This window comes from Pristiophorus japonicus, unplaced genomic scaffold (assembly GCF_044704955.1).
Source record: "Pristiophorus japonicus isolate sPriJap1 unplaced genomic scaffold, sPriJap1.hap1 HAP1_SCAFFOLD_312, whole genome shotgun sequence".
In the NCBI taxonomy this organism is placed as follows: Eukaryota; Metazoa; Chordata; class Chondrichthyes; family Pristiophoridae; genus Pristiophorus; species Pristiophorus japonicus.
Genome location: NW_027252911.1, coordinates 456,740 through 528,828, shown reverse-complemented (window position 1 = coordinate 528,828; position 72,089 = coordinate 456,740). Strand labels below are relative to the sequence as shown.

Sequence of the window (72,089 nt, the reverse complement as noted above, 5' to 3'; positions counted from 1 at the left end):
CATTATCTGCCCATGCTTCAATCACCGGCCTGGACATTGGTGACGTCACTCTGCACTGCCGTTGCTCTCCTGTTCCAGAACGTGCTGCTCCCAGGAGTGGTATGCCGCCACACTGCTCCTTCTGCTCCCCGGCCTGGTCCGTTCGTGCTCACAGGCCGGGGGCCGCTCAGCCTACTGGGCCACGCCTCCACACTGCTCCTTCCGCTCCCCGGCCTGGTCCGCTGGTGCTCGCAGACCGGGGGCTGCACAGCCTACTGGGCCATGCCTCCACTCTGCTCCGTCCGCTCCCCGGCCTACACTGTTGGTGTTCTCAGGCCAGGGGCCGCTCAGCCAACTGGGCCAGGCCTCCACACTGCTCCTTCCGCTCCCCGGCCTGCTCCGAAGGTACTCGCAGGCTGCGGGCCCCTCAGCCTGCATTAATGCATTACAGTCCGCACAACATGCACACTCGCTGCTTATCCCTGCCCACCACCACACACTTACCCACTCTACAGAGTATGTACCCTACCCACTGCTGCACTGGCAGCCCCACTGAGGGATCCCACAAAAGTGACACCACATGGTCTGTGCGTGAGGGGGAAATGTATGAGGCCAGCTTCATGCACAGGGATCACACCTGGCACCAACACAGCCCTCACCAAAAGCTCCCACAGCCCACAACTGATCACATCACCACCTTCACCCTGCACAGACCTTACCTGTACACCAGAGGATGCTGCTGCTGGAGACCAAAAGGTCACCTGCACATTGCAGTTAACCCAGTATAAAAGTGCGCTCACCTCTTGGTGTCCTCTCCCTAGGAGCTGCAATAAAGGACTACAGTCTTCACAGTTTAGGTACCAGACCACTGCCTCGTGGATTCATTAAAAGAGTGCCTACATACAAACAGACCAACGCAGTCTTTCCTCCTTGCTCCTTCGAAATTTACATCACATTCGTGCAATGTAAAACTGTTTATAGCAAATGGTATTTTTGTTGAGACAGAGATGACCTGGAAGAGGGGACAGAGTGTATTGTAACAAAATTTTCAGATGACACAAAGATTAGTTGGAAAGCTGGTTGTGCAGAGGACAGAGAGAGGCTGCAAAGATATTTAGATAGGTTAAACGAATGGGCCAATGTTTGGCAGATGGAATACAATGTCGGAAAATGTGAGGTCATCCACCTTGGAAAAAAAACAGTAAAAGGGAATATTATTTGAATGGGGAGAAATTACAACATGCTGCGGTGCAGACGGACCTGGGGGGTCTTTGTGCATGAATCACAAAAAGTTAGTTTGCAGGTGCAGCAGGTAATCAGGAAGGCGAATGGAATGTTGGCCTTCATTGCGAGAGAGATGGAGTACAAAAGCAGGGTATTAGTGAGGCCGCACCTGGAGTACTGCATGCAGTTTTGGTCACCTTACTTAAGGAAGGCTATACGAGCTTTGGAGTGGGTACAGAGACGATTCACTAGGCTGATTCCGGAGATGAGAGGGTTACCTTATGATGATAGATTGAGCAGACTGGGTCTTTACTCGTTGGAGTTCAAAAGGATGAAGGGTGATCTTATAGAAACATTTCAAATAATAAAAGGGATAGAAAAGATCGAGGCAGAGAGGTTGTTTCCACTAGTCGGGGAGACTAGAACTAGGGGGCACAACCTAGGGGGAGCCAATTTATAACCGAATTGAGACGGAAATTCTTCTCCCAGAGGGTTGTGAATATCTGCCCAAGGAAGCAGTTGAGGCTAGCTCATTGAAAGTCTTCAAATCACAGATAGATAGATTATTAACAATAAGGGAATTATGGGTTACGGGGAGCGGGCGGGTAAGTGGAGCTGAGTCCACGGCCAGATCAGCCATGATCTTGTTGAATGGCGGAGCAGGCTCGAGGAGCTAGATGGCCAACTCCTGTTCCGAATTCTTATGTTCTTATGTTTTTATGTAAGACATGTCCGCACAACTACAGTATTAACTGCGGGTAGGCATCCACTTAAATCTATTTCTCCCTGTCCTTTTCTCTGGTTTGTTCACTATCGATGCCGTGTGAACATTTCATTTGAAGTATTTGTCCTGAACTGAAGCCATTTGCCCATCTCTGAGCGTTCTGTCTAACCGTTCCTGCTGATGACCATTAACGGCAAAAGGCCGCCAGTTCATCGTTTATCAGCAGACTAAGAAATAGAAATAAACAGAAAGATGTGCCTCATCGCCTCAGCGGCAAAGATGCAATGGAAGTTATTCCAAATAATTCGCAACCCTTAGGATTCTGTATGAATCTGTTTCATTATAAATATTGGATGAAATGTGATGAAAAACAGGAAAAAAATATGAACAGCATTCGAACAGGGACCAAACCCGCATACCTTGGCGCTAATAGCCCGATGCGCAAACCAACTGAGCTAACCGGTCACACCGTGTAACTAATGTGTGTTTTCGGTACACACTGGGTGATAGATTTACTGCAAAAACATTGAACACATCACATCGCGAACACATTGTTCACTGTTCATACACAAAACTGGGCAGAGTGGAAATAGAAAGTAACAGAAAAAGAGCGCTGAATCTAACAGAATTCATTTTGAAAATTATCACACAACCGCTGAACAGCCTGTCCCTCAAGTATTGTCCACATATAAAACCAGCCGCTCCCCTTAAATTTGAAGAGAACACAAAATAACCAGAAATTGCCGAAACCCAAGATTTGAGTCCTGCCAGGGACCTTCAGCCTAACGCTCTCCCACCTGAGCTTTTTCGGCCCGAAAGCAAATGAAGCAAAACTTTCTCACACTTTTTTGAAACAAAACCGAACCCCGGTAGGAATTGCCCCGCCCACTCACTTGGGGGCAATGGGTCCCATACTGATCTCGGAGTTCAGGTTGTGTTCATATAATGTATAATGATAATGAAAATCTTAACGTTCAGATTAAGTTATCATTGCCCACGGCCCAGGCACTCTCTGATGCCAGTCTTGCTCACGTTGCTAATTCAAAATGTGTATATTTCCAGACTGGCAATGAATTGACTGATCGCCGTTCTGTGAGCAGCTAGGTTTGTTAGGGTGATGCCGCGCCAGAACGTACATGGAAGCCGAATGATAATTATGATTGTTCTCACACTGCAGTTAGATGTTGGCAAAACTTACAGTGTCAATCAATAATTCTAGTTCCATATATTGATTTAATGTTCTGCTGAAGTGTTCATAAAGATGCAAAGCTCGCCAGGCGACATGTCACAGTTTTGAAGACACAGTGAAATATGCTGGTGTGATTATTCAAATTTAAAATATAAAATTTTCGTAAAATTCCCCCGTTATTTTGATGGCAGTGATGGGTTGTGAAAGGAAGATGGACCGAAGTCACACTGAGCCGCACTGAATTTGAGCCAAGGTGAAATTATAACAGGTTCAGTCCTTAGCAGTGAGATGCTGAAGAGAGAAAAGTGTCATGAAACAAGGAGAGAGTTAACGATACTGATGTTGAATCTCCTTTAGATCAAACACTCCATGAATTCTCTGCCGGAGAATTCAGATTTGGGAAATCGCCTGTGAAACTTAAACATAGACATACAGTGAGCCAATGTGTAATACAGGAAGGGCCAGGCCAAATGAATATCTTAATGTTCAGGATAAGTTACCACTGCCCATCGCCCAGGCATTCTCTGATTACAGTGTTGCACAAGTTACTAAGATTACAATGTTGAATGTTTCCACACTGGCAATGCATTGATTAATAGCCGTGATGTGATAAGCCAGGGTGATGTGGTGCAAATACGTACATGGAAGACTAATGATGGACATGATTAGAAACATTTACAGCATCGAGCAGCAATTCTAGTTCCATTTGTTGAGAGAGATCTCGTCATTTACTGCTGACATTGAAATAGCAAGCACAGAAGTATTTTGTATTGTTGCAACGAATGATGCGCTGCTGAAGGTTGGGGCAGCAGCACTGTGGTGAGCTGCAAATTTGTTCAGGAGCAGCCGTTTACCTTGCAGTACAAACAGCCCAAAATACACTGTTCCCTGACCGGGAAGCAAACCCTGAGCGCGAACAGTGAAAGTGCAAATCCTAGCCACGAGACCACCAGGGAAGCTGTTGCAACTGACTTTGCCAGCAAGCAGACCAACGCAGTCTTTCCTCCTTGCTGTTCGAAATTCACATCACATTCGTGCCAGGTAAAACCGTTCGTAGCAAATGGCAATTTTGCTGAGAACACGAAAGGCATGTCTGTGCAAACACAGCATTAAGTGCGGGTAGGCATCCACTGAATTCTATTTCATTCTGCCTTTTTCTCTGGGTTGTTCACTCTCGGTGCCGGGTGAACATTTCATTTGGTGTATTTGTCCTGAACTGAAACCTTTTGCTTATCTCGGAGGACAGAAGCGTTCTGTCTGTCCATTCCTGCTGATGACCATTTACGGGAACAGGCCGCCAGTTTATTCTTTATCAGCAAACCAAGGAACACAAATAAACAGAAAGATGTGCCTCTCCACCCCGGCGGTAAAGATGCAATGGATGTTATTCCAAATAATTCCCAACCCTTGGGATTTTGTACAGATTTGTTTAATTATAAAGATTGGATTTAAAATGTAATGACAAACCGAAAAAAACCAATTGCATTCAAATGGCCCATACAGGGATTAAACCAGCGACCTTAGCGTTAGTAGCAGCATGCTCTAACCAACTAAGCTAACTGACCACAAAGTGCACTAAATGTGTGTGAAATCCCAGCCTGACGGGATTGTGTTTCCGGCTCACACTGGGTGACAGAGTTACTGCATAAACATTGAACCCATGACATCGCTTAAAAATTTTTCACTGTTCATATTCAAAACTGGGCAGAGTGTAAATAGAAAGTAACAGAAAAAGAGCGCTACATCTAACAAAATTCATTTTGAAAATTATCATGGAACTGCTGAACAGCCCATCCCTCAAGCACTGTCCCCATACAAAACCAGCCTCTCCCCTTAAACAAAATAATCAAAAATTGCCAAAACCCGAAATTGAAGCAGGTACTGTTTGGTCTTAAAGCTAACGCTCTCCAAACTGAGCTATATCGGCCTGCAAGGAAGTGAACCAGTATTTTCTCACACCTTTTTGAAAGAAAACCTAACCCCAGAAGGAATTGGCTCGCCGACTCAGTCCACACTTCGGGGCGATGGGTCCCAAACAGATCTCGGAGATCAGATTGTATTAATGTAATGTATAATGATAATGAAAATCTAAACTCTCAAATTAAGTTGTCACTGCCCACGGCCCAGGCACTTTCTGATTCCAGACTTGCCCACCTTGCTAAGTTCAAATTGTGCATGTTTGCACACTGGCTATGAATTACCTGATAGCTGTGCTGTGATGGGCTAGGTTTGTTAGGGTGATGCAGAGCCAAAACGTACATGGAAGCATAATGATAATTGTGATTGTTCTCACACTGCAGTTAAATGTTGACAAAACGTATAGTGTCAATTAGCAATTCTAGTTCCATCTGTTGATTTAATGTTCTGCTGAAATGTTGATAAAGATACAAAGTTTGCACTCCACGCTAGTGCTATGAAGTGTTCATAAAGATACAAAGTTTGTATACCAGGCTAGATCTCACTGTGTCGAAGACACAATGAATTACATCAAACACTGCATGATTTCAGAGCTGGGAAATCGCCTGCGAATCCGAAACATAGGCACACAGTGAGTCAATGCGAAATACAGGAGGAGCCCAGGCCTGATGAATATCTTAATGCTCAGGATAGGTTATCACTGACCATGGCCCAAGCGCTCTCTGATTACAGTCTTGCACACGTTGCTAAGTTTAAAATGTTGCATTTTTTCACACTGGCAGTGCATTGACTGATAGCCGTGCTGTGATCAGTGAGGGTGTAGCGCAAAAAGGTACATGGATGCCTCATGATAACCATGATTGATCTGACACTTGCAGTTAAATGTTTGCAACATTAACAGTATCAATCGGCAGTTCTAGTTCCATATGTTGAGAGAAGTCTAGTCATTTACTGCTGACTTTAAAACAACAGGCATAGAAGTGTATTTTGTACGACTGCAACGAATGATGCGCTGTTCATGGCTGGGGCAAGCTGTAAATTGGTTCAGGGGCGGCCAATTACCTTGCATTTCAAACAGCCCAAAATACACTGAGCCGCACTGACCCCGAGCCAAGGTGAAATTATATTAAGTTCACTCTTTAGCTGCGAGAAGCTGCATAGAGATAACAGTCGCAAATCAAGGAGAGATTTTCTGATGCTGATGTTGAATCTCATTTATATTATACACTCCATGAAGTCTTTGCTGGGGGTTTAAGAGCTGAAGAATCGCCTAATAAAGCAGCTTAAACATGTGAAACTACAACCTCAGTCTCTGCTCCCTGTCTGTCATTGCAGAGAGGCAGCTATTGGCTCTGCCCCAGGGGCTCAGCTTGTGTGGAGAGTTTGCACATCTCACCCGGTGTGGTGCTGAGCTCCACACAACCGAATGCGATCAGGTTCCTTCCTCCGCCTTCCACATCTTAATTTATTGCACATGGTGTGGGACTGAGCCCTACACAGAGCAGGGAAAGCCCAGGCTCCATCCCCACCTGTGGTATGTTACTCTATCACCCAGTGTGGTACTGAGACCCACACAGAGCAGAGAAAGCCCAGGCTCCATCCCCACCTGTGGTATGTTACTCTATCTCCCAGTGTGGTACTGAGACCCACACAGAGCAGGGGAAGCCCAGACTACATCCCCACCTGTGGTATGTTACTCTATCACCCAGTGTGGTACTGAGCCTCACACAGAGCAGGGAAAGCCCAGTCTCCATCCCCACTTGTGGTATGATACTCTATCTCACCCAGTGTGGTACTGAGCCCCACACAGAGCAGAGAAAGTCCAGACTCACTCCCCACCTGTGCTTTGTTAGTCTATCACCCAGTGTGGTACTGAGACCCACACAGAGCAGGATGGGTAGAGGCTCCATTACAAACCTGTGGTACGTTGTTTCACTTTGCATGCTGCTGACACCCATATAGAGCAGAAAGAGCAGGGTCCCAGCATTAGCCTCGGCTCTAGAGTGCCTGGTTCCCAGTGCATGCAGTGAAACAACCACGTGTATATCTGATCGCTACATTGAAGAATACTATAGCAGAAGAACTCGTGGAAAGATTCCCAAAGTTGTAAGAAACCCAGATACCATGTTAATTGGTTGCTGAACCATGCTAATAGCTGGACGCGGGTTTTCTGATCAATTTGTTTGACGTGTTTTCTTTGATCAACATTTGCATGTTCCCACAATGAATACTACATTCTTTAATTAGGATAACTGAACAGAGAGTGGACAGTTGTTAGCTTGCTCACTGTGATCTGACGTTTTGGCTCGATAACCTCATATGTTGTTGCCAAAAATTCAGCACATCTCTGTAGTGCAATCGGGTAGCACGTTCGTCTATTTAGCGAATGATTGGTGGTTCGAGATCAGCGAGGGATAGTGCTTATACTTCCTGGTCTTCAATATCTGTGGATTGGATGCATGAAAATGGGGAAAACACTGCCAGATGAAATTCAACTCGCAAAGTGTGAAATCCTCCATTTGGATCAGAGAAAGCCACTTTGTAGCACCGATGGTGATCACAGGCTGGGGGCCGCTCAGACTGCTGGGCCAGGCCTGCTCCTTCTGCTCCCGACCTGCTCCAATGGTTGAACAGCCCCCAGACTTCGAACCTTAAAAGATGTATGTGCTAGAATGCCCAAATCTCTCCCTGTCTCCACCTTCTTTAGTGCTTATCACTGACGCATGAATGACTGTTGAGCATTTACCTTAGCCACGTGCATAACAGTGCACTTACCTAAGTTACACACCATTTACCAGTCATGAGACCAATCTCCCAAAACAGTAAGATCTGCCTGAAGCAGACGGGCCCCTAAGACTCGCACAAATCTTGATATCCTTATGCAAATTTATAGATTGTGCCCCCATCACCTACAACCAGATCATTAATAAAAATAGTAAAGAGCAACATATCCCACACCAACTCCCCAGGGAGCTCACTGCTGACCAGTATCCAAACCAACCCACTCCATCCATAACAGCTTGCTGCCTACGCACTGCCAGCCCACTCCCAATCCAGCTCATTATATTATGACTAATGCCAGGAAAAAAATGAAAAAGACTGGTTAAGGTAAATGTTGATCACTTTGAGGATGAGACTGAGGAATTAATAGTGGGGTACAGGGAAATTGCAGAGACTTTGAACAAATATTTTGTATCAGTCTTCATGGTAGAGGATGCTAAAAACATCCAAATGGTAGATACTCAAGAAGCTATAGAGAGGGAGGAACTAAAACCTATCACTATCGCTAAACAAGTAGTATTTGGTAAAATAATGGGACTAAAGTGAACAGGTTCCCTGGACCAATGGCTTACGTCCTAGGGTCTGCAGAGATAATGGATGTATTGGTTGTAATCTACCAAAATTCATTGGATTCTAGGGAGGTCCCAGGAGATTGGAAAACCACAAATGTAACAATATTTAAAAAAGGAGGGAGACAGAAAATAACCTAACTGCTGTCATTGGGAAAAAGCTGGAGTCCATTTTTAAGGAAGCATTTTCAGGACATTTGGAAAAGTATAATACAGATAAGCAGAGTCAGTATGGTTTTAAAAAAGAGAAATCATGTTTGACAAATTTGCTGGAGTTCTTTGAGGAAGTAATGTGCAAGGTGGATAAGGGGGAACCAATGAATGTAGTGTATTTGGTTTTCCAGCAGGTACCCAATAAGGTGCCACATAACAGGTTACTGCACAAGAAAACATTTCATGGGGTTGAAGGTAATATATTAGCATGGATAGAGGATGGGCTAACTAACAATTAAAAACCAATGCATATAAAGTGGCCAAGGTTAGTGGGAAACTAGAAGATTTGGAGAATTTTAAACGACAGCAAAGAATGACTAAGAAAGCAATAAAGAAAGGATAGATTATGAAAGTAAACTTGCGCAAAACATAAAAACAGATAGTAAAAGCTTTTATCGATATATAAAACGGAGAAGAGTGACTAAAGTAAATGTTGGTCCCTTAGAAGATGTGAAGGGGGATTTAATAATGTCACATGTGGAAATGGCTGAGACCTTAAACCATTCTTTTGCTTCGCTTTTCAAAGTGGAAGACACAAAAACCATGCCGAAAATTGCTGGTCACGGGAACGTGGGAAGGGAGGACCTTGAGATAATCACTATCACTCGGGAGGTAGTGGTGGACAGGCTATTGGGACGCAAGGTAGACAAGTCCCCTGATCCTGATGAAATGCATCCCAGGGTATTAAAAGAGATGAAGGAAGTTATAGCAGATGCCTTCGTTATAATCTACCAAAATTCTCTGGGCTCTGGTGAGCTACCATCAGATTGGAAAGCAGCTAATGTAATGCCTCTGTTTAAAAAAGGGGGCAGACAAAAGTCAGGTAACTCTAGGCCAGTTAGTTTAACATCTGTAGTGAGGAAAATGCTTGAAGCTATCATTAAGGAAGAAATAGCGGGACATCTAGATAGGAATAGTGCAATCAAGCAGACGCAGCATGGATTCATGAAGGGGAAATCATGTTTAATAATTTACTGGAATTCTTTGAGAATATAACGAGCATGGTGGATAGAGGTGTACCGATGGATGTGATGTATTTGGATTTCCAAAAGGCATTCGATAAGGTGCCACACAAAATATTACTGCAGAAGATAAAGGTATGCGGAGTCAGAGGAAATGTTTTAGCATGGATAGAAAATTGGCAAACTAACAGAAAGCAGAGAGTCGGGATAAATGGGTCCTTTTAAGGGTGGCAATCGGTGGTTAGTGGTGTGCCACAGGGATCAGTGCTGGGACTACAACTGTTTACAATATACATAGATGACCTGGAAGACGGGACAGAGTGTAGTGTAACAAAATTTGCAGATGACACAAAGATTAGTGGGAAAGCGGGTTGTGTAGAAGACACAGAGAGGCTGCAAAGAGATTCAGATAGGTTAAGCGAATAGGCTAAGCTTTGGCAGATGGAATACAATGTCGGAAAATGTGAGGTCATCCACCTTGGAAAAAAAAACAGTAAAAGGGAATATTATTTGAATGGGGAGAAATTACAACATGCTGCAGCTCAGAGGGACCTGGGGGTCCTCATGCATGAATCTCAAAAAGTTAGTTTGTAGGTGCAGCAGGGAATCAGGAAGGTGAATGGAATGTTGGCCTTCATTGCGAGAGGGATGGAGTACAAAAGCAGGGAGGTCCTGCTGCAACTGTACAGGGTATTGGTGAGGCCGCACCTTGAGTACTGCGTGCAGTTTTGGTCACCTTACTTATGGAAGAATATGTTAGCTTTGGAGAGGGTACAGAGACGATTCACTAAGCTGATTCCAGAGATGAGGGGGTAACCTTATGATGATAGATTGAGTAGACTGGGTCTTTAATCGTTGGAGTTCAGAAGGATGAGGGGTGATCTTATAGAAATATTTAAAATAATGAAAGGGATAGACAAGATAGAGGCAGAGAGGTTGTTTCCACTGGTCGGGGAGACAAGAACTAGGGGGCACAACCTCAAAATACGGGGGAGCCAATTTAAAACTGAGTTGTGAAGGAATTTCTTCTCCCAGAGGGTTGCGAATCTGGAATACTCTGCCCAAGGAAGCAGTTGAGGCTAGCTCATTGAATGTATTCAAATCACAAATAGATAGATTTTTAACCGGTAAGGGAATTAAGGTTATGGGAAGCGGGCGGGTAAGTGGAGCTGAGTCCACGGCCAGATCAGCCATGATCTTGTTGAATGGCAAAGCAGGCTCGAGGGGCTGTTCCTAATTCTCATGTTCTTATGTTCTAACAGAAGACAGAGTCGGGATAAATGGGTCAGTTTCCGGTTGTCAAATGGCAACTAGTTGGGGGTCATAGGGATTACTGCTGGGGCTGCAACTATTTACAATCTATATTGATGACTTGGATGAAGGGAAAGAGTGTAATGTTACCAAGTTTGCTGATGATACAAAGATGGGTGTGAAAGCACATTGTACGGAGGACAGAAATAATCTGCAACGGTATGCAGACAGGCTAATTGAGTGGACCAATTGAGTGTAATGTGGGAAAGTGTGAGGTTATCCACTTTAGTAGAAAAAATAAAAATACAATTTATTATTTAAATGGAGAGATATTACAAAATGCTGCAGTACAGAGGGACCTGGAGGTCCTTGTGCATGAAACAAAAAAAGTCAGGTACAGGAAATAATTATGAAGGCAAAGAAATGTTGGCCTTTATTGCAAGAAGGATGGAGTATAAAGGCAGGGAAGTCCTGCTATGATTGTACAGAGTATTGGTGAGACCACACCTGGAGTACTGCGTACAATTTTGATCTCCTTATTTAAGGAGAGATATACTTGCATTGGAGACAGTTCAGAGAAAATTCACTAGTTTAATTTCTGAGATGAAGGAGTTGACTTCAGAAGATAGGCTGAGCCTGTACTCATTGGAGTTTAAAAGTATGAGAGAAGATCTTATTGAACCATATGATACTGAGGCGGCTCAACAAGGTAGATGTAGAGAGGATGTTTCCACTCGTGGGGAATCTGGAACTAGGGGACATAGTTTAAAATAACGGGTAGCCGATTTAGAACTGAGATGAAGAGAATTTTCTTCTCTTGGAGTGTCGTAAAACTTTGGAGTTTCCTACCCCAGAGAGCTGTGGAGCCAGGGTCATTGAAAATATTTAAATGGAGATAGCCAGACTTCAGAGCGATAATGGATTGAAGGGTTATGGTGATCAGTAGGGAAGTGGAGCTATGCCAAGATCAGATCAGCTATGATCTTATTATACGGCAGAACAGGTTCGAGTGGACAATGGCCGATCCCTGCTCCTATTTCTTATGTTTTTTAAAGGACGAAGTATGGATGCAAACACAATCAGCGTTATTTTTTTATCTGACCATTTTCCCGTTGATTATTTTGTCAAATATCCCGAATATTAAACTCCAGTCCATTTATAGGGGTAATCAGTATCAGCAGAGTGAAAGCCCAACTGTCAGAATGGACAGGATTCAGTCTGGAACAACAGCGAATCCAAACCCTGGAGTCACTTGTGAACTCGCTGGTGTGTCAGCAGGTTGGATGATGTAGTGAATCCATTCCCACACTCAGAGCAGATGAACGGCCTCTCCCTGGTGTGAACTTGCTGGTGTATCAGCAGGTGGGATGAGCGAGTGAATCCCTTCCCACACTCAGAACAGATGAACGGCCTCTCTCCAGTGTGAACTCGCTGGTGTGTTAGCAGGTGGGATGACCGAGTGAATGCTTTGCCACACTCGAAGCAGAAGAATGGCCTCTCCCCAGTGTGAACTCGCTGGTGAGCTACAAGGTCGGAGGACTGTGTGAATCCCTTCCCACAGTCAGAGCAGGTGAACGGCTTCTCCCCAGTGTGAACTCGCTGATGTCTCAGCAGGTGGGATGATGTAGTGAATCCCTCCCCACACTCAGAGCAGCTGAATGGCCTCTCCCCAGTATGAACTCGCTTGTGCGTTAGAAGATGGGATGACTGTGTGAATCCCTGCCCACATTGAGAGCAGGTGAATGGCTTCTCCCCTGTGTGAATTCGCTGGTGTTTCAACATGTTGGAATGGGCAATGAATCCCTTCCACACTTGGAGCAGGTGAATGGTCTCTCCCCAGTGTGAACTCGCTGGTGTTTCAACAGGTTGGAATGGGCAGTGAATCCCTTCCCACAATCAGAGCAGGTGAACGGCCTCTCTCCAGTGTGGCAGCGCCGATGAACTTCCAGATTAGATGGGTAATTGAATCCCTTCCCACAGTCCTCACATTCCCACGGTTTCTCTGTGGTGGGGGTGTCTTTGTGTCTCTCCAGGTCGGACGATCAGTTGAAGCCTGGTCCACACAGAGAATACCTGTACGGGTTCTCCCCGCTGTCAATGGTGTGATGTTTTGTCAGTCTGTGTAACTGGTTAAAGTTCTTTCCACAGTCAGTGCACTGGAACACTCTCACTCGGGTGTGTGTGTCTCGGTGCTTTTCCAGTATCACTGATGTTTGAAATCTGTTCCCACAGACAGAACAGACAAACTTTTCTCCTTCCACATTGAAGCGCCGATGATATTCAGGTCCTGAGGAATCGAGTGATTCTGTCAGATCTTGATGTGATGTTTGGTTTGAGTTCCCCATCTGCATATCTTGCCCCTCGAATAACCTGGAAAAGGAGTTTACAAAAATCATTACTGCAAGTCCAGGACAGAAACTCAGAACAGACAATTCTAGATTCTAGAGAACATTCTTTCCTCTCTTGTTCCATAAAGCAGTAAATCCACACTCCATACTCTCTTCCCCATTCCTGTCCTGAAATTCAGCTTGTCCTCTGCTCCCAATTTTCATCACCAACTCTGGCTGGGTTCAGTTCTACACTCACTGGTTCCCCTCCCCTGAAGGTACTGACTCTGGCTGGGTTCAGTTCTACACTCACTGGTTCCCCTCCCCTGAAGGTGCTGACTCTGGCGGGGTTCAGTTCTACACTCACTGGTTCCCCTCTCCTGAAGGTGCTGACTCTGGCTGGGTTCAGTTCTACACTCACTGGTTCCCCTCTCCTGAAGGTGCTGACTCTGGCTGGGTTCAGTTCTACACTCACTGGTTCCCCTCTCCTGAAGGTGCTGACTCTGGCTGGGTTCAGTTCTACACTCACTGGTTCCCCTCCCCTGAAGGTACTGACTCTGGCTGGGTTCAGTTCTACACTCACTGGTTCCCCTCCCCTGAAGATGCTGACTCTGGCTGGGTACAGTTCTACACTCACTGGTTCCCCTCCCCTGAAGGTACTGACTCTGGCTGGGTACAGATCTACACTCATTCGTTCCCCTCCCCTGAAGGTACTGACTTTGGCTGGGTACAGTTCTACACTCACTGGTTCCCCTCCCCTGAAGATGCTGACTCTGGCTGGGTACAGTTCTACACTCACTGGTTCCCCTCTCCTGAAGGTGCTGACTCTGGCTGGGTTCAGTTCTACACTCACTGGTTCCCCTCCCCTGAAGGTACTGACTCTGGCTGGGTACAGTTCTACACTCACTGGTTCCCCTCCCCTGAAGATGCTGACTCTGGCTGGGTAAAGTTCTACACTCACTGGTTCCCCTCCCCTGAAGGTGCTGACTCTGGCTGGGTTCAGTTCTCCACTCACTGGTTCCCCTCCCCTGAAGGTACTGACTCTGGCTGGGTACAGTTCTACACTCACTGGTTCCCCTCCCCTGACGGTGCTGACTCTGGCTGGGTTCAGTTCTACACTCACTGATTCCCCTCCCCTGAAGCTGCTGACTCTGGCTGGGTTCAGTTCTACACTCACTGATTCCCCTCCCCTGAATGTACTGACTCTGGCTGGTTTCAGTTCTACACTCACTGATTCCCCTCTCCTGAAGGTGCTGACTCTGGCTGGTTTCATAGAAACATAGAAAATAGGTGCAGGAGTAGGCCATTCGGCCCTTCGAGCCTGCACCACCATTCAATAAGATCATGGGTGAATATTCACCTCAGTATACATTTCCTGCTTTCTCTCCATACCCCTTGATCCCTTTAGCCATAAGGGCCATATTCTACTCCCTCTTGAATATATCTAATGAGCTGGCATCAACAACTCTCTGCAGAAGAGAATGCCACAGGTTCACAACTCTGAGTGAAGAAGTTTCTCCACAACTAATTGCTAAATGGCCTACCCCTTATCCTTAGACTGTGTCCCCTGGTTCTGGAACTCCCAATAATCGGGAACATTCTTCCTGCATCTAACCTGTCCAGACCCGTCAGAATGTTATATGTTTATCTGAGATCCCCTCTCATTCTTCTAAACTCCAGTGAATACAGACCCAGTTGATCCAATCTCTCCTCACATGTCAGTCCTGCCATCCCTGGCATCAGTCTAGTGAACCTTCGCTGCACTCCCTCAAAGCAAGAATGTCCTTCCTCAGATTAGTAGACCAAAACTGAACACAATATTCCAGGTGAGGCCTCAGCAACACTCTGTACAACAGCAGTAAGACTTTCCTGCTCCTATACTCAAATCCCCTAGCTATGAAGGCCAACATGCCTTTTCCCTTCTTCACCAGCTGCGCCAAACTGTATGCCAACCTTCAATGCCTGATGTACCATGCCACCCAGTTCTCGTTGCACCTCCCCTTTTCCAAATTTGCCGCCGTTCAGTTAATATTCCGCCTTCATGTTTTTGCAACCGAATTGGATAAGCTCACATTTAAACACATTATACAGCATCTGCCATGCATTGCCCATTCACCTAACCTGTCCAAGTCAACCTGCAGCCTCTTCGCATCCTCCTCACAGCTCACACCACCACCCAGCTTTAGTGCCATCTGCAAATTTGGAGATATTATTCTCGATTCCTTCCTCTTAATCATTGATGTATATTGTAAATAGCTGGGGTCCCAGCACTGAGCCCTGCGGCACCTAACTGGTCTCTGCCTGCCATTCTGAAATGACCCATTTATCCTGACTCTCTGCTTCCTGTCTGCCAACCAGTTCTCTATCCACGTCAAACCATTACCCCCAATACCATGTTCTACACTCACTGGTCCGGTGATATTGTTTCTGTCACTCAATGGGACAATGGGGCAGTTTCAAATTGCTTGGTTAGGGTAGACTGGATACTTTATGAATCACTCTCTGGTACTGTGTGTCAGTGTGTGATCGACAGGTGTGTATAGGACAGACACTGTCACTCACTCTCTGGTACTGTGTGTCAGTGTGTGATTGACAGGTGTGTATAGGACAGACACTGTCACTTACTCTCTGCTCCTGTGTGTCAGTGTGAGATTGACAGGTGTGTATAGGACAGACACTGTCATTCACTCTCTGGTACTGTGTGTCAGTGTGAGATTGACAGGTGTGTTTAGGACAGACACTGTCACTCATTCTCTGGTACTGTGTGTCAGTGTGAGATTGACAGGTGTGTATAGGACAGACACTGTCATTCACTCTCTGGTACTGTGTGTCAGTGTGTGATTGACAGGTGTGTATAGTACAGACACTGTCATTCACTCTCTGCTCCTGTGTGTGTCAGTGTGTGATTGACAGATGTGTATAGGACAGACACTGTCACTCACTCTCTGGTACTGTGTGTCAGTGTGTGATTGACAGGTGTGTATAGGACAGACACTATCACTCACTTTCTGGTACTGTGTGTCAGTGTGTGATTGACAGTTGTGAACAACAAATAGCTGCCACTCACTCTCTGCTCCTGTGTGTCAGTGTGAGATTGACAGGTGTGTATAGGACAGACACTGTCACTCACTCTCTGCTCGAGTGTGCCAGTCTGGGATTGACAGTTGTGTACAACAAATAGCTGCCACTCACTCTCTGGTCATACATATCAGTTTAGGTATTGTTGTTGACTATAGGATAGATAGTGTACCTGTCACTCTCTGTTACTGTGTGCCCGTGTTTGATTGTCAGTGGAATGCAAAATGAATATACTTTAACTCCCATTCTGCAATACAGATTGACCAAACTGATAAATATATTATTTTTCCAAAAACGACCGATGTTTTACTCTCTGAAAAAATGCGTCAGTGTGGGATAGAGGGTGAATTTCCGAAAGACCCTGTCACTCACTCTCTGGTACTGTGTGTCAGTGTGAGATTGACAGGTGTGTATAGGACAGACACTTTCACTCACTTTCTGGTACTGTGTGTCAGTGTGTGATTGACAGGTGTGTATAGGACAGACACTGCCACTCACTCTCTGGTACTGTGCGTCAGTGTGAGATTGACTGCGGAACATGGGATAGACGCTGTACATTTCATTCTGTGACATTGCTATCAGTTTGGGATAGAAACATAGAAACATAGAAACATAGAAAATAGATGCAGGTGTAAGCCATTTGGCCCTTCTAGCCTGCACCGCAATTCAATGGGTTCATGGCTGAACATGCAACTTCAGTACCCCATTCCTGCTTTCTCGCCATACCCCTTGATCCCCCTAATAGGAAGGACTACATCTAACTCCTTTTGAATGTATTTAGTCAATTGGCCTCAACTACTTTCTGTGGTAGAGAATTCCACAGGTTCACCACTCTCTGCGTGAAGAAGTTTCTCCTCATCTCGGTCCTAAATGGCTTACCCCTTATCCTTAGACTGTGACCCCTGGTTCTGGACTTCTGCAACATTGGGAACATTCCTCCTGCATCTAACCTGTCTAAAACTGTCAGAATGATAAATGTTTCTATGAGATCCACTCTCATTCGTCTGTACTCCAGTGAATACAAGCCCATTTGATCCAACTTTCTTGTGATGTCAGTCCTGCCATCCCGGGAATCAGTCTGGTGAACCTTCGCTGCACTCCCTCAATAAAAAGAAAGTTCTTTCTCAAGTTAGGAGACCTAAACTGTACACAATACTCCAGGTGTGGCCTCATCAATGCACTGTACAACTGTAGTAAAACCTCCCTGCCCCTGTCCTCAAATCCCCTCGCGATGAAAGCCAACTTGCCATTTGCTTTCTTAACCGCCTGCAGTACCTGCATGCCAACCTTCAATGACTGATGTACCATAACACCCAGGTCTCGTTGCACCTCCCTTTTTCTGACTCTGTCACCATTCAGATATCTTGGTTGACATAGTACAGGTATTGCATCTCTCAATCTCTGGTACAGTGAGGCAGAGTTGGATTGCCAGTTGAGTTTTTTTTTACAGATACTTCTCCTGTTTTTCGCTCATTCTACGTGACAAATTCTGATGACAGCTCAGTTTTGGAGAGATACTGCCTCTCTCATTCTCTGACACTATGTGACAGGTGAGTGTTGGATAGATACTGCCTTTCTCATTCTCTGACATTATGTGACAGGTCAGTGATGGAGAGATACTGCCTCTCTCATTCTCTGACACTATGTGACAGGTGAGTGTTGGATAGATACTGCCTCTCTCATTCTCTGACACTATGTGACAGGTGAGTGTTGGATAGATACTGCCTCTCTCATTCTCTGACACTATGTGACAGGTGAGTGTTGCATAGATACTGCCTCTCTCATTCTCTGACATTATGTGACAGGTGAGTGTTGGATAGATACTGCCTCTCTCATTCTCTGACACTATGTGACAGGTGAGTGTTGGATAGATACTGCCTCTCTCATTCTCTGAAACTATGTGACAGGTAAGTGTTGGATAGATACTGCCTCTCTCATTCTCTGACACTATGTGACAGGTGAGTGTTGGAAAAATACTGCCTTTCGCATTCTCTGACACTATGTGACAGGTGAGTGTTGGATAGATACTGCCTCTCTCATTCTCTGAGATAGTGTAACATGTAAGTGTTGGATCGATACTGCCTCTCTCATTCTCTGAAACTATGTGACAGGTGAGTGTTGGATAGATACTGCCTCTCTCATTCTCTGACACTATGTGACAGGTGAGTGTTGGATAGATACTGCCTCTCTCATTCTCGGACACTATGTGACAGGTGAGTGTTGGATAGATACTGCCTCTCTCATTCTCTGATATTATGAGACAGGTGAGTGTAGGATAGATACTGCCTCTCTCATTCTCTGACACTATGTGACAGGTGAGTGTTGGAAAGATACTGCCTCTCGCATTCTCTGACACTATGTGACAGGTGAGTGTTGGATAGATACTGCCTCTCTCATTCGCTGAGATAGTGTAACATGTAAGTGTTGGATCGATACTGCCTCTCTCATTCTCTGAAACTATGTGACAGGTGAGTGTTGGATAGATACTGCCTCTCTCATTCTCTGACACTATGTGACAGGTGAGTGTTTGATAGATACTGCCTCTCTCATTCTCTGACACTATGTGACAGGTGAGTGTTGGATAGATACTGCCTCTCTCATTCTCTGATATTATGAGACAGGTGAGTGTTGGATAGAAACTGCCTCTCTCATTCTCTGGTATTATGAGACAAGTAGGTTTTGGATAGATACTGCCTCTCTCATTCTCTGATACTATGTGACAGGTGAGTGTTGGATAGATACTGCCTCTGTCATTCTCTGACACTTTGTGACAGGTGAGTGTTGGATAGATACAGCCTCTCTCATTCTCTGACACTATGTGACAGGTAAGTGTTGGATAGATACTGCCTCTGTCATTCTCTGACACTATGTGACAGGTGAGTGTTGGATAGATACTGCCTCTCTCATTCTCTGACACTATGTGACAGGTGAGTGTTGGATAGATACTGCCTCTCTCATTCTCTGATACTATGTAACAGGTAAGTTTCGAATACATACTGCCTCTCTCATTCTCTGAGACTATGTGACAGGCGAGTGTTGGATAGTAACTGCCTACCTCATTCTCTGATACTGTGACAGCTGTGTGTTGTATAGATACTGCCACTTTCATTCTCTGAAACTATGTGACAGGTGAGTGTTGGATAGATACAGCCTCTTTCATTCTCTGATAAAATGTGACAGGTGAGTGTTGGATAGATACTGCCTCTCACATTCTCTGACACTGTGTGACTGGTGAGTGTTGGATAGATCCTGTCTCCCTCATTCTCTGACACTATGTAACAGGTGAGTGTTGGATAGATATTGCCTCTTTCATTTTCTGAAAATTTGTGACAGTATAGTGTTGGACAGTTACTGCCTCCATCATTCTGTGATACTGTGACACGTGTGTGTTGGATAGATACTGCCTCTTTCCTTCTCTGAAAATATGTGACAGGTGAGTGTTGGATAGATATTGCCTCTCTCATTCTCTGACAATATGTGACAGGTGAGTGTTGGATAGATACAGCCTCTCTATTCTCTGAAACTATGTGACAGGTACGTGTTGGATAGATACTGCCTCTCTCATTCTCTGACACTATGTGACAGGTGAGTGTTTGATAGATGAGTGCATCGCTCATTCTCTGACACTATCTCACAGGTAAGTGTTGGATGGATACTGTCTCTTTCATTCTCTGACACGAAATGACAGTTCAGTGTGATATAGATACTGTCTTTCTCAATCTCTGACACTGTGTGACAGGTGAGTGTTGGATAGATACTGCCTCTCTCATTCACTGACAATTTGTGACAGGTGAGTGTTGGATAGATACTGTCTCTCTCATTCTCTGACACTATGTGACAGGTAAGTGTTGGATAGATACTGCCTCTCTCATTCTCTGATACTATGTGACAGGTAAGTGTTGGATAGATACTGCCTCTCTCATTCTCTGACACTGTGTGACAGGTGAGTGTTGGGTAGATACGGTCTCTCTCATTCTCTGACACTATGTAACAGGTGAGTGTTGGATAGATACTGCCTCTTTCATTCTCTGAAACTTTGTGACAGGTGAGTGTTGGACAGTTACTGCCTCCCTCATTCTCTGATACTGTGACACGTGTGTATTGGATAGATACTGTCTCTCTCATTCTCTGACACTATGTAACAGGTGAGTGTTGGATAGATACTGCCTCTTTCATTCTCTGAAACTTTGTGAAGGTGAGTGTTGGATAGATACTGCCTCTCTCATTCTCTGATACTATGTGACAGGTAAGTATTGGATAGATACTGCCTCTCTCTTTCTCTGATACTATGTGACAGCTGAGTGTTGGATAGATACTGCCTCTCTCATTCTCTGACACTTTGTGACAGGTGAGTGTTGGATAGATACAGCCTCTCTCATTGTCTGACACTGTGTGACAAGTGCGTTTTGGATAGATACTACCTCGCTCATTCTCTGACACTATGTGACAGGTGAGTGTTTGATAGATTAGTGCATCGCTCATTCTCTGACACTGTCTCACAGGTAAGTGTTGGATAGATACTGTCTCTTTCATTCTCTGACACGAAATGACAGTTCAGTTTGATATAGATACTGTCTTTTTCAATCTTTGACACTGTGTGACAGGTGAGTGTTGGATAGATGCTGCCTCTATCATTCTCTGACATTTTGTGACAGGTGAGTGTTGGATAGATACTGCCTCTCTCATCTATGATATTATGAGACAGGTGAGTGTTGGATAGATACTGCCTCTCTCATTCTCTGACATTATGAGACAGGTGAGTGTAGGATAGATACTGCTTCTCTCATTCTCACACCATGTGACGGATGAGTGTTGGATAGATACTGCCTCTCTCATTCTCTGACACTATGTGACAGGTGAGTGTTGGATAGATACTGCCTCTCCCATTCTCTGACACTATGTGACAGGTGAGTGTTGGATAGATACTGTCTCTCTCATTCTCTGACACGATGTGACAGGTGAGTATTGCATAGATATTGTCTCTGTCATTCTTTCACACTATGTGACAGGTGAGTGTTGGATAGATTAGTGAATCTCTCATTCACTGACACCATCCCACAGGTCAGTGTTGGATAGATCCTGCCTCTGTCATTCTTTCACACAATGTGACATGTGAGTGTTGGATAGATACTGCCTCTCCCATTCTCTGACACTATGTGACAGGTGAGTGTTGGATAGATACTGTCTCTCTCATTCTCTGACACGATGTGACAGGTGAGTATTGCATAGATATTGTCTCTGTCATTCTTTCACACTATGTGACAGGTGAGTGTTGGATAGATTAGTGAATCTCTCATTCACTGACACCATCCCACAGGTCAGTGTTGGATAGATCCTGCCTCTGTCATTCTTTCACACAATGTGACATGTGAGTGTTGGATAGATTAGTGCATCAATCTTGCTCTGACAATATGTGACAGGTAAGTGTTGGAGAGGTACTGCCTCTCTCATTCTCTGACACGAAGTGACAGGTGAGTGTTGGACAGATACTGACTATCTCATTCTCTGAGACTATGTGACAGGTAATTGTTGGATAGTAACTGCCTCCCTCATTCTCCGATACTGTGACACGTGTGTTGGATAGATACTGCCTCTTTCATTCTCTGATACAATGTGACAGGTGAGTGTTGGAAAGATACTGCCTCTCACATTCTCAGACACTGTGTGACAGGTGAGTGTTGGATAGATCCTGTCTCCCTCATTCTCTGAATCTATGTAACAGGTGAGTGTTGGATAGATACTGCCTCTTTAATTTTCTGAAACCTTGTGACAGTATAGTGTTGGACAGTTACTGCCTCCCTCATTCTCTGATACTGTGACACATGTGTGTTGGATAGATACTGCCTCTTTCATTCTCTGAAACTATGTGACAGGTGAGTGTTGGATAGATACTGCCTCTCTCATTCTCTGACACTATCTCACAGGTAAGTGTTGGATGGATACTGTCTCTTTCATTCTCTGACACGAAATGACAGTTCAGTGTGATATAGATACTGTCTTTCTCAATCTCTGACACTTTGTGACAGGTGAGTGTTGGATAGATACAGCCTCTCTCATTCTCTGACACTATGTGACAGGTAAGTTTTGGATAGATACTGCCTCTGTCATTCTCTGACACTATGTGACAGGTGAGTGTTGGATAGATACTGCATCTCTCATTCAATGACACTATGTGACAGGTGAGTGTTGGATAGTAACTGCCTACCTCATTCTCTGATACTGTGACAGGTGTGTGTTGTATAGATACTGCCTCTTTCATTCTCTGCTGAAATGTGACAGGTGAGTGTTGGATAGATACTGCCTCTCACATTCTCTGACACTGTGTGACAGGTGAGTGTTGGATAGATCCTGTCTCCCTCATTCTCTGACACTATGTAACAGGTGAGTGTTGGATAGATACTGCCTCTTTCATTTTCTGAAAATTTGTGACAGTATAATGTTGGACAGTTACTGCCTCCATCATTCTGTGATACTGTGACACGTGTGTGTTGGATAGATACTGCCTCTTTCATTCTCTGAAACTATGTGACAGGTGAGTGTTGGATAGATACTGCCTCTCTCATTCTCTGACAATATGTGACAGGTGAGCGTTGGATAGATAAAGCCTCTCTCATTCTCTGACACTATGTGACAGGTACGTGTTGGATAGATACTGCCTCTCTCATTCTATGACACTATGTGACAGGTGATTGTTTGATAGATGAGTGCATCGATCATTCTCTGACACTATCTCACAGGTAAGTGTTGGATGGATACTGTCTCTTTCATTCTCTGACACGAAATGACAGTTCAGTGTGATATAGATACTGTCTTTCTCAATCTCTGACACTGTGTGACAGGTGAGTGTTGGATTGATACTGCCTCTCTCATTCACTGACAATTTGTGACAGGTGAGTGTTGGATAGATACTGTCTCTCTCATTCTCTGACACTATGTGACAGGTGAGTGTTGGATAGATACTGTCTTTCTCAATCTCTGACACTTTGTGACAGGTGAGTGTTGGATAGATACAGCCTCTCTCATTCTCTGACACTATGTGACAGGTAAGTGTTGGATAGCTACTGCCTCTGTCATTCTCTGACACTATGTGACAGGTGAGTGTTGGATAGATACTGCATCTCTCATTCTCTGACACTATGTGACAGGTGAGTGTTTGATAGATACTGCCTCTCTCATTCTCTGATACTACGTAAAAGGTAAGTTTCGGATAGATACAGCCTCCCTCATTCTCTGAGACTATGTGACAGGTGAATGTTGGATAGTAACTGCCTACCTCATTCTCTGATACTGTGACAGGTGTGTGTTGTATAGATACTGCCTCATTCATTCTCTGAAAATATGTGACAGGTGAGTGTTGGATAGATACTGCCTCTTTCATTCTCTGCTAAAATGTGACAGGTGAGTGTTGGATAGATACTGCCTCTCACATTCTCTGACACTGTGTGACAGGTGAGTGTTGGATAGATCCTGTCTCCCTCATTCTCTGACACTATGTAACAGGTGAGTGTTGGATAGATACTGCCTCTTTCATTTTCTAAAGATTTTTGACAGTATAATGTTGGACAGTTACTGCCTCCATCATTCTGTGATACTGTGACACGTGTGTGTTGGATAGATACTGCCTCTTTCATTCTCTGAAACTATGTGACAGGTGAGTGTTGGATAGATACTGCCTCTCTCATTCTCTGACAATATGTGACAGGTGAGTGTTGGATAGATACAGCCTCTCTCATTCTCTGACACTATGTGACAGGTGAGTGTTTGATAGATGAGTGCATCGCTCATTCTCTGACACTATCTCACAGGTAAGTGTTGGATGGATACTGTCTCTTTCATTCTCTGACACGAAATGACAGTTCAGTGTGATATAGATACTGTCTTTCTCAATCTCTGACACTGTGTGACAGGTGAGTGTTGGATAGATACTGCCTCTCTCATTCACGGACACTTTGTGACAGGTGAGTGTTGGATAGATACTGTCTCTCTCATTCTCTGACACTATGTGACAGGTAAGTGTTGGATAGATACTGCCTCTCTCATTCTCTGATACTATGTGACAGGTGAGTGTTGGATAGATGCTGCCTCTCTCATTCTCTGACACTGTGTGACAGGTGAGTGTTGGGTAGATACTGTCTCTCTCATTCTCTGACACTATGTAACAGGTGAGTGTTGGATAGATACTGCCTCTTTCATTCTCTGAAACTTTGTGACAGGTGAGTGTTGGACAGTTACTGCCTCCCTCATTCTCTGATACTGTGACACGTGTGTATTGGATAGATACTGTCTCTCTCATTCTCTGAAACTATGTAACAGGTGAGTGTTGGATAGACACTGCCTCTTTCATTCTCTGAAACTTTGTGACAGGTGAGTGTTGCATAGATACTGCCTCTCTCATTCTCTGATACTATGTGACAGGTAAGTATTGGATAGATACTGCCTCACTCTTTCTCTAATACTATGTGACAGCTGAGTGATGGATAGATACTGCCTCTCTCATTGTCTGACACTGTGTGACAAGTGCGTTTTGGATAGATACGGCCTCGCTCATTCTCTGACACTATGTGACAGGTGAGTGTTTGATAGATTAGTGCATCGCTCATTCTCTGACACTGTCTCACAGGTAAGTGTTGGATGGATACTGGCTCTATCATTCTCTGACACGAAATGTCAGTTCAGTGTGATATAGATACTGTATTTTTCAATCTCTGACACTGTGTGACAGGTGAGTGTTGGATAGATGCTGCCTCTATCATTCTGTGACATTTTGTGACAGGTGAGTGTTGGTTAGATACTGCCTCTCTCATCTCTAATATTATGAGACAGGTGAGTGTTGGATAGATACTGCCTCTCTCATTCTCTGACATTATGAGACAGGTGAGTGTAGGATAGATACTGCTTCTCTCATTCTCACACTATGTGACAGGTGAGTGTTGGATAGAAACTGTCTCTCTCATTCTCTGACACTATGTGACAGGTGAGTGTTGGATAGATACTGCCTCTCCCATTCTCTAACTCTATGTGACAGGTGAGTGTTGGATAGATACTGTCTCTCTCATTCTCTGACACGATGTGACAGGTGAGTTTTGCATAGATACTGTCTCTGTCATTCATTCACACTATGTGACAGGTGAGTGTTGGATAGATTAGTGCATCTCTCATTCACTGACACCATCCCACAGGTCAGTGTTGGATAGATCCTGCCTCTGTCATTCTTTCACACAATGTGACATGTGAGTGTTGGATAGATTAGTGCATCAATCTTGCTCTGACAATATGTGACAGGTAAGTGTTGGAGAGGTACTGCCTCTCTCATTCTCTGACACGAAGTGACAGGTGAGTGTTGGACAGATACTGACTATCTCATTCTCTGAGACTATGTGACAGGTGAGTGTTGGATAGTAACTGCCTCCCTCATTCTCCGATACTGTGACACGTGTGTGTTGGATAGATACTGCCTCTTTCATTCTCTGATACAATGTGACAGGTGAGTGTTTGATAGATACTGCCTCTCACATTCTCTGACACTGTGTGACAGGTGAGTGTTGGATAGATCCTGTCTCCCTCATTCTCTGACACTATGTAACAGGTGAGTGTTGGATAGATGCTGCCTCTTTCATTTTCTGAAACTTTGTGACAGTATAGTGTTGGACAGTTACTGCCTCCCTCATTCTCTGATACTGTGACACGTGTGTGTTGGATAGATACTGCCTCTTTCATTCTCTGAAACTATGTGACAGGTGAGTGTTGGATAGATACTGCCTCTCTCATTCTCTGACAATATGTGACAGGTGAGTGTTGGATAGATAAAGCCTCTCTCATTCTATGACACTATGTGACAGGTGATTGTTTGATAGATGAGTGCATCGCTCATTCTCTGACACTATCTCACAGGTAAGTGTTGGATGGATACTGTCTCTTTCATTCTCTGACACGAAATGACAGTTCAGTGTGATATAGATACTGTCTTTCTCAATCTCTGACACTGTGTGACAGGTGAGTTTTGGATAGATGCTGCCTCGATCATTCTCTGACACTATGTGACAGGTGAGTGTTGGATAGATACTGTCTCTCTCATTCTCTGACACTATGTGACAGGTAAGTGTTGGATAGATACTGCCTCTCTCATTCTCTGATACTATGTGACAGGTGAGTGTTGGATAGATACTGCCTCTCTCATTCTCTGACACTGTGTGACAGGTGAGTGTTGGGTAGATACTGTCTCTCTCATTCTCTGACACTATGTAACAGGTGAGTGTTGGATAGATACTACCTCTTTCATTCTCTGAAACTTTGTGACAGGTGAGTGTTGGACAGTTACTGCCTCCCTCATTCTCTGATATTGTGACACGTGTGTATTGGATAGACACTGTCTCTCTCAATCTCTGACACTATGTAACAGGTGAGTGTTGGATATATACTGCCTCTTTCATTCTCTGAAACTTTGTGACAGGTGAGTGTTGGATAGATACTGCCTCTCTCATTCTCTGATACTATGTGACAGGTAAGTATTGGATAGATACTGCCTCTCTCTTTCTCTGATACTATGTGACAGGTGAGTGTTGGATAGATACTGCCTCTCTCATTCTCTCTCACTTTGTGACAGGTGACTGTTGGATAGATACAGCCTCTCTCATTGTCTGACACTGTGTGACAAGTGAGTTTTGGATAGATGCTGCCTCGCTCATTCTCTGACACGATGTGACAGGTGAGTGTTTGATAGATTAGTGCATCGCTCATTCTCTGACACTATCTCACAGGTAAGTGTTGGATGGATACTGTCTCTTTCATTCTCTGACACGAAATGACAGTTCAGTGTGATATAGATACTATCTTTCTCAATCTCTGACACTGTGTGACAGGTGAGTGTTGGATAGATGCTGCCTCTATCATTTTCTGACATTTTGTGACAGGTGAGTGTTGGATAGATACTGTCTCTCTCATTCTCTGACACTATGTGACAGGTGAGTGTTGGATAGATAATGCCTCTCTCATTCTATGACACGATGTGGTAGGTGAGTGTTGGATAGATACTGCCTCTCTCATTCTCTGAGGCTATGTGACAGGTGAGTGTTGGATAGATACTGCTTCTCTCATTCTCTGCACTATGTGACAGGTGAGTGTTGGATAGATACTGACTCTTTCATTCTCTGACACTATGTGACAGGTGAGTGTTGGATAGATACTGCCTCTCTCATTCTCTGATACAATGTGACAAGTGAGTGTTGGATAGATACTGTCTCTTTCATTCTCTGACACTATGTGACAGGTGAGTGTTGGATAGATACTGCCTCTCTCATTCTCTGATACAATGTGACAAGTGAGTGTTGGATAGATACTGCCTCTCTCATTCTCTGACAATATGTGACAGGTGAGTGTTGGATAGATACTGCCTCTCTCATTGTCTGACACTGTGTGACAAGTGAGTTTTGGATAGATACTGCCTCTCTCATTCTCTGACACTATGTGACAGGTAAGTGTTGGATAGATACTGCCTCTCTCATTCTCTGATACTATGTGACAGGTAAGTGTTGGATAGATACTGCCTCTCTCATTCTCTGACACTATGTTACAGGTACGTGTTGGATAGATACTGCCTCTCTCATTCTCTGATACTATGTGACAGGTGAGTGTTGGATAGATACTGTCTCTCTCATTCTCTGACACTATGTGACAGGTGAGTGTTGGATAGATACTGCCTCTCTCATTCTCTGACACGATGTGGTAGGTGAGTGTTGGATAGATACTGCCTCTCTCATTCTCTGAGGCTATGTGACAGGTGAGTGTTGGATAGATATTGCTTCTCTCATTATCTGACACTATGTGACAGGTGAGTGTTGGATAGATACTGACTCTTTCATTCTCTGAAACTATGTGACAGGTGAGTGTTGGAAAGATACTGCCTCTCTCATTCTCTGATACAATGTGACAAGTGAGTGTTGGATAGATACTGCCTCTCTCATTGTCTGATACTATGTGACAGGTAAGTGTTGGATAGATACTGCCTCTCTCATTCTCTGATACTATGTGACAGGTGAGTGTTGGATAGATACTGCCTCTTTCATTCTCTGAAACTATGTGACAGGTGAGTGTTGGATAGATACTGCCTCTCTCATTCTCTGACAATATGTGACAGGTGAGTGTTGGATAGATAAAGCCTCTCTCTTTCTCTGACACTATGTGACAGGTACGTTTTGGATAGATACTGCCTCTCTCATTCTATGACATTATGTGACAGGTGATTGTTTGATAGATGAGTGCATCGCTCATTCTCTGACACTATCTCACAGGTAAGTGTTGGATGGATACTGTCTCTTTCATTCTCTGACACGAAATGACAGTTCGGTGTGATATAGATACTGTCTTTCTCAATCTCTGACACTGTGTGACAGGTGAGTGTTGAATAGATACTGCCTCTCTCATTCACTGACACTTTGTGACAGGTGAGTGTTGGATAGATACTGTCTCTCTCATTCTCTGACACTATGTGACAGGTGAGTGTTGGATAGATACTGTCTTTCTCAATCTCTGACACTTTGTGACAGGTGAGTGTTGGATAGATACAGCCTCTCTCATTCTCTGACACTATGTGACAGGTAAGTGTTGGATAGATACTGCCTCTTTCATTCTCTGCTAAAATGTGAAAGGTGAGTGTTGGATAGATACTGCCTCTCACATTCTCTGACACTGTGTGAAAGGTGAGTGTTGGATAGATACTGTCTCTCTCATTCTCTGACACTATGTAACAGGTGAGTGTTGGATAGACACTGCCTCTGTCATTCTCTGAAACTTTGTGACAGGTGAGTGTTGGATAGATACTGCCTCTCTCATTCTCTGATACTATGTGACAGGTATGTATTGGATAGATACTGCCTCTCTCTTTCTCTGATACCATGTGACAGCTGAGTGTTGGATAGATACTGCCTCTCTCATTCTCTGACACTTTGTGACAGGTGAGTGTTGGATAGATACAGCCTCTCTCATTGTCTGACACAGTGTGTCAAGTGCGTTTTGGATAGATACTGCCTCGCTCATTCTCTGACACTATGTGACAGGTGAGTGTTTGATAGATTAGTGCATCGCTCATTCTCTGACACTGTCTCACAGGTAAGTGTTCGATGGATACTGTCTCTTTCATTCTCTGACACGAAATGACAGTTCAGTGTGATATAGATACTGTATTTTTCAATCTCTGACACTGTGTGACAGGTGAGTGTTGGATAGATGCTGCCTCTATCATTCTCTGACACTGTGTGACAGGTGAGTGTTGGATAGATGCTGCCTCTATCATTCTCTGACATTTTGTGACAGGTGAGTGTTGGATAGATATTGCCTCTCTCATCTCTGATATTATGAGACAGGTGAGTGTAGGATAGATACTGCTTCTCTCATTCTCACACTATGTGACAGGTGAGTGTTGGATAGAAACTGTCTCTCTCATTCTGTGACACTATGTGACAGGTGAGTGTTGGATAGATACTGCCTCTCCCATTCTCTGACACTATGTGACAGGTGAGTGTTGGATAGATACTGTCTCTCTCATTCTCTGACACGATGTGACAGGTGAGTTTTGCATAGATACTGTCTCTGTCATTCTTTCACACTATGTGACAGGTGAGTGTTGGATAGATTAGTGCATCTCTCATTCACTGACACCATCCCACAGGTCAGTGTTGGATAGATCCTGCCTCTGTCATTCTTTCACACAATGTGACATGTGAGTGTTGGATAGATTAATGCATCAATCTTGCTCTGACAATATGTGACAGGTAAGTGTTGGAGAGGTACTGCCTCTCTCATTCTCTGACACGAAGTGACAGGTGAGTGTTGGACAGATACTGACTATCTCTTTCTCTGAGACTATGTGACAGGTGAGTGTTGGATAGTAACTGCCTCCCTCATTCTCCGATACTGTGACACGTGTGTGTTGGATAGATACTGCCTCTTTCATTCTCTGATAAAATGTGACAGGTGAGTGTTGGATAGATACTGCCTCTCACATTCTCTGACACAGTGTGACAGGTGAGTGTTGGATAGATCCTGTCTCCCTCATTCTCTGACACTATGTAACAGGTGAGTGTTGGATAGATACTGCCTCTTTCATTTTCTGAAACTTTGTGACAGTATAGTGTTGGACAGTTACTGCCTCCCTCATTCTCTGATACTGTGACACGTGTGTGTTGGATAGATACTGCCTCTTTCATTCTCTGAAACTATGTGACAGGTGAGTGTTGGATAGATACTGCCTCTCTCATTCTCTGACAATATGTGACAGGTGAATGTTGGATAGATAAAGCCTCTGTCATTCTCTGACACTATGTGACAGGTACGTGTTGGATAGATACTGCCTCTCTCATTCTATGACACTATGTGACAGGTGATTGTTTGATAGATGAGTGCATCGCTCATTCTCTGACACTATCTCACAGGTAAGTGTTGGATGGATACTGTCTCTTTCATTCTCTGACACGAAATGACAGTTCAGTGTGATATAGATACTGTCTTTCTCAATCTCTGACACTGTGTGACAGGTGAGTGTTGGATAGATACTGCCTCTCTCATTCACTGACAATTTGTGACAGGTGAGTGTTGGATAGATACTGTCTCTCTCATTCTCTGACACTATGTGACAGGTGAGTGTTGGATAGATACTGTCTCTCTCATTCTCTGAAACTATGTGACAGGTAAGTGTTGGATAGATACTGCCTCTCTCATTCTCTGTTACTATGTGACAGGTGAGTGTTGGATAGATACTGCCTCTCTCATTCTCTGACACTGTGTGACAGGTGAGTGTTGGGTAGATACTGTCTCTCTCATTCTCTGACACTATGTAACAGGTGAGTGTTGGATAGATGCTGCCTCTATCATTCTCTGACATTTTGTGACAGGTGAGTGTTGGATAGATACTGCCTCTCTCATCTCTGATATTATGAGACAGGTGAGTGTAGGATAGATACTGCTTCTCTCATTCTCACACTATGTGACAGGTGAGTGTTGGATAGAAACTGTCTCTCTCATTCTCTGACACTATGTGACAGGTGAGTGTTGGATAGATACTGCCTCTCCCATTCTCTGACACTATGTGACAGGTGAGTGTTGGATAGATACTGTCTCTCTCATTCTCTGACACGATGTGACAGGTGAGTTTTGCATAGATACTGTCTCTGTCATTCTTTCACACTATGTGACAGGTGAGTGTTGGATAGATTAGTGCATCTCTCATTCACTGACACCATCCCACAGGTCAGTGTTGGATAGATCCTGCCTCTGTCATTCTTTCACACAATGTGACATGTGAGTGTTGGATAGATTAGTGCATCAATCTTGCTCTGACAATATGTGACAGGTAAGTGTTGGAGAGGTACTGCCTCTCTCATTCTCTGACACGAAGTGACAGGTGAGTGTTGGACAGATACTGACTATCTCATTCTCTGAGACTATGTGACAGGTGAGTGTTGGATAGTAACTGCCTCCCTCATTCTCCGATACTGTGACACGTGTGTGTTGGATAGATACTGCCTCTTTCATTCTCTGATAAAATGTGACAGGTGAGTGTTGGGTAGATACTGCCTCTCACATTCTCTGACACTGTGTGACAGGTGAGTGTTGGATAGATCCTGTCTCCCTCATTCTCTGACACTATGTAACAGGTGAGTGTTGGATAGATACTGCCTCTTTCATTTTCTGAAACTTTGTGACAGTATAGTGTTGGACAGTTACTGCCTCCCTCATTCTCTGATACTGTGACACGTGTGTGTTGGATAGATACTGCCTCTTTCATTCTCTGAAACTATGTGACAGGTGAGTGTTGGATAGATACTGCCTCTCTCATTCTCTGACAATATGTGACAGGTGAGTGTTGGATAGATAAAGCCTCTCTCATTCTCTGACACTATGTGACAGGTACGTGTTGGATAGATACTGCCTCTCTCATTCTATGACACTATGTGACAGGTGATTGTTTGATAGATGAGTGCATCGCTCATTCTCTGACACTATCTCACAGGTAAGTGTTGGATGGATACTGTCTCTTTCATTCTCTGACACGAAATGACAGTTCAGTGTGATATAGATACTGTCTTTCTCAATCTCTGACACTGTGTGACAGGTGAGTGTTGGATAGATACTGCCTCTCTCATTCACTGACACTTTGTGACAGGTGAGTGTTGGATAGATACTTTCTCTCTCATTCTCTGACACTATGTGACAGGTGAGTGTTGGATAGATACTGTCTCTCTCATTCTCTGAAACTATGTGACAGGTAAGTGTTGGATAGATACTTCCTCTCTCATTCTCTGATACTATGTGACAGGTGAGTGTTGGATAGATACTGCCTCTCTCTTTCTCTGACACTGTGTGACAGGTGAGTGTTGGGTAGATACTGTCTCTCTCATTCTCTGACACTATGTAACAGGTGAGTGTTGGATAGATACTACCTCTTTCATTCTCTGAAACTTTGTGACAGGTGAGTGTTGGACAGTTACTGCCTCCCTCATTCTCTGATACTGTGGCACGTGTGTATTGGATAGACACTGTCTCTCTCAATCTCTGACACTAGGTAACATGGGAGTGTTGGATAGATACTGCCTCTTTCATTCTCTCAAACTTTGTGACAGGTGAGTGTTGGATAGATACTGCCTCTCTCATTCTCTGATACTATGTGACAGGTAAGTATTGGATAGATACTGCCTCTCTCTTTCTCTGATACTATGTGACAGGTGAGTGTTGGATAGATACTGCCTCTCTCATTCTCTGTCACTTTGTGACAGGTGACTGTTGATAGATACAGCCTCTCTCATTGTCTGACACTGTGTGACAAGTGAGTTTTGGATAGATGCTGCCTCGCTCATTCTTTGACACTATGTGACAGGTGAGTGTTTGATAGATTAGTGCATCGCTCATTCTCTGACACTATCTCACAGGTAAGTGTTGGATGGATACTGTCTCTTTCATTCTCTGACACGAAATGACAGTTCAGTGTGATATAGATACTGTCTTTCTCAATCTCTGACACTGTGTGACAAGTGAGTGTTGGATAGATGCTGCCTCTATCATTCTCTGACATTTTGTGACAGGTGAGTGTTGGATAGATACTGACCTCTCATTGTCTGACACTGTGTGACAAGTGAGTTTTGGATAGATACTGCCTCTCTCATTCTCTGACACTATGTGACAGGTAAGTGTTGGATAGATACTGCCTCTCTCATTCTCTGATACTATGTGACAGGTAAGTGTTGGATAGATACTGCCTCTCTCATTCTCTGACACTATGTGACAGGTAAGTGTTGGATAGATACTGCCTCTCTCATTCTCTGATACTATGTGACAGGTGAGTGTTGGATAAATACTGTCTCTCTCATTCTCTGACACTATGTGACAGGTGAGTGTTGGATAGATACTGCCTCTCTCATTCTCTGACACGATGTGGTAGGTGAGTGTTGGATAGATACTGCCTCTCTCATTATCTGATGCTATGTGACAGGTGAGTGTTGGATAGATATTGCTTCTCTCATTATCTGACACTATGTGACAGGTGAGTGTTGGATAGATACTGACTCATTCTCTGAAACTATGTGACAGGTGAGTGTTGGATAGATACTGCCTCTCTCATTCTCTGATACAATGTGACAAGTGAGTGTTGGATAGATACTGCCTCTCTCATTGTCTGATACTATGTGACAGGTAAGTGTTGGATAGATACTGCCTCTCTCATTCTCTGATACTATGTGACAGGTGAGTGTTGGATAGATACTGCCTCTCTCATACTCTGACAATATGTGACAGGTGAGTGTTGGATAAATACTGCCTCTCTCATTCTCTGAAACCTTGTGACAGGTGAGTGTTGGATAGATGCAGCCTCTCCCATTCTCTGACACTAAGTGACAGGTAAGTGTTGGATAGATACTGCCTCTCTCATTCTCTGACACTATGTGACAGGTGAGCGTTGGATCGATACAGCCTCTCTCATTGTCTGACACTGTGTGACAAGTGAGTTTTGGATAGATACTGCCTCTCTCATTCTCTGAGATTATGTGACATGCGTGTGTGGGATAGATACTGCCTCACTCATTCTCTGACACTATGTAACAGGAGAGTGTTGGATAGAAACTGCCTCTCTCATTCTCTGAGACTATGTGACATGTAAGTGTTGGATAGATACTGCCTCTCTCTTTCTCTGACACTATGTGACAGGTGAGTGTTGGATCGATACTGCCTCTCTCATTCCCTGACAATATATGACAGGTGAGTGTTGGATAGATACTGCCTCTCTCATTCTCTGACACGATTTGACAGGTGAGTGTTGGATCGATACTGCCTTCTCATTCTCTGAGATTATGTGACATGTGAGTGTGGGATAGATACTGCCTCACTCATTCTCTGACACTATGTAACAGGAGAGTGTTGGATAGAAACTGCCTCTCTCATTCTATGATACAATGTGACAGGTAAGTGTTGGATCGATATTGCCTCTCTCATTCTCTGACAATATGTGACAGGTGAGTGTTGGATAGATACTGCCTCTCTCATTCTCTGATACTATGTGTCAGGTAAGTGTTGGATAGATACTGTCTCTCTCATTCTCTGACACTATGTGACAGGTAAGTGTTGGATAGATACTGCCTCTCTCATTCTCTGACACTATGTGACAGGTGAGTGTTTGATAGATTAGTGCATCTCTCATTCTCTGACACTTTGTGACAGGTGAGTGTTGGATAGATACAGCCTCTCTCATTTTCTGACACTATGTGACAGGTAAATGTTGGATGGATACTGTCACTTTCATTCTCTGACACGAAATGTCAGTTCAGTGTGATATACATACTGTCTTTCTCCATCTCTGACACTATGTGACAGGTGAGTGTTGGATAGATACTGTCTCTCTCATTCTCTGACACTTTGTGACAGGTGAGTGTTGGATAGATACTGCCTCTCTCATTCTCTGAGAATATGTGACAGGTGAGTGTTGGAGAGATACTGCCTCTCACATTCTCGTACAATATGTGACAGGTGAGTGTTGGATAGATACTGCCTCTCTCATTCTCTGATACTATGTGACAGGTGAGTTTTGGATAGATACTGCCTCTCTCATTCTCTGAGATTATGTGACATGTGAGTAAGGATAGATACTGCCTCACTCATTCTCTGACAATATGTAACAGGAGAGTGTTGGATAGATACTGCCTCTCACATTCTCTGAGACTATGTGACAGGTAAGTGTTGGATAGATATTGCCTCTCTCATTCTCTGACCATATGTGACAGGTGAGCTTTGGATAGATACTGCCTCTCTCATTCTCTGACACGAAGTGACAGGTGAGTGTTGGATGGATACTGACTATCTCATTCTCTGAGACTATGTGACAGGTGAGTGTTGGACAGTTACTGCCTCTCTCATTCTTTAATACTGTGACACGTGTGTGTTGGATAGATACTGCCTCTCACATTCTCTGACACTGTGTGGCAGGTGAGTGTTGGATAGATACTGCCTCTCTCATTCTCTGACACTATGTGACTGGTGAGTGTTGGACAGATACTGGCTCTCTGTTTCTTTGACACAATGTAACAGGTGAATGTTGGATAGATGCTGCCTCTCTCATTCACTGACACTATGTGACAGGTGAATGTTGGACAGATACTGCCTCTGTCATTCTCTGACACTATGTGACAGGTGAGTGGAGGATAGATACTGTCTCTCACAATCTCTGACACTGTTGACAGGTGAGTGTTGGATAGATTACCTCTCTCATTCTCTGATACTATGTGACAGGTGAGTGTTGGACAGATACTGGCTCTTTCTTTCTCTGACACTATGTAACAGGTGAGTGTTGGATAGATACTTCCACTCTCATTCTCTGACACTATGTGACAGGTGAGTGTTGGATAGATACTGCCTGTGTAATTCTCTGACACTATGTGACAGGTGAGTGTTGGATAGATTAGTGCATCTCTCATTCTCTGACACTATCTCACAGGTAAGTGTTGGATGGATACTAAACATAGAAACATATAAAATAGGTGCAGGAGCAGGCCATTCAGACCTTCTAGCCTGCACCGCCATTCAATGAGTTCATGGCTGAACAGGAAACTTCAGTACCATATTCCTGCTTTTACGCCATACCCCTTGATCCCCCGAGTAGTGAGTACTTCATCTAACTCCCTTTTGAATATATTTCGTGAATTGACCTCAACTACTTTCTGTGGTAGAGAATTCCAAAGGTTCACCACTCTCTGGGTGAAGAAGTTTCTCCTTATCTCGGTCCTAAATGGCTTACCCTTTATCCTTAGACTGCGACCCCTGTTTCTGGACTTCCCCAACATTGGGAACATTCTTCCTGCATCCAACCTGCCCAAACCCGTCAGAATTTTAAACGTTACTGCCTCTCTTTCTCTGACACTATGTGACAGGTGAGTGTTGGATAGATACTGCCTCTCTTTTTCGCTGACACTATGTGACAGGTGAGTGTTGTATAGATACTGCCTCTCTCATTCTCTGACACTATGTGACAGGTGAGTGTTGGATCGACACTGCCTTTCTCATTCTCTGAGAGAGTGTGACAGGTGAGTGGGGGATAGATACTGCCTCTCTCATTCTCTGACACGATGTGACAGGTGAGTGTAGGAGAGATAACGTCTCTGTCATTTTTTCACACGATGTGGCTGGTGTGTGTTAGTTAGGTACAGCCTCTCGCAATCTCAGACACTATGTGACAGTTGCGGGTTGCATAGATACTGCCTCTCTCATTCACTGACATTCAGAGACAGGTGAGTGTTGGATAGATACTGTCTCTCTCATTCTCTGAGACTATGTGACAGGTGAGTGTTGGATAGATACTGTTCTCTCATTCTCTGACACGATGTGACAGGTGAGTGCTGGATAGATACTGCCTCTCACATTGTATGAAAGTGTGTGACAAGTGCGTTTTGGAGAGATACTGCCTCTCTCTTTCTCTGAGACGATGTGACATGTGAGTGTGGGATAGATAGTGCCTCACTCATTCTCTGACACTATGTGACAGGTGAGTGTTGCATAGATACTGTCTCTCTCATTCTCTAACTCTGTGTAACAGGAGAGTGTTGGATAGATACTGCCTCTCTCATTCTTTGAGATTATGTGACATGTGAGTGTGGGATAGATACTGCCTCACTCATTCTCTGACACTATGTAACAGGAGAGTGTTGGATAGATACTGCCTCTCTCATTCTCTGATACAATGTGACAGGTAAGTGTTGGATAGATATTGCCTCTGTCATTCTCTGACAATATGTGACAGGTGAGTGTTGGATAGATACTGCCTCTCTCATTCTCTGATACTATGTGACAGGTAAGTGTTGGATAAATACTGTCTCTCTCATTCTCTGATACTATGTGACAGGTGATTGTTGGATAGATAATGCCTCTTTCATTCTCTGACAATATTTGACAGGTGAGTGTTGGATAGATATTTCCTCTCTCATTCTCTGACACTTTGTGACAGGTGAGTGTTGAATAGATACAGCCTCTCTCATTCTCTGACACTATGTGACAGGTAAGTGTTGGATAGATACTGCCTCTCTTTTTCGCTGACACTATGTGACAGGTGAGTGTTGTATAGATACTGCCTCTCTCATTCTCTGACACTATGTGACAGGTGAGTGTTGGATCGACACTGCCTTTCTCATTCTCTGAGAGAGTGTGACAGGTGAGTGGGGGATAGATACTGCCTCTCTCATTCTCTGACACGATGTGACAGGTGAGTGTAGGAGAGATAACGTCTCTGTCATTTTTTCACACGATGTGGCTGGTGTGTGTTAGTTAGGTACAGCCTCTCTCAATCTCAGACACTATGTGACAGTTGCGGGTTGCATAGATACTGCCTCTCTCATTCACTGACATTCCGAGACAGGTGAGTGTTGGATAGATACTGTCTCTCTCATTCTCTGAGACTATGTGACAGGTGAGTGTTGGATAGATACTGTTCTCTCATTCTCTGACACGATGTGACAGGTGAGTGCTGGATAGATACTGCCTCTCACATTGTATGAAAGTGTGTGACAAGTGCGTTTTGGAGAGATACTGCCTCTCTCTTTCTCTGAGACGATGTGACATGTGAGTGTGGGATAGATACTGCCTCACTCATTCTCTGACACTATGTGACAGGTGAGTGTTGCATAGATACTGTCTCTCTCATTCTCTAACTCTGTGTAACAGGAGAGTGTTGGATAGATACTGCCTCTCTCATTCTTTGAGATTATGTGACATGTGAGTGTGGGATAGATACTGCCTCACTCATTCTCTGACACTATGTAACAGGAGAGTGTTGGATAGATACTGCCTCTCTCATTCTCTGATACAATGTGACAGGTAAGTGTTGGATAGATATTGCCTCTGTCATTCTCTGACAATATGTGACAGGTGAGTGTTGGATAGATACTGCCTCTCTCATTCTCTGATACTATGTGACAGGTAAGTGTTGGATAGATACTGTCTCTCTCATTCTCTGATACTATGTGACAGGTGATTGTTGGATAGATAATGCCTCTTTCATTCTCTGACAATATTTGACAGGTGAGTGTTGGATAGATATTTCCTCTCTCATTCTCTGACACTTTGTGACAGGTGAGTGTTGAATAGATACAGCCTCTCTCATTCTCTGACACTATGTGACAGGTAAGTGTTGGATAGATACTGCCTCTCTCATTCTCTGACACTATGTGACAGGTGAGTGTTTGATAGATTAGTGCATCTCTCATTCTCTGACACTTTGTGACAGGTGAGTGTTGGATAGATACAGCCTCTCTCATCTTCTGACACTCTGTGACAGGTAAGTGTTGGATGGATACTGTCTCTTTCATTCTCTGACACGAAATGACAGTTCAGTGTGATATAGATACTGCCTTTCTCCATCTCTGACACTATGTGACAGGTGAGTGTTGGATAGATACTGCCTCTCTCATTCTCTGACACTTTGTGACAGGTGAGTGTTGGATAGATACTGCTCTCTCATTCACTGATACTATGTGACAGGTGAGTTTTGGATAGATACTGCCTCGCTCATTCTCTGAGATTATGTGACATGTGAGTAAGGATAGATACTGCCTCACTCATTCTCTGACAATATGTAACAGGAGAGTGTTGGATAGATATTGCCTCTGTAATTCTCTGACAATATGTGTTAGGTGAGTTTTGGATAGATACTGCCTCTCTCATTCTCTGACACGAAGTGACAGGTGAGTGTTGGATAGATACTTACTATCTCATTCTCTGAGACTATGTGACAGGTGAGTGTTGGACAGTTACTGCCTCTCTCATTCTCTGATACTGTGACACGTGTGTGTTGGATAGATACTGCCTCTCACATTCTCTGACACTGTGTGGCAGGTGAGTGTTGGATAGATATTGCCTCTCTCATTCTCTGACACTTTGTGACAGGTGAGTGTTGAATAGATACAGCCTCTCTCATTCTCTGACACTATGTGACAGGTAAGTGTTGGATAGATACTGCCTCTCTTTTTCGCTGACACTATGTGACAGGTGAGTGTTGTATAGATACTGCCTCTCTCATTCTCTGACACTATGTGACAGGTGAGTGTTGGATCGACACTGCCTTTCTCATTCTCTGAGAGAGTGTGACAGGTGAGTGGGGGATAGATACTGCCTCTCTCATTCTCTGACACGATGTGACAGGTGAGTGTAGGAGAGATAACGTCTCTGTCATTTTTTCACACGATGTAGCTGGTGTGTGTTAGTTAGGTACAGCCTCTCTCAATCTCAGACACTATGTGACAGTTGCGGGTTGCATAGATACTGCCTCTCTCATTCACTGACATTCCGAGACAGGTGAGTGTTGGATAGATACTGTCTCTCTCATTCTCTGAGACTATGTGACAGGTGAGTGTTGGATAGATACTGTTCTCTCATTCTCTGACACGATGTGACAGGTGAGTGCTGGATAGATACTGCCTCTCACATTGTATGAAAGTGTGTGACAAGTGCGTTTTGGAGAGATACTGCCTCTCTCTTTCTCTGAGACGATGTGACATGTGAGTGTGGGATAGATACTGCCTCACTCATTCTCTGACACTATGTGACAGGTGAGTGTTGCATAGATACTGTCTCTCTCATTCTCTAACTCTGTGTAACAGGAGAGTGTTGGATAGATACTGCCTCTCTCATTCTTTGAGATTATGTGACATGTGAGTGTGGGATAGATACTGCCTCACTCATTCTCTGACACTATGTAACAGGAGAGTGTTGGATAGATACTGCCTCTCTCATTCTCTGATACAATGTGACAGGTAAGTGTTGGATAGATATTGCCTCTGTCATTCTCTGACAATATGTGACAGGTGAGTGTTGGATAGATACTGCCTCTCTCATTCTCTGATACTATGTGACAGGTAAGTGTTGGATAGATACTGTCTCTCTCATTCTCTGATACTATGTGACAGGTGATTGTTGGATAGATAATGCCTCTTTCATTCTCTGACAATATTTGACAGGTGAGTGTTGGATAGATATTTCCTCTCTCATTCTCTGACACTTTGTGACAGGTGAGTGTTGAATAGATACAGCCTCTCTCATTCTCTGACACTATGTGACAGGTAAGTGTTGGATAGATACTGCCTCTCTCATTCTCTGACACTATGTGACAGGTGAGTGTTTGATAGATTAGTGCATCTCTCATTCTCTGACACTTTGTGACAGGTGAGTGTTGGATAGATACAGCCTCTCTCATCTTCTGACACTCTGTGACAGGTAAGTGTTGGATGGATACTGTCTCTTTCATTCTCTGACACGAAATGACAGTTCAGTGTGATATAGATACTGCCTTTCTCCATCTCTGACACTATGTGACAGGTGAGTGTTGGATAGATACTGCCTCTCTCATTCTCTGACACTTTGTGACAGGTGAGTGTTGGATAGATACTGCTCTCTCATTCACTGATACTAAGTGACAGGTGAGTTTTGGATAGATACTGCCTCGCTCATTCTCTGAGATTATGTGACATGTGAGTAAGGATAGATACTGCCTCACTCATTCTCTGACAATATGTAACAGGAGAGTGTTGGATAGATATTGCCTCTGTAATTCTCTGACAATATGTGTTAGGGGAGTTTTGGATAGATACTGCCTCTCTCATTCTCTGACACGAAGTGACAGGTGAGTGTTGGATAGATACTTACTATCTCATTCTCTGAGACTATGTGACAGGTGAGTGTTGGACAGTTACTGCCTCTCTCATTCTCTGATACTGTGACACGTGTGTGTTGGATAGATACTGCCTCTCACATTCTCTGACACTGTGTGGCAGGTGAGTGTTGGATAGATATTGCCTCTCTCATTCTCTGACACTTTGTGACAGGTGAGTGTTGAATAGATACAGCCTCTCTCATTCTCTGACACTATGTGACAGGTAAGTGTTGGATAGATACTGCCTCTCTCATTCTCTGACACTCTGTGACAGGTGAGTGTTTGATAGATTAGTGCATCTCTCATTCTCTGACACTTTTTGACAGGTGAGTGTTGGATAGATACAGCCTCTCTCATTTTCTGACACTATGTGAAAGGTAAGTGTTGGATGGATACTGTCTCTTTCATTCTCTGACACGAAATGACAGTTCAGTGTGATATAGATACTGCCTTTCTCCATCTCTGACACTATGTGACAGGTGAGTGTTGGATAGATACTGTCTCTCTCATTCTCTGACACTTTGTGACAGGTGAGTGTTGAATAGATACAGCCTCTCTCATTCTCTGACACTATGTGACAGGTAAGTGTTGGATAGATACTGCCTCTCTCATTCTCTGACACTATGTGACAGGTGAGTGTTTGATAGATTAGTGCATCTCTCATTCTCTGACACTTTGTGACAGGTGAGTGTTGGATAGATACAGCCTCTCTCATTTTCTGACACTCTGTGACAGGTAAGTGTTGGATGGATACTGTCTCTTTCATTCTCTGACACGAAATGGCAGTTCAGTGTGATATAGATACTGCCTTTCTCCATCTCTGACACTATGTGACAGGTGAGTGTTGGATAGATACTGCCTCTCTCATTCTCTGACACTTTGTGACAGGTGAGTGTTGGATAGATACTGCTCTCTCATTCACTGATACTATGTGACAGGTGAGTTTTGGATAGATACTGCCTCGCTCATTCTCTGAGATTATGTGACATGTGAGTAAGGATAGATACTGCCTCACTCATTCTCTGACAATATGTAACAGGAGAGTGTTGGATAGATATTGCCTCTGTAATTCTCTGACAATATGTGTTAGGTGAGTTTTGGATAGATACTGCCTCTCTCATTCTCTGACACGAAGTGACATGTGAGTGTTGGATAGATACTTACTATCTCATTCTCTGAGACTATGTGACAGGTGAGTGTTGGACAGTTACTGCCTCTCTCATTCTCTGATACTGTGACACGTGTGTGTTGGATAGATACTGCCTCTCACATTCTCTGACACTGTGTGGCAGGTGAGTGTTGGATAGATATTGCCTCTCTCATTCTCTGACACTTTGTGACAGGTGAGTGTTGAATAGATACAGCCTCTCTCATTCTCTGACACTATGTGACAGGTAAGTGTTGGATAGATACTGCCTCTCTCATTCTCTGACACTCTGTGACAGGTGAGTGTTTGATAGATTAGTGCATCTCTCATTCTCTGACACTTTTTGACAGGTGAGTGTTGGATAGATACAGCCTCTCTCATTTTCTGACACTATGTGAAAGGTAAGTGTTGGATGGATACTGTCTCTTTCATTCTCTGACACGAAATGACAGTTCAGTGTGATATAGATACTGCCTTTCTCCATCTCTGACACTATGTGACAGGTGAGTGTTGGATAGATACTGTCTCTCTCATTCTCTGACACTTTGTGACAGGTGAGTGTTGGATAGATACTGCCTCTCTCATTCTCTGATACTATGTGACAGGTGAGTTTTGGATAGATACTGCCTCTCTCATTCTCTGAGATTATGTGACATTTGAGTAAGGATAGATACTGCCTCACTCATTCTCTGACAATATGTAACAGGAGAGTCTTGGATAGATATTGCCTCTCTCATTCTCTGACAATATGTGACAGGTGAGTTTTGGTTAGATACTGCCTCTCTCATTCTCTGACACGAAGGTGACAGGTGAGTGTTGGATAGATACTGACTATCTCATTCTCTGAGACTATGTGACAGGTGAGTGTTGGACAGTTACTGCCTCTCTCATTCTCTGATACTGTGACACGTTTATTATGGATAGATACTGCCTCTCACATTCTCTTACACTGTGTGGCAGGTGAGTGTTGGATAGATACTGCCTCTCTCATTCTCTGACACTATGTGACAGGTGAGTGTTGGACAGATACTGGCTCTCTGTTTCTCTGATTCTATGTAACAGGTGAGTGTTGGATAGATGCTGCCTCTCTCATTCTCTGACACTATGTGACAGGTGAATGTTGGTTAGATACTGCCTCTGTCATTCTCTGACACTATGTGACAGGTGAGTGGAGGATAGATTCTGTCTCTCACAATCTCTGACACTGTGTGACAGGTGAGTGTTGGATAGATACTGCCTCTCTCATTCTCTGATACTATGTGACAGGTGAGTGTTGGACAGATACTGGCTCTTTCTTTCTCTGACACTATGTAACAGGTGAGTGTTGGATAGATACTGCCACTCTCATTCTCTGACACTATGTGACAGGTGAGTGTTGGATAGATACTGCCTGTGTAATTCCCTGACACTATGTGACAGGTGAGTGTTGGATAGATTAGTGCATCTCTCATTCTCTGACACTATCTCACAGGTAAGTGTTGGATGGATACTAAACATAGAAACATATAAAATCGGTGCAGGAGCAGGCCATTCAGACCTTCTAGCCTGCACCGCCATTCAATGAATTCATGGCTGAACATGAAACTTCAGTACCCCCTTCCTGCTTTCACGCCATACCATTGATCCCCCGAGTAGTAAGGACTTCATCTAACTCCCTTTTGAATATATTTCGTGAATTGGCCTCAACTACTTTCTGTGGTAGAGAATTCCACAGGTTCACCACTCTCTGGGTGAAGAAGTTTCTCCTTATCTCGGTCCTAAATGGCTTACCCCCTTATCCTTAGACTGTGACCCCTGGTTCTTGACTTCCCCAACATTGGGAACATTCTTCCTGCATCCAACCTGTCGAAACCCGTCAGAATCTTTTAACGTTACTGCCTCTCTTTCTCTGACACTATGTGACAGGATAGTGTTGGATAGATACTGCCTCTCTTTTTCTCTGACACTGTGTGACAGGTGAGTGTTGTATAGATACTGCCTCTCTCATTCTCTGATACTATGTGACAGGTGAGTGTTGGATAGACACTGCCTTTCTCATTCTCTGAGACAGTGTGACAGGTGAGTGGGGGATAGATACTGTCTCTCTCATTCTCTGACACGATGTGACAGGTGAGTGTTGGATAGACACTGCCTTTCTCATTCTCTGAGACAGTGTGACAGGTGAGTGGGGGATAGATACTGCCTCTCTCATTCTCTGACACGATGTGACAGGTGAGTGTTGGAGAGATAACGTCTCTGTCATTTTTTCACACGATGTGACTGGTGTGTGTTAGTTAGATACAGCCTCTCTCAATCTCTGACACGATGTGACAGTTGCGGGTTGCAAAGATACTGCCTCTCTCATTCACTGACATTCCGAGACAGGTGAGTGTTGGATAGATACTGTCTCTCTCATTCTCTGAGACTATGTGACAGGTGAGTGTTGGATAGATACTGTTCTCTCATTCTCTGACACGATGTGACAGGTGAGTGCTGGATAGATACTGCCTCTCACATTGTATGACAGTGTGTGACAAGTGAGTTTTGGAGAGATACTGCCTCTCTCTTTCTCTGAGACGATGTGACATGTGAGTGTGGGATAGATACTGCCTCACTCATTCTCTGACACTATGTGACAGGTGAGTGTTGCATAGATACTGTCTCTCTCATTCTCTAACTCTATGTAACAGGAGAGTGTTGGATAGATACTGCCTCTCTCATTCTCTGACACTATGTGACAGGTGAGCGTTGGATAGATACTGCCTCTCTCATTCTCTGACACTGTTTGACAAGTCATTTTTGGATAGATACTGCCTCTCTCATTATCTCAGACTATGTGACAGGTGAGTGTTGGATAGATACTGCCTCTCTCATTCTCTGAGATTATGTGACATGTGAATGTGGGACAGATACTGCCTCACTCATTCTCTGACAGTATGTAACAGAAGAGTGTTGGATAGATACTGCCTCTCTCATTCTCTGAGACTATGTGACAGGTAAGTGTTGGATAGATACTGCCTCTCTCTTTCTCTGACACGAAGTGACAGGTGAGTGTTGGATAGATACTGACTATCTCATTCTCTGAGACTATGTGACAGGTGAGTGTTGGATAGATACTGCCACTCTCATTCTCTGACACTATGTGACAGGTGAGTTTTGGATAGATACTGCCTCTGTAATTCTCTGACACTATGTGACAGGTGAGTGTTGGATAGATTTGTGCATCTCTCATTCACTGACACTATCTCACAGGTAAGTGTTGGATGGATACTAAACATAGAAACATAGAAAATAGGTGCAGGAGCAGGCCATTCAGCCCTTCTAGGCTGCACCGCCATTCAATGAGTTCATGGCTGAACATGAAACTTCAGTACCCCTTTCCTGCTTTCACGCCATACCCCTTGATCCCCCGAGTAGTAAGGACTTCATCTAACTCCCTTTTGAATATATTTGGTGAATTGGCCTCAACTACTTTCTGTGGTAGAGAATTCCACAGGTTCACCACTCTCTGTGTGAAGAGGGTTCTCCTTATCTCGGTCCTAAATGGCTTACCCCTTATCCTTAGACTGTGACCCCTGGTTCTGGACTTCCCCAACATTGGGAACATTCTTCCTGCATCCAACCTGTCCAAAGCCGTCAGAATTTTAAACGTTACTGCCTCTCTTTCTCTGACACGATGTGACAGGTGAGTGTTGGATAGATACTGCCTCTCTTTTTCTCTGACACTATGTGACAGGTGAGTGTTGGATAGATACTGCCTCTCTCATTCTCTGACACTATGTGACAGGTGAGTGTTGGATAGACACTGCCTTTCTCATTCTCTGAGAGAGTGTGACAGGTGAGTGTTGGATAGATACTGCCTCTCTCATTCTCTGACACTATGTGACAGGTGAGTATTGGATCGATACTTCCTTTCACATTCTCTGACACTCCGAGACAGGTGAGTGGGGGATAGATACTGCCTCTCTCATTCTCTGACACGATGTGACAGGTGAGTGTTGGAGAGATACTGCCTCTCTCATTCTCTGAGATTATGTGACAGGTGAGTGTTGGATAGACACTGCCTCTCTCATTCTCTGACACTATGTGACACGTGAGCGTTGCATCGATATAGCCGCTCTCATTGTCTGACACTGTGTGACAAGTGAGTTTTGGATAGATACTGCCTCTCTCATTCTCTGAGACTATGTGACCTGTGAGTGTGGGATAGATACTGCCTCACTCATTCTCTGACAATATGTGACAGGTGAGTGGAGGATATATACTGTCTATGTCAATCATTCACACAATGTGACAGGTGAGTGTTGGATAGATACTGCCTCTCTCGTTTTCTGACACTATGTGACAGGTGAGTGTTGGATAGATACTGCCTCTCTCATTCTCTGACACTATGTGACAGGTGAGTTGAGGATAGATACTGTCTCTGTCGTTCTTTCAAACAATGTGACAGGTGAGTGTTGGTTAGATACTGTCTCTCTCATTCTCTGACACTATGTGACAGGTGAGTGTTGGATAGGTACTGGCTCTCTCATTCTCTGACACTATGAGACAGATAAGTGTTGGATAGATACTGCCTCTCTCATTCTCTGACACTATGTGACAGGTGAGTGTTGGATAGACACTGCCTTTCTCATTCTCTGAGAGAGTGTGACAGTTGAGTGTTGGATAGATAATGCCTCTCTCATAATCTGACACTATGTGACAGGTGAGTATTAGATCGATACTGCCTTTCACATTCTCTGACACTCCGAGACAGGTGAGTGGGGGATAGATACTGCCTCTATCATTCTCTGACACTATGTGACAGGTGAGTGTTGGATAGATACTGGCTCTCTCATTCTCTGACACTATGAGACAGATCAGTGTTGCATAGATTCTGCCTCTCTCATTCTCTGACATTATGTGACAGGTGAGTTTTGGATAGGTACTGCCTCTCTCATTCTCTGACACTATGTGACAGGTGAGTGTTGGATAGACACTGCCTCTCTCATTCTCTGACACTATGTGACAGATAAGTGTTGGATAGATACTGCCTCTCTCATTCACTGACACTATGTGACAGGTGAGTGTTGGATAGTATCTTGCATCTCTCTTTCTCTGACACTATGTGACAGGTAAGTGTTGGATAGAAACTGCCTCTCTCATTCTCTGACACTATGGGAGGTGAGTGGGATAGATTCGTGCCTCTCTCATTCTCTGACACTATGTGACAGGTAAGTGTTGGAAAGAAACTGCCTCTCTCTTTCACTGAAACTATGTGACAGGTGAGTGTTGGATAGATTAGTGCATCTCTCATTCTCTGACACTGTGTGACAGGTGAATGTTGGATAGATACTGCCTCTCTCATTCTCTGACACTATGTGACAGGTTAGTGTTGGATAGATACTGCCTCTCATTCTCTGACACTATGAGACAGGTGAGTTTTGGATAGATACTGCCTGTCTCATTCTCTGACGCGATGTGACAGGAGAGTTTTGGATAGATACTGCTTCTCATTCTCTGACACTATGTGACACGTGAGTGTTGGATAGATATTGCCTCTCTCATTCTCTGACACTGTGTGACAGGTGAGTGTTGGATAGATATTTCCCCTCCCATTCTCTGACACTATGTGACAGGTGAGTGTTGGATAGATACTGGCTCTCTCATTCTCCAACACTATGTGACAGGTGAGTGTTGGATAGATACTGCCCCTCCTATTCTCTGACACTATGTGACAGGTGAGTGTTGGATAGATTCTGCCTCTCTCATTCTCAGACACTATGTGACAGATTCTGATTGACAGATGAGTGTAAGCTGGACACTGCCACTTTCAATCTCCGGTGCAGTGTCAGTGTGGTGCTGACCGGTGATTATAGGATAGATACTGACACTTTCACTCTCTGATCCATTGAAAGGTAAATACAGAATTAATATTGTGGGTGTCTGCTATGGTGGATTTGAATCTGTATCTGCCCATATCTGCTATGTGATTGAGTGTTTTACTCTGTATGTCAGTTTCTGATACAAGATCGTGCGTTTTATCTTGTACCTGTCAATTTCTGGTCATTGACTGTGGGTTTCATTCTGTACCTTTCCATTCCTGGTGTATGAGTGTGTGGTTTGTGCTGTACCTGTCCATCTCCGTTATCTGAATGTGAGCTCGACTCCACACCCATCATTCTCCAGTGTGTTAGTATTATTTTACTGTGTACCACCAATTCCTGATAGAGTATTCATTTTACTTTTTCACTGTCAATTTTTGTTGTGGAGGTGAGTGGTTATGCTGAATCTGTCAGTCTCTGGTAAATGAGTCTGAGTTTTACTCTGTCTCAGATATGTGAGTGTGGGCCTTTCTCAGTATCTCCATTTCTGTTATGGGAGTCTCGGTTTTATTCTGTACCTGTCAAGTTCTGAGAGGTGATTATGGGCCTTCCTCTATTGCTGCCTTTTTCTGCTTAATTGAGAGTGGGCTTTCATTTGTATCTGTCAGTTTCTGGTATGGAAAAGAGGTCTTTAACCTGTACTGAATACTAGTGAATGAGTATGGGCATGTCACTGTATCTGTCAATTTATGTTGTGGGATTATGGATTTTAATATGTCAGTCTCTGATATGTGAGTGTGGGTTTTATACTGTATCTCTCAGTCTCTGATATACAAGTGTGTGTATTTTTCAGTCACTGTCAGGTTTTGGTGTATGTTGAGGTTTAATCTGTGCCTCTCAGTTTCTGCTATGTTAGTCTGAGTCTCATCTATATTTGGCAGTCTCTGGTATATGAACTTGAGAATCAATTTTACATTTTAGCTGTATTTCTCTGATATGTGAGTGAAGATGTTGCCTTTTACCTGTCATTTTTTCTGATGTAGCTGTGGGTTTTACTCTGCCCCTATCAATTTCTGCGATGCAAGTAACAATTTTACTTACTGCCTTTCAGTTTTCCGATATGTGCCCATGGGATTTACACTTTACCTGTCACTCTCTGTTATGCAAGTGGGGATTTTATTCTGTTACTGTCACTTTCATATATGTGGCTGCCACGGTCGATAGTCTACGGGCAATATTCGCCGCCCATGGTCTACCGGATGTCATGGTCAGCTGCAATGGCCCGTGCTTCACAAGCATTGATTTCCAAGACTTCATGGCAGGCAATGGAATCAACCATGTCAGAACGGCACCGTTCAAGCCGGCCTCAAATGGCCAGGCGGAACGAGCAGTGCAGATCATCAAACAGGGGATGCTCAGAATCCAAGGGCGTTCCCTTTAAAGCTGTTTTATCACGCCTCCTGTAGGCCAATAGATCCCGACCACACTCGCTCACAGGGATTCCGCCCGCAGAGCTGCTAATGAAAAGGACGCTCAAAACCAGGTTATCCCTTATACACCCTGCTATGAAAGAAATTGTTGAGAGCAGCCGCCAGTCACAATGTGACTATCATGAGAGGAATGCGAGGGCGCCATTATTGATGTCAATACACTGTTTTTGTCCTTAATTAAGCTGCAGGGCCCAAATGGTTTCCAAACCCTCTGATTGTCAAAGAGAGGAATTAGGGTTTTGGTAGTTAAACTTACCAATGGACAAATCTTCCGCAAATATGTGGATCAAACTAAAAGGAGGTTCAGCAACCCCATAGCAAAAGCAGAGGAAGAACACGACGTAGAGTTTACTCCACCGCAGGTGACTGAACACCGGAACCAAGTGGAGGAGAGCCCAGTCACTGTGGGCAGTCCAGACAGGCCTGAGGCACCGCAAACAGCAGACACTCAGGCAAGCGCCCAACAACCGGAGCCCCAACTCAGGCGCTCTACAAGGGAGTGTAAACCACCAGAGAGACTTAACCTGTGATCTCGATAAGACTTTGCCGGGAGGTGATGTCATGTGTTCAACTATCAATGTAATCCATGTATAAGCTGACCGAAGTTCTACACCTTGAGAACATTGAACACAAGGGGTAAACTTGTGGGAGACACTCCTAACCTGGACTTTCAAGTATAAAAGGGATAGCTCCACCCACCTTCATCACTTGAGGTCTTGGTAATAAAGGTAACTGGTGACAGAGTGACCTTCTCTCAAGTATGGGCCTCGTGTGCATTTATACGGTATAGTAAGGACATGTGAGATTTGGTGTCACAATGTAAGTGGTCCCTGGATTTGGTGTCACTATGTAAGGGAATCCTGGATTTGTTGTCAACCGCACCTCATCATTGGGACTGTGGACAATCCCGCAGCCCAGCAATGCATTCAGCACAGAATGATCCCGCTAAAATATATTCCCAATTATCACTACCCACATTAATTCACCAGAAACAGCCCAGTGCCTGCAAGGAACTGCAGTCCCATGTCTAACTTCGGTGGAACACAAAATACAAAACATTTTAAAGGGAAAATAAACCCGATGATAGTTCAACAAAGGCAATTAATGGGCAGTAAATACTCCTCACTGATACACCTCCTTCACCTCTACTCTCCAACTATTTCTCCATAACTACTCTTTCGCCCCTACTCTCCAAACCCTTCACCCCAACTCCTCTATCACCCCATTTCTTTCAAACCCTCACACCAACTGCTCTTTCACTCTTCTCTCTAAACCCACCTCCCCCAACTTCTGTTTCAACCCCTACAATTTCATTTTCAACATCACTTACACAAGTCATCCACACTGGAGGTAAATATGAGGAGCTTCTGTGTGTTGGTGAGGTGATCACTGGACAATAAAGTGCAGAGACTGATGGGAGGCTGCTCATTACCCTCGGTGAGATTTAATCCCCTTACCACTGAATACTGCGCACAGATGGTCACCTTGGTAACGGAATGTACATTGTGACATCACATTATAAACAAGGGCACACAGGACAATGGGTCATCAATAAATGGTAAAGGGATTAAACACTCTGCAATTACATTGTAAATAATAGGAAATAAATGCTGAAAAATAACTGGCGAAGATAATAGCTTATCTTTGTGGAATTCAGTAGCAAACAATAAGAATGATGTGTTTAGTTTACACACACACATACTTATACATATATATGTAGCAAAGACTTTGTGTGCACACTTTTCAGTTGTTGTGCTTAAGCTGATCCAATATGTTTTATTAGGTCTTGCTGCGTCAGGATATAAAGATACCGTACTCTATTGCTCCTGGAGGAATGGAGCAGATATTTAAAGGGATAGGGACTCCCTTTTCTCTGCCTAGTTATACATAAAAGAACAGTCCAGTTTATCTCGGAGTGTCGGAGGACTTCACAAGCCGAGCTCCCATTAACAGTTGCTCCCTTCTGTATTGTGCAGTGATTGTAAAGCTGTTTATTTTCAGTGATTTGAGCCTTTCTATAATGTCTCAGTTGTTTTTGATGATCCATTTGAATTGATTTTCTAATTTGAAAGGATTTCAGAATTGTGCATTGTGACGAAGGATTTGTTTAAAGGTGGATTTAATTTTCTTTGAAAATATTCTTTCTAACCCTCCCCCAACCCCACAAATTTTAGAACACTCTGCAATACTGACTGGGAAGCTCCCAATTTCGGTCCTTGATCTGGGCTGTTAGTTGTTCTCAGTCAAGGCAGCATTTCAGGGGTTCGAATTGTCCTCACTACCACTGGGCTAAATATAAGTAAGAATTATCCAGTGCCCTTGCTCTTGATACCGATCCAGTGACATCAACTGGGAAGTGAGTGGATGTCACTTGAGGGCAGGATTGAACTCGGCTCTGATGCCTATCACAGTGGAAATTTCTATCCTGTATTTAAAGTAACAACTTTTGTAACCTCCATTTGCAGGTTATTAGAAGGGGAGGATCTGCAGCTTGGAAACTCAAATCAACCATCATGTCAAGATTTGAGGGAATTATCAGTTTCATCAGGAGCACCTTATCATCAGCCTTTGGAAAAACACCAATGACAGCGGGGAGAAACAGGACACATGATCTGTGTATGGATGCACCTTCAACCAATCGTCGAGCCTGTGAGACTCGTGTGCCGAGCTGACTCAACACTGCAAATGTGGGGACAGTGGGAATGGATGCAGATGCACGTCACGTGAAAACACATCAGGGAGAGGCCGTTTACCAGCTGAGTGTGGAAAGAGATGCAGTCGCTTATCTCAACAACTGCTGTAGGCACATGCTAAGTCCTGTCACTGAAAGTGATTAACAGACTGGATTTTGTGTTCAGTGATCCCGGGCGTGTTAGCTATCACGAACCTGGACATCAAGACAAAGAGAGGCACTCTGGAAGGTGTGGGGATATGGGACTTGTCCCTGAGAGTAACCAAAGGCTTGAGAACTGAAACAATCATGAATTAGAAAGGAGAAAAGGCCCCAAATGGAGCATTCGGTAACAGGACATCAATAGTCGCCTCTTATAATAGAGATATCAAATATTGACACATTGTGTCATTTGCAATGTCAAAATATTAAACTCCAGCCCAGTTTTCAGAATGATTAACATCAACAGAAACAAATCCCAACTGACAGGACAAACATGATTCAGTCAGAATGTGATTAACAGCAGTAATGACAGTAGAACCCAACCCCAGCAGTCACTTGAGAACTCACAATTCAGATGACTGAATTAAGCTCTTCCCACACTTCACCAGTGTGAACTCGCTGGGGTTTCAGCAGATGATGGAGTGAAACCCTACCCACACACGGAGCAGGTGAATGGCCTTCCTGGTGTGACTGTGACAATGAATTTCTGGATCAGACGGGGAGCTGAATCCCTCCCCACAGTCTCCACATATCCACGGTTTCTCCATGGTGTGGGTGTCCTTGTGTCTCTCCAGGTTGGACGATCAGTTGAAGATTCGTCCACACACACAACACGTGTAGCTTCTCTCTGCTGTGAATGGTGCGAAGTTTTTTCAGGTTGTGTAACTGGTTGAAGCTCTTTCTAGTGCACTGGAACAATCTCACTCGGATGTTTGTGTGTCGAGGTGCTTTCACAGATGTTTGAAATATTTTGCCTCAGAGAGAACAGACAAACATTCCTGCTTCCACATTCAAAGGCCGAGGATGTTGATCATTTCCACCTTACATGGTTGGGTTCAGACCTGCAGCAGCTGTGTGCAAAGTGAGAATAAAATCAATGAGATGCTGATTTTCTCTGCTGGCCACTGGGTCTTTTGTGCTGGCCCAATAGGGTGAGACTGTGTTGCCCGATATGTTAAGCCTGGGTTGGCCCAATAGGATGAGGTTGTGTTGGCCCAATAGTGTAAGCCTGTGCTGCCCGCGAGGGTGAGACTGTGCTGGCCCAATAGTGCAAAACTGTGCTGGGCCGATCGGGTGAGCCTGTGCTGGGCCAATAGTGTGAGACAGTGATGACCCGATAGGCTGAGCCTGTGCTGGCCCAATATTGTGAGACTGTGCTGGCCCGAAAGTGTGAATCTGTGCTTGCCCGATAGTGCGAGCCTGGATTGGCTCGATAGGGTGAGGCTGGGCTAGCCCAATAGGGTGAGCCTGTGCTGGCTCAATGGGGTGAGCCAGGGCTGGCCCGAGAGGGTGAGGCCCGGTTGCCCCAATAGGCTGTATCAGTGCTGGCCCAATAGGGTGCGATGTCTGCTGTATAGCGTCCACATCTCTGAGCCATACAGAGGGGGCGAATTACACAGCCCTGCACAACATATGCTTGCTGAAAGCTTTGAACTCAAATTGCTGGAGAAATACCATCAACGATGTCTTCACAAAATCCTGCAAATCCCCTTGGAGGACAGATGCACCAACGTTGACGTCCTTGACCAGGCCAACATCCCCAAAATTGAAGCACTGACCACACTCGACCAGGTCCGCTGGGCGGGCTGCATAGTTCACAAGCCTGACACAAGACTCACAAAGCAAATGCTCTCGTCGGAACTCCTACATGGCATGCGATCCTAAGGTGGGCAGAGGAAACGTTTCAAGGACACCCTCAAAGCCTGTCTGATAAAGTGCAACATCCCCACCGGCATCTGGGAGTTCCTGGCAAAAGACCACCCTAAGTGGAGGAAGTGCATCCGGGAGGGCATTGAGCACCTCGAGTCTCATCGCGGAGAGCAAACCGAAATCTAGCACAGGCAGTGGAAGGAGTGTGCAGCAAACCAGTCCCGCACACCCTTTCCTTCAACCTCCGTCTATCCCAACTGGGACAGAGAGTGTAATTCCCGTATTGGACTGTTCAGTCACCTGAGAACTCACTTTTAGAGTTGGATAAAGATATCCTCGATTTCGAGCGACTGTCTATGATGATGATGAATAGGGTGAGCTTTTGATGGCCCAATAGGGTGAGCCTCTGCTGGCCCAATAGGGTGAGCATGGGATGGCCCAATAGGGTGAGCGAGAGTTGGATCAATAGAATGAGCCCAGGCCCAAGTTCACCAGACAACAAGGCTCTCTTTCTGGGGCCATTGACCTGGGCACAAACATGTGATCAATCAAGCTGATATACACCCTGAAGCCCCGCCCACACGTTGTCCCTGCATGAAGGACCACACCTGCGCCGTGAGATCCGCCCTGACCAAGATGGCGGCCGCTGAGCCCACTCCCCGCCCAGAAAACAGTTACCACCAAGAAAGTAATCAAGAAAACATCACCGAAGGGCGTCAACGAGAGCAGAAGGTGGAGGACGGAGGGTTACTCCATCTACATCTACAAAGTTCACCCCGACAACGGCATCTCCTCCAAGGCCATGGACATCATGAACTCGGTTGTGAACGATATTTTGGAGCGCAGCACGAGTGAGGCTTCACTCCTGGCCCATTACAACAAGCGCCGCACCATCAGCTCCCGGGAGATCCAGACCGCCGTGCCCCTGCTGCTGCCCGGGGAGCTGGCCAAGCACGCCGTGTCGGAAGTGACAAAGGTGGTGACCAAGTACACCAGCTCCAAGTAAAACTGCACGCTGCCCTGAGAGATCAAACCCAAACACAACGGCTCTTTTAAGAGCCACCCACAACCTTTCTGAAAGAGCTGCACAAACCCATCTCCCTTTAGACTCAATTTGCTGTAATTATTTCCTGAACAAGTGTGTGGGGCCCTTTGCAGTTACAGCTGTAGATTTAGTTTTAAGTTCTCAGATAACTGATTTTACTTCCGGTTCTTGCTTTTCCCGCCCTAATCTACAAACACGGTCCCTGGTCGCCCTTTTCCTTTGCTCTCAGACCCGTTCATTTGCAGCGCCTGACAAAGAATTAGAAACTTGTTTTAGGGCGATACTCAGACTTTAGCCACCTCGTTCTCTCTCACGCCTTCTTCAATTCAAAAGAACATTCTACTTAGGAGTCAAACCGTTTATTAACCTTCGAGTCCGAGTGTAACAACCCAGAATGGGAGTTCTTACAGAGACAAGTACCGGGGCAGTTTGAACACTCTGACCCTCTTCCCTTTTCACAGAAGGACTCCCAGTTCTGGTCTCACTGCTGCCTGTGCGGCGGATCGATCGATAATCTATGTAATCCAACTTTTACAAAGATTGAGCTGGAATATGTCCCGTTACAGAATGAGTGGGGAGTGATTCCCTCCCATTACATATAGTTTGAAACTGAACCCGAATTTAGTCCTGATTGTAACAGCCTGGAATTTGCAAGTGAAATGTGAATGAAGCCAAAGGGAAACAAAAAGTGTTTGGAAATATTTGGCTAATGGGGAAGTTACGAACATAATCCGCAATTTTAACAATTATTGGCGGGATTTTTGAATTTCTAAATCCTTCGAAGACTGAATGATCAGAACATTCATTTCCGCCCAGCTTTATTTGGTGGGCTAAACAAACTGCGATTGGTCAGCGGAAAGGACCAATGCAATTCACCGCAGAATCACAAGTTCACTCCCTGCATTCCTCCAGAAGGTATAACGCAGATGTGGGACGAGTTTCTCATTCTTTCCATGAATGTGTAGATTGTGGAAATGTCTAGAAGAGGAAAAACGAGCGGGAAAGCTCGGGCCAAGGCCAAGTCTCGCTCCTCCCTGGCCGGACTACAGTTTCCTGTGGGCCGTGTTCACAGGCTCCTGCGAAAGGGGAACTAAGCTGTGCGTGTGGGTGCCGGAGCCCCGGTCTACATGGCTGCTGTGCTCGAGTATCTGACCGCTGAAATCCTGAGCTGGCCGGCCACCCGGCCCGCGGCAACAAGAAGACCCGCACCATCCCCAGACACCTGCAGTTGTCCATCCGCAACGACTAGAAGCTCAACAAGCTGCTGGGAAAGGTGGCCATCGCTCCGGGCGGGATGCTGCCTGATATGCAGGCTGTGCTGCTGCCCAAGAAAACCACCAGTGTGTCCAAGAGCAAGTAAAGCGGACAGGATTTAATCTAATAAAACAAAGGATCTTTTCTCAGCCACCCACAGTATCAGTGTAAGGGCAGGTTAATGCTCTATGGATCACAATTGTCCCAGATCGAAATATACATTGAATCTCTGCAATTACGTGGTTAGTTTCCTGATCGGAAATGATCCTCAGACATTGTCGCTTATAAACTGGTCACCGCCGACAGACAGTGCAACAGGTTTGCTGTTATAAAATCCTGCTGTAAGGTACCATAAATCATTTCTGGCCTGCGAGGCGGTAAACCTACCCTACTTGCGATGGCCGGGTAGGTCTGTGACTGAAAAAGGTGAAGTGCATCTTCCTAGCTCCTGAGGTAGAATTCCTGTGGATGAGGGTAGCAGCAGACGGGATCAGACCTACTGTGCCCAAAACGGAAGCGATCCAGAGAGCACCCAGACACCGTAACACGACGGAGTAGCATTCATTCCTGGGGCTCCTTAATTAATTTGGTCACATTCTTCCCAAATTGAGCAGGCTGTTAGAGCCGCTACACGTGCTCCTGCACAAAGATCGTGAATGGATCTGGGGGGGATAGCCAGGAAAGGGCTTAAGTTTGAGCACAAAATTTGTTATCCTCCAACAATATGTTAACGCTATATGACCCATGTAAGAAACTTGTTTGAACATGCGATGCGTCGTCCTATGGGGTCAGTTGTGTGTTGCAGCATGTGAATGCCAATGGTCAGTTACAGCCGGTAGCTTATGCCTCCAGATGTCTGTCCCAGGCAGAATGATGGTAGAAAAGTAAGCGCTTGCATGGATATATGATGTAAAGAAATGCACCAGTACCTGTTTGGCAGGAAGTTTGAGCTGGAGACACATCACAAACCCCGAACGTCCCTTTTGGCCGACAACAAGGCCATAAATGCAAATGCATTGACCGCCATACAGAAGGGGCACTCACCTTGGTCGCCTATGACTATACAATTCAGCGCAGACTGGGCACTTTAAACTGCACCGATGCACTCAGCAGGCTCCCACTAGCCACCACCGAGAGGCCAACCGAGCATGCTGCTGAGATGGTCATGGCTGTTGAAGTTTTCAAAAGCGAAGGCTCACCTGTGACAGCCCGTCAGATCAAAATGTGGACAAATAGAGACCCAGTACTGTCTTTAGTCAAGAAATGTGTCCTAAATGGGGACTGGGCAGCAACGTACGGGGCATTCCCTTCGGAATCAAAACCATTTCACTGACGCAAAGATGAACTCTCGATTCAGGCAGATTGTCTACTATGGGGAAATCGTGTAGTCATGCCCCAGATGGGCAGAGAGATGTTCAACAGAGAACTCCACAATGAGCACCCGGGCATTGCCACGATGAAGGCAATTGCCATGTCACACGTTAGTTGGCCAGAGATAGATGCAGACCTTGAATTTTGTGTTCACAGATGCAACACGTGTGCCCAGCTGGACAATGCGCCCAGTGAAGCCCTCCCTTAGCCCCTGGTCCTGGCACGCCAAACCATGGTCATGTATCCATGTGGACTACGCAGGTCCTTTCATGAGAAAAATGTTTTTGGTTGTAGTAGACGCCTACTTCAAATGGATCGAGTGTGACATTCTCAATTCAAGCACATCCTCCGCCAAGGTAGAAAGTCAACGTGCAATGTTCACTGCCCATGGTCGACCGGACGCCTTGGTCAGCGACAATGGCCCGTGCTTTACAGGCACTGAATTGCAGGACTTCATGGCAGGAAATGTTATCAACCATCTCAGAACGGCACCGTTCAAGCCGGCCTCAAATGGTTAGGTGGAACGAGCAGTGCAGATAATCAAACAGGGGAGGCTCAGAATCCAAGGTGGTTCCCTACAAAGCCGCATATCATGCCTCCTGTTGGCCAATAGATCCCGACCATACTCGCTCACAGGGGTTCCACCCGCAGAGCTGCTAATGAAAAGGACACTCAAAACCAAGTTATCCATTATACACCCCACCATGAAATAAATTGTTGAGAGCAGGCGCCAGTCACAATGTGACTACCATGACGGGAATGCGAGGGCGCGATGTATTCATGTCAATGACTCTGTCTTTGTCCTTAACTACGCTGCAGGGCTTATATAACTCGCAGGCACTGTGCTTGCCCAAAGAGGGGAATAGGATTCTGATAGTTAAACTTACCAATTGACAAATCTGCCACAAATACGTGGATAAAACAAAATGGGGGTTCAGCAACCCCATAGAAGAAGCAGAGGAAGAACACGATATCGAGTTCACTACTCCACAGGTCACCGAACATCGGAACCAAGCGGAGGAGAGCCAAGTCACTGTGGGCAGTCCGACAGGCCTGAAGCACCGCAAACAGCAGACACTCAGGCCAACGCCCAACAACTGGAGCCTCAACTTAGGCGCTCTACAAGAGAGCGTAAACCACCAGAGAGACTTAACCAATGATCCAAAAAAGACTTTGGGGAGAGGTGATGTCATGTATTCAACTGTCATTTTAACACATGTGTAAACTGACCTAAGTTGTACACCGTAAGAACATTGACCACAAGGGGGTGAACTTGTGGGAGACACTCCTAACCTGGACTTTCAGGTATAAAACGGGAAGCTCCACCCATCATCATCACTTCAGTGCTGGCTAATAAATGTTACTGGCCACAGAGTGACCTTCTCCAAAGTATGGGCCTCGTGTGCATTTCTACTGTATAGTTAGGACATATTAAACAGAGTGTTCAAACTGCCCCGGTTCACTGTAAGAACTCCCATTCTAGATTGTTATACTGCAGGGACTGAAGCAACAGGAATTGAAAAATAAATTTGATCAGTAATTGCGAGAGAGAATGTGTGACTGAAATCTGAGTCATAGCCCCGAAACATGCTTTTAATTCAGCAGGCGGTGTAAATGAACAGTTCTGAGAGTGAAGCTGCTTATCTGAGAATTCAAAACTAAATCTACAGCTGGAACTCCAAAGGTTCGCAAACAGTTGTTCAGGAAATAATTAGTGATTTAAATTTAAAGGGAGATGCGTTTGTGCAGCTCTTTCAGAGAAGTTGTGGGTGGCTCTTAAAAGAGCCGTTGTGTTTGGGTTTGAACTCTCAGGACAGCGCGCAGTTTTACTAGGAGCTGGTGTACTTGGTCACCGCCTTTGTCCCTTCCGACATGGCGTGCTTGGCCAGCTCCCCGGGCAGCAGCAGGTGCACGGTGGTCTGGATCTCCCGGGAGCTGATGATGCAGCGCTTGTTGTAAAGGGCCAGGTGGGAAGCCTCACCAGTGCTGCACTCCAAAGTATCGTTCACAACCGAGTTCATGATGCCCATGGCCTTGGAGGATATGCCGGTGTCGGGCTGAACCTGCTTCATCACTTTGTAGATGTAAATGGGGTAACTCTTGTTCCACGACTTTCTTCGCTTCTTGCCGCTCTTTTGTGGTGTTTTACTGACCGTTTTCTTGGCGCCTTTCTTGGCAGTAACTAATAAGAACATAACAACATAAGTATTATGAACACGAGTAGGCCATCTAGCCACTCGAGCCTGCTCCGTCATTCAACAGGATCATGTCTGATCTGGCCGTGGACTCAGCTCCACTTACCCGCCCGCTCCCCATAACCCTTAATTTCCTTATGGTTTAAAAATCTATCTATCTGTGACTTGAATACATTCAATGAGCTAGCCTCAACTGCTTCCTTGGGCAGAGAATTCCACAGATTCACAACCCTCTGGGAGAATAAATTACTTCTCAACACGGTTTTAAATTGGTTCCCCTGTATTTTGAGTCTGTGCCCCCTAGTTCTAGTCTCCGCGACCAGTGGAAACAACCTCTCTGCCTCTATCTTGTCTATCCCTGTCATTATTATAAATGTTTCTATAAGATCATCACTCATCCTTCTGAACTCCAACGAGTAAAACTGTTTCCCCCGATGGAGGGAGCGTGCTCAGCGGTCGTCATATTGCTCAGGGCGGTCTCACGGCGCATGCACGGTCTTTTGTGCAGGGACAACGGGTGGGCGGGCTTCAGGATATCTGTCAGTTTGATTGGTCACATGTTTATGTCCAGCTCAGTGGCCCTTGAAAGGGAGCCTTGTTGTTGTGATAGTTGTCTGGTGAACCTGGGCCAGCACGGCTCACCCTATTGGGTCAGCCCAGCCCAAGCTAACCTTAATGGGCCAACCCAGGCTCACCCTATTGGGCCAACACTGTCTCACCCCATTGGATCAGCCCGGGCTCACATTATTGGGCCACACCGGGCTCACCCTATTGGGCCACCCAGGCTCATCCTATTCGGCCAGCCCGGGTTCACCCTATTGGGCCAGCACAAAAGGCCCAGTGATCAGCAGAGAACATCAGCAGCTCATTTATTATATTCTCACTTTGCGTACTTACCCAACCATGTAAGCTGGAATTGAAAAATACCATCGGCTTTGGAATGTGGAACGAGAAATTTTTTTCTGTTCTGTCTGTGGGAAAACATTTCAAAGATCAGTGTGACTGGAAAAGCACGGATACACACATACCCTTTCTGCATGAGAATGTTCCAGTGTACTGACTGTGGGAAGAGCTTCGTCCAGTTACATAGCCTGAAAAACATCGCACCATTCACAGCGGTGAGAAACTACATGTGTTCTTTGTGTGGACGAAACTTCAACTGATCGTCCAACCTGGAGAGACACAAGGACACCTGCTCCATGGAGAAATCATGGAAATGTGGGGACTGTGGGAAGGGATCCAGTTCCCAGTCAGATCTAGAAATCCATCATCGCAGTCACACTGGGGAGAGACCATTCACCTGCTCTGTCTGTGGCCAAGGTTTCACTCAGTCATCTGATCTGCTGAAACTCCAGCGAGTTCACACTGGGGAAGTGTGGGAGGGATTTACTCAGTCATTTGAATTGCGAGTTCGCAATTCACTGCAGGGGTTGTGTTCTACTCTCATTACTGCTGTTAATCACATCCTGACTGAATCGTGTTCATTCTGTGAGTTGGGATTTGTTTCTGCTGATGTTAATCACCCATAAAACTGGGCTGGAGTTTACTATTTTGATATTTCAAATAACACAGTGTGTCGATAAGTGATGTCTCCATGATAAGAGGAGACAAATTGATGTCTTGTTATTGACTGCTTCATTTTGCGCCTTTACTCCTTTCTAACTGTAGATTGTTTCAGTTCTCAGACCTTTGGTTACTCTCAGGACAAGTCCCAGTTCCCCATACCGTACAGAGTGCCTTGCTGTCCACGGTTGAGGTAGCTAAAAAGCCCGGGATCACTAAACACAAAATCCAGACTGTTAATCACTTACACATACTGGAATTTTCGTGTGTCCACAGCATCTCTCTCACCTTCAATGTGTGAGTAGAGTATCACCCCTGGAAAGCTGGTTTCAATTTAAATTAGAATCCACTCAGTAAATGTATTTTTTAAAATATCTACAAGTAAACCGATCACAACAACTAATTGGCAAAGGTTTACAGTCAACTAGATGAATAAGTAAAAACATCATGGTCCAATAACACAGCTCTATATTCACAGGAGAAAGTCTGTTATCTCAGTCCTCGAATGTCAGTTGGTGAGATGAGAGACTGAATCTCTTTCCACACTCAGCTGGTAAACGGTCTCTCCCTGATGTCTTTCCACCCAACACACATCTGCATCCATTCCCATTGTCCCCACATTTAAAGTGTTCAGTCAGCTGGGCACACAAGTCTCAGAGGTTGAGGGATGATTGAAGTTCCATCCACACACAACATGTGTACTGTTTGTCACCGCTGTGATTGGTGTTTTTCCAAAGGCTGATGATAAGGTGATCCTGATGAATCTGGTGAATTTCTCAAATCTTGATGTGATGTTTGGTTTGAGTTACCAAGCTGCAGAACTTCCCATTCTAATAACCTGCAAATGGAGGTTACAAAAGTTGTTACTAAAGTACAGGATATAAATTCAGAATAGACAATTCTAGATTCTATAGGACATTCTGTCCCCTCCTGTCCCTCCAAAGTTGTAAAAGCCTTATTCTAGACACTCTCCCTCCATCCTCACGGTCTAAAATCAACTGCGAGTTACTTTCTCCAGGAAGTGCTAAATCTGGCTAGGTGCAAATCCACAGAAATTTGTCAACCTCTGGTGCTTCACCAACAGTCGACTCAGTGAGTGTCAGCAGGATTTCCACTGTGGTAGACATCAGAGCCGAATCCAATCCTACCTCCAAATGACATCCACAAACCTCCAAATTGATGTCACTGGATCAGTATCAAGAGCAAGGGTAGTGGCTAATTTTTACTCATATTTAGCCCAGTGGTACTGAGGACAATTATAACCCCTGAACTGCTGCCTTGGCTGAGATCAACTAACAGCCCAGACCAAGGACCGACATTGGGAACTTCCCAGTCAGTATTGTAGAGTGTTCTAAAATTTGGGGGGTTGAGGGAGGGTTGGAAAGAATATTTTGAAACACATTTTGCTCCACCTTTAAACAAAACCTTCGTCACACTGTACAATTCTGAAATTTTTCCAAATTAAACAAGCAAGTCAAATGGATTATAAAAACAATGTGCCAATTTAGAAAGGCTCAAGTCACTCGAATAGACAGCTTTACAATCACAGGACAATACAGAAGGGAGCGAATGTTAATGGGAGCTCGGTTTGTGAAGTCCGCCAACACTCTGAGATAAACTGGACTGATCCTTTAAGTATAAATAGGCAGAGAAAAGAGAGTCCCTGTCCCTTTAAATAGCTGCCCCATTCCCCCGGGCAGTGGGAGGAGCAACGGTGCGCAACCTCTTGAGATACTGACACAGCAAACACCACCGGATGGGTTCCCGCAGGTTCCTAAAGTCCGAAGAAATAAATTGCATCAGGTTCAGGAGAACAACTGAAAAAAATGCACACAGAGTCGTTGCTATGTGCGTGTGTGTGTGTGTAAACAAAACACATCATTGTTAATCTTTGCGAGAGATAAGATACTTTCTGCACCAGCTATTATCCAGCATTTTATTTCCTATTATTTACAATGTAATTGCAGAGTGTTTAATTCAGTTACCATTTATTGATGACCCATTGTCTTGTGTGCTATTGTTTAGAAAGTGATGACAGAATGACCATTCCGTTACCAAGGTGACCATGTCTGTCCGCAGTATTCAGTGGTAAGGGGATTAAATCTTTGCTCTAGGATTTGGACGCTGTGGGAACATCGGCGCAAAATCACACGTTTTAATGTGAAATATGTCTGTTTTCTCACATGTCGACCGGCTGTGATAAATGGAACTTTGAGTAATAAATGGTGGGGAACGTCCGCGAACCTCTCACATATCAAATGTGATCATCCCTAAGCAAAATATCATAGCTCTAGACCAACGAGTCGCCAACAGCAAGGAGTGTAGCTCTCAGATTCTGACGGCAGTGAGAAAAGATATTAGGCCCATCGTGCTTGTGCTGTCCCTCAGTTAACTATCTAATTTATCCCCCTCTCCATAGTCCTACAAATGTTATCCTTTTGACGAATATATTATTAATTTGAGACATGACATGAGCAAAGTACAGCATCCTTGCAAATAAAAGGGGAATTTGACGGAGAGGTTAAATGTGAATGACAAAACGACCAGGAAGGTCAAAACTGTAAGACAATGACGACGAGAATGGGATTCAAACCCATTACGCAGAGCCCATTAGCAGTCCATCGCATTAACCTCTCGGCCACCTTGTCACTTATGCAGCGCATTGTCAGCCATTGAAGCTCCTGCTTTTTATATCCAAACAAAAATAATGTGCAAGAAAGTCCACTTCACAGCTTGCTCTGCCCGTGCATGTAGATCGACAATGATGAAAACGTGTCATGAGATTCTTTAAGCAAACAGCCTTCCTTTACTTCAGGTGAGTGACTGGAAGAGATGGTTGGTTTCTCGGCAGAATCACAACAAAAAATGTAAAATTTCACGCAGCAAGCTAAGTTGACCGCGGAGGGCTCGAACCTGCAATCTTCTGATAATTTTGCGGTTAAACTCGAAGTCAGACGCCTTAATCCATTAGGCCACGCGGCCTCTGGCAACCCCAACCATTGTGTTATTGTGTATATTGCGAACAGATTCGGGGCAACTGCAATATCAAGGAATGATTCAAGAAAAGATGAACATATTTCGAGTGAATATATAGATGCACTGCGATCTGGTTGAGAACCGGCGCAGGCAAGCCCAATGTATATTGAAACACAACAGTTTAACTATTCGGTCATTGCAGCTGAAATCATACTCCTTCTCAAACTAGACAGGATGACCCGGGTTTATGAGAAAATCCGTTTCAAAGGGAAAGATTATGAACCGGAACTGACAACCAGCCCGTTTAAAAAGACGCAGAATGATTCGGGACTGCAAGGACATCGCTTTTACCCATTTGCAGAATGACCCTTGACTGATATCAGTTCTCTTTTAAAAGAATATAGTGAGATTTCTTCTGTAGCCAATCGTCAGCCATTCAATCTCCTGCTTTTTGTATCCAAACAGAAATAATGTGCAAGAAAGTCCACTTCACAGCTTGCTCTGCACGTGCATGCAGATCAACAACGATGAAAACGTGCCATTAGAATCTTTAAGCAAACAGACTTCCTTTACTTCAGGTGAGTGACTGGAAGAGATGGGTGGTTTCTCGGCAGTATCGCAACAAAGAATATAAAATTTCACACAGTGATGGAAGTCGACCGCGGCAGGATTCGAACCTGCAATCTTCTGATAATTGCGCGATTTGTGATCGAAGTCAGACGCCTTATCCATTCGGACACGTGGCCTCTGCGAGCATGGTCTGTTGTACGTTGTGTATATTGGGCGCAAATTCGGGGCAACTGCAATATCACGGAGTGGATTTAAGAAAAGATGAGTATATTTCGAGTGATTATCCAGATGCACTGCGATCTGGGTGCGCACAGGCGCAGGCAACCCCAATGCAAATTGGAACACAACAGTTTAACAATTCGGTCATTGCAGCTGAAATCATACTCCTTCTCAAACTATACAGGATGACCCGGGTTAAGGAGAAAATCCATTTTAAAAGGAAAGATTATGAACCGGAACTGACAACCAGCCCGTTTAAACAGACACAGAATGATCCGGGACTGCAAGGACAACCCTTTTACCCAGATGCAGAATGACCGTTGACTGACAGCAGTTCCCTTTTAAAAGAATAAAGTGAGATTTCTATCAATTGAGTAGTGGGGCTCAGGATCATGCGGGGCAGAGACGGTTATTGAAGACACAGCTGATAGACAGGCAGGAAGGAGGGAGGGACGTAAAACCAGCCCAGACTGAAATATATATATATTTAACATTTAAGAAAATAAATGCATTTGCATTTATTTTTTTTAAATTGAATTAATTTTGTTTTAAATTAATAAATAATTGATTCATAATCTATATATTTTTTGATTGAACGAAGGCTGTGTGACAGCAAGAATTTCATTGGAAATGAAGGGTGCAGTCAATAAATACCAAAACACATTAAGCCCATGGTGGAAGACAAGCCACGAGGGAAGATGTGGGCTGCAAAGGCGATCTTTTAAAGTCACGTGTATCCTTCTGCTGGATCTGACAGCAGCTGCTTGTGCTGTGAAAGAGGTCAAATGTAACAGAGCTCGGTGCAGGCAGAACAGAAAAAGTATATTTATTTTGGAAGTTAAAAATTAAAGATTATATTTAAATATACACATATATGTACATGTATTAACAAAGTCAGTCAGTCAGTCATGTATTGTCTTGTCTTGATTTTATTTGATATAATTAGTAAATAAGGATGGAGGATGTCATCATGTCACACAGCCCTGGCTAAAATCGCTATATTTCTAACTTGTGTATTTTCCCTTCTTTCAGATGTGGAATCGCAAAATCCAACAGCAGAGTCATCTACCGTCAGAGAATCCACGAAGGAGTGTTCAATCAAACCAGTACGGTTTCAAGTTGCATGTAATGCACTTTTCTCACATGACAGTAAGATCGCACAGCACGTTTGCACACACTCAAACTTACACAAACACACAAACAAACTAAAATTCCAGCACCCTCCAAAGGCAGTTTTTCAAATTTGAAATTGTAAATCCGGGACAGACAGCACATCGCTTTTAAACAGACACAGAATGATGCGGGTCTGATAGCACGCCATTTTAAACAGACAGAGAATGATCTCGGACAGACAGCACATCCCCTTAAAAGGGACACGGAAATAGAATGAATTAAATCAGATAAATATGTAAAACTCGGCAGGCATCCACATTCTGTGGAGGAAGAATCCGGTTTCACGTTCTGTCGGATAATCATTCCAATATTTTCGGAAAAAGTTAAACATTAAGGATTTTATCAACACGAATAACGCCTGGAAAAATTACGCAGCGAGCAAGGTCAAATGGGAACGTGTGTGATACAGTGGAACGCAGGAGTGATTAAATAATAAATGGCACAATGGAAAAAGGCAAAGTGGGTGGTAATCGGGCAATAACGTAACAAAGGATGGTCCAGAGGAGGTGTTACTGGGAATAGCAGAACCATTACCAGACAATGGGAGCGGTGCTTATCACCCGATACGTTGAACCTAATGTTGAGGCCTGAAGACGAGAAGATGCCTACAATATAAGATGTCACCGCTTTTTAATCAGACCAGGCAGCTTGGTCAGCCCGGATTGATTTCTTGTCCGCTTTGAATTCGGCAGCCAAGTGTCTAATTCAAAAGCCAGCTTCTCTCATCTTTTCAGCTCTTGAGAAACAGGACGCACTCATATTCAGGGCAGAGGTGGGATTGACGCTGAATGTATGCTTATCCCAATTGAGGTGAGCTTATGCGTACAGACAGGTAGATCTCCTGATCAAGTCTTGGCCGGAACAAAACAAGGGTTCAGCTTATCCAACGAGTCACAGAGCCGAGTACCTCTGAGATACATTAACTTTACTCAGTTGGGTGACTTTCACTTTGCTCTGGGACTTGGACGCTGTGGAACATCGGCGCAAAATCACACGTTTTAATGTGAAATATGTCTGTTTTCTCACATGTCGAGCGGCTTTGAGAAGCGCAACTTTGAGTAAAAAATGGCGGGGTTCGTCCGGGATTTGGCCCGAGATCTCTCGCATTTCAAATGTGATTATCTCCAAGCGAGAATCATAACCCTAGACCTAAGGCGGTGAAGAGCGAAGCTCTCAGATTCTGACGGTTGTGAGAAAAGGTATTAGGCCCATCGTGCTTGTGCTGTCCCTTAGAGACCTATCTAATTAGTCGCCCTCTCCAGAGTCCTGCAGCTGTTGTCCTCTTGATGAATATATTATTAATTTGAGACATGACATGAACAAAGTTCAGCATCCTTGTCTGTAAAAGGGAAATTTGGCGAAGAGGTTAAATGTGATTGAAACACGACAAGGGAAGTCAAAGCTGCAACAAAGCGACGACGACGATGGGATACGAACCCATGTGTGCATAGCACAATGGGTTAGCAGTCCTGTGTCCTGAATGGGGACTGGGCAGCCACGTACGGGGCATTCCCTGAGGAATTCAAACCATTTCACAGGCGCAAGGATGAACTCTCGATTGAGGCCAATTGCCTACTATGGGGAAACCGTGCAGTCATGCCCCAGATGGGCAGCGAGATGTTCATCAGAGAACTCCACAATGAGAACCCGGGCATTGTCATAATGAAGGCAATTGCCAGCTCACACGTTTGGTGGCCAGGGATAGATGCAGACCTGGACCTTTGTGTTCACAGATGCAATACGTGTACCCCGCTGGGCAATGTGCCCAGGGAAGTCCCCCTCAGCCACTGGTCCTGGCCCGCCAAACCATGGTCACGCATTCATGTGGACTACGCAGGTCCTTTCATGAGAAAAATGTTTTGGTTGTATTAAACGCCTACTCAAAATGGATCGAGTGTGACATTCTCAATTCAAGCACATCCTCTACCATGGTAGAAAGTCGACGTGCAATGTACGCCGTCCATGGTCTACCGGACGTCTTGGTCAATGGCCCGTGCTTTGCAAGCATTGAATTCCAGGCCTTCATGACAGGAAATGGTATCAACCTTGTCAGAACGGCACCGTTCAAGCCGGCCTCAAATGGTCAGTTGGAAGGAGCAGTGCAGATAATCAAACAGGGGATTTCCAGAATCAAAGGGGGTTCCCTACAAAGCCGCTTATGATGCCTCCTGTTGGCCAATAGATCCCGACCACACTCGCTCACAGGGCTTCCACCCGCAGAGCTGCTAAGGAAAAGGACGCTGAAAACCATGTTATCCCTTATACACCCCACCATGAACGAAATTGTTGAGAGCACGCGCCAGTCACAATGTGACTACCATGACGGGAATGCGAGGGCGCGATGTATTGATGTCAATGACTCTGTCTTTGTCCTCAACTACGCTGCAGGGCCCAATTGTTTCGCAGGCACTGTGATTGCCGAAGAGGGGAATAGGATTCTGAACGTTAAACTTACCAATGGACAAATCTGCCGCAAACACATGGATCAAACAAAAAAGAGGTTCAACAACCCCATAGAAGAAGCAAAGGAAGAACACGATATCGAGTTCACTACTCCACAGGTGACCGAACATCGGAATCAAGCGGAGGAGAGCCCAATCACTGTGGGCAGTCCGGACAGGCCGAGGCATCGCAAACAGCAGACACTCAGGCTAACACACAAAATTGGAGCCCCAACTCAGGCGCTCTACAAGGGAGCGTAAACCACCAGCGAGACTTAACCTGTGATCGCAATAAGACTTTGGGGAGAGGTGATGTCATATATTCAACTGTCATTGTAACCCATGTATAAACTGACCGAAGTTGTACACCGTGAGAACATTGACCACAAGGGGGTGAACTTGTGGGAGACACTCCTAACCTGGATTTTCAGGTATAAAAGGGGAAGTTCCACCCACCTTCATCACTTCAGTGCTGGCTAATAAATGCTACTGGTCACAGAGTGACCTTCTCTCAAGTATGGGCCTCGTGTGCATTTATACTGTACAGTAAGGACATATTAGACAGAATGTTCAAACGGCCCCGGTTCTGGTCTCTGTAAGAACTCCCATTCTGGATTGTTCCACTGCGGGAGTGTAGGTTAATAAACGGACTGACGCAACAGGAATTGAAAATTAAACTTGATAAGTACTTGTGAGAGAGAATGTGTGACTGAAATCTGTGTCTCAGCACCTGAACATGCTTTTAATTCAGCAGGCGGTGTAAATGAACAGTTCTGAGAGTGAAGCTGCTTCTCTGATAATTAAAAACTCAATCTACAGTTGGAACTCCAAAGGATGTCACACACTTGTTCAGGAAATAATTAGTGATATAAGTTGAAAGGGAGATGCGTTTGTGCACCTCTTTCAGAGAAGTTGTGGGTGGCTCTTAAAAGAGCCGTTGTGTTTGGGATTGACCTCTCAGGATAGCGCACAGTTTTACTTGGAGCTGGTGTACTTGTCACCGCCTTTGTTCCTTCTGAGACGGCGTGCGGGCAGCAGCAGGCGCACGGCGGTCTGGATCTCCCGGGAGCTGATGGTGCGGCGCTTGTTGTAATGGGCCAGGCGGGAAGCCTCACCCACGGTGTGCTACAAAATATCGTTCACAACCGAGTTCATGATGCCCATGGCCTTGGAGGAGATGCCAGTGTCAGGGTGAACCTGTAGATGTAAATGAAGTAACTCTCCTTCCTCGACTTTCTGCGCTTCTTGCCGCTCTTCGGTGTTGTGTTAGTGACCGTTTTCCTGGTGCCTTTCTTGGCAGTAACTGTTTTCCCCGGTGGTGGGAGCTTGCTCAGCGGCCGCCATATTGGTCAGGGCGGTTGTGCAGGGACAAAGGGTGGGCGGGGCTTCAGGGTGTCTGTCAGTTTGATTGGCCACATGTTTATGTCCAGCTCAGTGGCCCCTGAAAGGGAGCTTTGTTGTTCTGATGGTTGTCTGGTGACCCTGGGGCAGCACGCCTCACCCTATTGGGTCAGCCCAGCCCAAGCAAACCCTATTGGAACAGCCCAGGCTCACCCTATTGGGCCAGCACAGTCTCACCCCATTGGGTCAGCCCGGGCTCACACTATTGGGCCAGACAGGCTCATCCTATTGGGCCAGCACAGTCTCACCCCATTGGGTCAGCCCGGGCTCACACTATTGGGCCAGACCGGGCTCACCCAATTGGGCCAGCACAAAAGGCCCAGTGACCAGCAGAGCAAATCAGCAACTCATTGATTTTATTCTCACTCACCGAATTGTACCCAACCATTTTAGCTGGAAATGATGAATACCATCGGCCTTTGAATGTGGAAGGAGAAACACTTTTCTATTCTGTATGTGAGAAGATATTACAAACATCAGTGTGACTGGAAAAGAACCGAGACACACATATCCTATCCGAGTGAGAATGTTCCAGTGCACTTACTGTGGAAAGAGCATCAACCAGTTACACAGCCTGAAAAGCATCGCACCATTCACAGCGGTGAGAAACTACACGTGTTCTGTGTGTGGACGAAACTTCAACTGATCGTCCAAGCTGGAGAGACACAAGGACACCTGCTCCATGGAGAAATCATGGAAATGGCGAGACTGTGGGAAGGGATTCCCCGTCCGATCTAGAAATCCATCATCGCAGTCACACTGGGGAGAGACCATTCACCTGCTCTGTGTGTGGCCAAGATTTCACTCAGTCATCCAACTTGCTGAAACTCCATCGAGTTCACGCTGGGGAAGTGTGGGAAGGGATTTACTCAGTCATTTGAATTGCGATTTCGCAAGTGACTGCAGGGGTTGGGTTCTCCTATTATTACTGCTGTTATTCCCATCCTGACGGAATAGTGTTCATTCGGTGAGTTGGTATTGTTTCTGCTGATGTTAATCACCAATAAAACTGGGCTGGAGTTTACTATTTTGATATTTCAAATAACAATGTGTCGATACTTGATGTCTCCATGATAAGGGGAGACGAATTGATGTCTTGTTATTGACTGCTTTATTTTGCGCCTTTACTACTTTCTAACTCTAGATTGTTTCAGTTCTCAGAACTTTGGTTACTCTCAGGACAAGTGGCAGTTCCACATACCGTCCAGAGTGCCTTGATGTCCAGGGTAGGGATAGCTAACATGCCCGGGATCACTAAACACAAAATCCAGTCTGTTACTCACTTACACATACTGGAATGTTCGTGTGTCCACAGCATCTCTGTCACCTTCAATTTGTGAATAGAGTATCACACCTGCAAAGCTGGTTTCAATTTAAATTTGAAGCCACTCAGTAAATGTATTTTTAATAATATCTACAAGTAAAGCGATCACATCAACTGATTGGCAAAGGTTTACAGTCAACTAGATGAACAAGTAAAAACATCATGGCCCAATAACACAGCTCTATATTCACAGGAGAAAGTCTGTTATCTAA

At 44.7% G+C, this 72,089-nt stretch overlaps 1 non-coding gene and 1 pseudogene across 1 annotated transcript; both read right to left on the bottom strand.

The window, feature by feature from the left end:
- Positions 1 to 12,057: 12,057 nt before the first annotated feature.
- LOC139249392 (zinc finger protein 239-like) lies at positions 12,058 to 65,104 on the bottom strand (annotated as a pseudogene).
- A 301-nt stretch (positions 65,105 to 65,405) lies between these two features.
- Positions 65,406 to 65,495, bottom strand: trnar-ucg (transfer RNA arginine (anticodon UCG)). Its single transcript is given in 2 exon segments — positions 65,406 to 65,441; positions 65,459 to 65,495. It is a non-coding gene; the product is annotated as a tRNA-Arg (tRNA).
- Between the last annotated feature and the right edge of the window lie 6,594 nt (positions 65,496 to 72,089).